At 44.8% G+C, this 72089-nt stretch overlaps 1 long non-coding RNA gene across 1 annotated transcript; it reads left to right on the top strand.

The window, feature by feature from the left end:
- The first annotated feature begins 40002 nt into the window (after positions 1-40002).
- On the top strand, positions 40003-56570 carry LOC143441212 (uncharacterized). Its single transcript, XR_013108442.1, has 4 exons — positions 40003-40502; positions 41097-41222; positions 56294-56379; positions 56461-56570. It is a non-coding gene; the product is annotated as an uncharacterized LOC143441212 (long non-coding RNA).
- Positions 56571-72089: the final 15519 nt, after the last annotated feature.

Raw genomic sequence — 72089 nt, 5'->3', positions numbered from 1 at the left:
AGAGGGAGTGGCTTCAGATTCAAGAGCTGTTCTCCCTCGAGTTTTGCATCTGAAAGGCCTACTGGATCTCAGGGTCCCGAGATGCTGTGACTGTGTCCAATGCAAATTCTGTGCTCAGTTTTTGTCACCTGAAACTGATCATTTGCATGCTGGACAGTGTTCTAAGATTAGATAAAACAACCAATGGAAAGCACCAAATGTCCCCACCAGTCAGTTTCCAATCCGATAGGAGAGTGGAGATGCTTTTCAGGTAGCACACGGAACACCCACAGGTCGACAGAAGACGACCACCCCGCAGGAAAGCAGCCTGACCCTCGACGACATTCACACAACTGTGAAAGAGTAGAGAAGGAGCAGTCAAAAGGACTTCCTGGAGTTGTTGATGCATGAATGAGAGCTGAGCCTGAATAGAAATTATTCAAGTCAAATGAATAGGGGGACGCTCTGGATTAGCGCCATCCAATGGCTGTTTCTAAGGTAACAGAAAATTTCTATATTTTTACCATCTACAGGTGGTGACTGAGACTTTGGATGTGGCTCGAGCAACTGAGAAGATCTGAATTTGTGTGTGTGTGTGTAGTATATGTGTATGCATGTGTTCCTGAATACTGTGCTGTATGTGAATGTGCATATGTGTGGGTGTGTGTCCACAAGCATGTGTGGGGGGCCAGAGGTCAACATCAGCTCTCTTCCACAATTGTTCTCTGTCTTATTGTTTAATGCAGAGTCTCTCAGTGAACGTGGTGGAGCTCATTCGTTAGGCTAGACTGGCAGGGCAGCACGTCCTGGGACTCCTTCTGTATGTCTCCTCCTTCCCAGCCCTGGGATCACAGAGGCATGCCTTATGTGGCCACTGGGGACCAAACTCAGATGCTGATACTTTTTAAACAAGTACTTTATTGTGTGAATCTTTCCCCAACCTGCCCATCTATCTGTCTATCTTTAGTACAATTACTTGTCTTTTATCCATCCATGTTTTTTTCTGTGTTATTTGGAATTCTAAAACAAAACAAACAACAAAACAAAGCATGGTGTTAAAGGTTCCTAAACAATGTGTTTAATTCTTCAGAGGGCACAAGGGTGATCATAGGAGGGTTGTGGTATTTTTTTTTTTTTTGACAGTGTTTCAAGAAGAGATCTGCCAGCCTTTTGTCCCCTGAGTTCCTGAGTGCTGGGATTGAAGGCATGTGCCACCACTGCCTGGATATAGAAGGGTTTTTGAGCCACATCTCGGGTATCTTCTGACCTTTCCCCTCTTTCAATTTACCCATTTCCCAGCTCTAGTCTCTTGGAAAAAGATCTCCCCAAATAAACCATTCCCCATCTCTTCCCGAGCTGAGAAAAAAAGCCTCTCTTACACCAACTCCTCTGAGAATTCTCCTCAAAAAGAAACAGCATGTCTAGACTCAAGACTTGCAATGGGATTTCTCCTAAAAGAGGAAGAAGGACACAAGCCAAAGCAGCAACACTACTGTGTTAAACAGCTTCTGGGCTGGGGGGAGCAGCCTTGTGGCCCCCACACACTTTAAACACCAGAAAAGAGTCCTCCATGTCTCCAGGTAGAAAGAGCCTTCCATAGCCCCGCCTTCTGTTTCATAGGCAAGGAAGATGTTCTTAGAAGGCGGAACCTGGGTGAAGGGGCGGGGCATATGTGCAGAAGAACATTTCCTCTGGCCAGTAGGAAATCAGCAAGGAGAAGTAGCTGTAGATGTCTGAGGGAGCCCAAGCACCACAGCTTTTCAGTCCAGATTTCTGTAAGAATCTGTTTTTTTCCCTTTCGTGGGAAGGGGTATAATTTTGTGTGTCTACTTCACAGCCGGATGAATGAACAGAGGGGAATCTTGTCTGAGATTGTCTCTCTAGGACTAGCCTTGCCTTCTATCCCCTCTCCTGTCCTCTCTGGCCCAGTTGGCTTGCAGAACCTCCCTCTACCAGGAACCCACAGCTGCCACACTACGCCGAGACTCAGGTAGGGGACCTTCACCCTTCATTCTGGTCTCTCTGGAATTACCCTTAGTCAAAAAAGTAGAATCACTGAGTCAAAGCTGATACAATTATTGATCACATAATAGCTTATTCTGTGGGTTATGGACCAATGTATCTTAAAGTTCCAGGTACATTATTAAAAGGATGCTGTAGACAGCAGAGACACTGATAACTGGAAAATGATCATGGGGAACCCATACTGTAAGACTCATTGTATTTTAGTCTTTGGAAGATGAAGAGCTGTGAACTCAAAGGTCTGGATCTAACAAGTGCCTTCTACATGTCCAACACTGTCAAATGGTTTGTAACTCTCCAGTTACTCACAAAACGCTCCAGTTAACCGTAAGAGCTGGGACAATGCTATTCCCATGTTCTGGATGAGGACATAGAATCACAGAGAAGTTAAGCAATTTTCCCAAAGATGAACAGCTAGTTAATTAAAGTAAGGGTGTTTGAACCTTGTCAGATTGAGCCTAGAGTCTGTTTCTTCAACTACAATTTCTTTTAAGGCCAAGGGTTGGATGTGGGTGACTTTATTAACCAGCCAGAAAATGTTTGTAGGTTATAATCAATTGAGGCCTGATTTTTGGGAAGAGCTCCCCCTTCAGGCCACTGTGCATCCTCTTCTTAAATTGCATGTACTTTGGGGACACCAGTTTAAAATATTTATTGACAGATTAGCAATTAGTCATGCTCCGAGACCGTCTATGGCACCCATTACTTTTAGAGTTTGTATACTCTAGCCTTCAAGACTTCTGCACTGGATCTCCATTCTTCATTCCTTACTTGATACTCTGGTCAGAAATGATCCTAGGCCCTGTCTGAAGAGTTTCTTTGGCTTCCACACTTTCTCCTGAGCTGCTTTTATATGTATGTATGTATGTTTGTTTGTTTGTTTTCTACAAAGTTCCCTAACATTTACATTTCCTGGTTTTTAAGGTCACAGTCCCAACCAAGCAAGCAGTCTAGGAGGAGGACGTCTTCCCTTTCTTCTAGTCCTGGGGCATAACAGGACCTTGGAGGAACTCATCTGCTGGAAACAGGTAAGGCAGGGCAGCTTTAATCCAGCCCCTCGTCTTGCTGGCTGTGGGGACCTGGGCAGGACGTGCCACCTTTTTGAACTTAAGTTGCCTCTTAGGCAAATGGGAAACATCTTGCCTACATCTGGTTTCTGGAGAGATTTTTTTTTTTTTTTTCACCACAGCTTGTTAGAAATACCTTGTGTGGGCTCCTGTAAGTTTAGGGTTGGGATGGATTGCTTGTGCAGTGTGTGGTGACTGCTGTGGTCATGGCTGGCACAGTCATGTAAGTTCTTGCATCATCCCAGCCTTCTCTGCTTCCTTACACTGTGTAGAGCCCGCCCTGCTAGAGGAGCAGGGGTACAGGAAATGTGGGGAGAAGCAGCTGTACAGACTGTCCATCAGGTCTAACTGGTTTTCCTCTGGCCAGGATCTTGGGTTCAAATAGCTCTAAATTTGATTGTGAGGGAAGGCCTGGAAGGCAACGCATACCCCAGCAGGCATGCTGGAGAAGTGATTACAGACAGAGAACACAGAAAGAGCCAAGAGTTCCAGCCCTGAGTGTGAATATGCTCCCCCACACGGATGGACACTGGCCAGATATTCAGCCCAGGAACTGTGGCTGAGAGCTTGCCAGCATTTTCTCAGGACAGGCACCCACTTAGACTGGATGCAAACTTACCTCACCCTGTGAATCATGTTTTAGAGAGAACATTGGAGTTCATAGATTTTTGGGGTGGGGTCTCTAACTTGATTACAATGTAGATTGCCTTTGGGGTTTGGGTTTCCGTGTGGATGGTATCTTAGTGCACATGTGTGTGCATGTGTATCAACTCATGGAGATTGTGTACCTATGTGTTCATGTGGATACAACTCATGGAGACTGTGCACAAACTGTGCAGAGCCTCGTAGAAAACAGTGCTCTTCAGTGATGAAGGTGGCAGGCTGGGAGGTAGGTTGTGTGGAATTAAAGTTCATGAATTCTTTTCTGTTCTTGGAAGCCAAGAAGGATATGGCCAGGTGTGCTAGCTAGTTTTATGCCAACTTGATACAAGCTAGAGTCACTGGAGAAGAGAGAGCCTCAGTTGAGAAAATGCCTCTATTAGATCAGGCTGTAGGCAAGCCTGTAGGATATTTTCTTAATTAGTGATCGATGGGAAGGGGCCCAGCCCACTGTGGGTGTGGCCACCCCTGGGCAGGTGGTCTGGGTTCTATATGAAAGCAAGCTGAGTAAGTCATGGGAAGCAAGCCAGTAAGCAGCACCCTCCATGACCTCTGCATCAGCTCCTGCCTTCAGGTTGCTAACCAGTTTGAATTCCTGCCTTGGCTTCCCTCAATGGACTCTAACTCTGGATATATACACCAAATTAACTCCTTTCTTCCCGTGTTGCTTCTGGTTGTGGTGTTTGACCACAGCACGTATACAGTCTACTCTCCAGCAGCCCAGAGTGGAGTCGAAGTGTGCGTTAATGAGAGTGTGTGATTCTGCAAGCTCAGAGAAGGCAACCGGTTTCCTCCTGGTTATGATCTAAGATGCCAAGAATAGGAGGAGAGGTATTCAGGGGGAGTAATGAGCCTGAGTGAGCCTGGATGGTGCTCCCAGGGCACTGGGTGCTCTCAGTGCAGTGAGTGGGCCAGGCAAGTGTCCCGCAGGTTCAGAAAGGAATATAAGAGGAGGCCATTCATGGTTCTCAGGGGCCTTGCATTCAGAGTAGAGTTTGGCATAACCCAGGACTGGTGGGACCTGCTGTCACAATTCTGCTGTGTGACCTAACACATCACACAGCTGCTTGGACCAAGTTGACCAACTGTTGATTTCCTGATAGGTTTTGGGTTTGGATTCTACAGACAAGGCTAGGTTGTGATAGAATGGAGAGCCAGGGAAACTTTGCTTAGATTTTGTGAGTCCTGAGGAGCCATGAAAGATGGAGTGGGTATGTGGAAGATGCTGAAGAGGTTTAGGGTGGTTTGGATGAAGCCATATATAATGAGGTGAATTGGCTCATCCCATGAATGACCAAGAACAAGGAAAAAAAACAAAAGAAATCTTTCAACTTAAAAAAAAAAAAAAAAAACCAGAAAGGAGGAAATAAAAGCAAAAGCACAGTCTATCAGTAAGGCTGAACTGAAAGGAGCATGATGACATGAAGTCTGTGTGGAGGTGAGTCAGGAATTGACTTTGAGCCCCCTAAATAGCCAACGGGAAGAGGGCAAAAAGAGTCAGTCTTAAGTCAAGAAAGACAACCCCACCGTTGTCAGGAGAGACATAAGATTTCTGGTTTGGGTACAGGAAATAACTTTTTTTTTTTTTTTTTTTTTTTTTTTTTTGTGGGTAAGATTTTGGTTCAATTTTAAGCCAGAGACGGGTGAAGGAGGCAGTGGAGTTTATTATGGGAGTCAGGAGACTGGATCCAACTTCATGTGTGACCTTGGGAGGCTGTTTAACCTGTCTGAGTTTTAATTCACTCTACTGTAAAGAGGGTGCACTTGCCTTCCGGGGCCTTGATGGTGACTTAACAGAGTCCTTGGAAAGACTGGGCACACAGTAGCTGCTCAGTAATTGCTTTGCTTTTGTTCTTCCAAAGCTGCCTGCCTTTAATTATTATTATGTTTCTGTTTCTCCTTTGCCTTGTCCTGCCTCAGGCCAGCTCCTCCTCCTGCCCCTGAGACCAGGGCACCACTGGGCTGCTGGCAGGATGCCTGATGAACTCGGCTGGGCCCGCACTCTCTGCTGTGCCTGTGTCTGTAGATGACCTGCCCTGCCCCCCAGACTCCTACAACCCATATTCAGGCCATGGCCTTCTCTGCTCCTAACCCCAGAGTGGCTGAGAACTCTGTTCCCTGGCCCAATCTGGCTTTAGCGTGTACTCCCTTAGCACTCTCTGTGCCTTTCCACCCCCCAAATCCTAGGAATAGATAAATAATTGTCTTAGCAATCTGTTGTTTTAACCTCCATCTCGTGGCTAGAACATGTGTCCCAAGGGCACAGAGTATTGTGCCCTGTCCCTGTAATGTTGGTTGAGAGGTCCAAGTAGATCAATGCATGGGATGAATGAATGAACTGAATGAAGGTTTGTTTGGGGCTGGGGAGATGGTTCAGTGGGTAAGTGCTTTCTGTATAAGCATGAGGGTCCCGAGTTCTGATCTCAAGTATCAATGTGAAAGGCCAGGACTGGCAGCAGGTGCCTGTCACCTTAGTGCTGGACATTAGATCGGATGAATCCCAAGAGCTTGTTAACCAACCTGTCTAGCTGAAATGGCCAGAGCCAGGTTCAGTGAGAGACCCTGTCACACACACACACACACACACACACACACACACACACACACACACACGGAGATAATTGAAGAGGACATTTCAGTATCAGTCTCTGTCTTCCACACACATATTCATGCCATGGATTTTACTCTTTGCTGCCACGCAGGAGTGTACACACTTGAGGACACATACTCACGCATGTGTGCATACTCACACACACAAACATGGGTGAGGTCAAGGAAAGCCACAGCTTATGTTGTTTTTGAGATAGTCTCTGGTAGTCCATGCTCAGAGCGGGTCCCAGGAGCCGCGGATCTTAAGCTCATGACCCTCTACCGTCTGCCCTGTATCCCCTGCCTGGAACTCAATTTAAATAAAAGACCATATATATGTACTTACTTATATCACCTCCTCCTTTCCTACAAACTCCTCCTGTACTGCCCTCTCAAATTTGTGGCCTCTTTTTCTTAAATTTTTATTTTATCTTTTTTTTTTTTAACCTTTTTCTCAAGTCAGTCCTCAGGCTTCAGCCATAATATAACCCTTAGGGGGTTGGCCCCTAAAGTTCTAGATGGAATTGGAGCTCTCACCACCGTTAGTGCCAATACTCCAAGGTCTGCTCAGATTCAGTCTCCCCATGTTCACCCATGGGCATGGTCTTATTTTCTTCCACGACCCTCTTAACTATAAATGTCACTAGGTGTATAATTTGTAGAGAATAGTACAACATGCGAATGAACAGCTTCTTACTACAACATTAATGAGATCTGGGTATGACAATGCAAATTCGTAATCTTAGCTCTCAGGAGGTTGAGGAGAAATGAGCAGAGAGTTCAAGGTTACCCTGGGCTAAATATCTAGTTTAAGGCCAAACTGATCTAGATAGTAAGGTGCTATTATAAAAATATAAATTGTATTAAATTCTCAAAAGAAAAAAAAAGCCCTATTGTATTAAATTGAGACATTTGAGATAGAAATAGCAGACATTAAATCTGGCACTGCATTTTAAACCACAGGGCATTGTGTGGCATCAGGGGCACAGTAGACCTGGAGTACTGGGGCTTCCTCTGGCCTCAGACTTTACCTAATATCTGGTTCTTATTAACATATCATTTAAATATCAAATGAATGAATGAAAATAGATACACCAGTAGGAGTTCTATAGATTTTCTGAGTTCTAGTTTTTTCATCTTCAAAGTGGGAACATTCTGCTTGCTACCCAGGCAGGCAGTGAGGACCCTCTGAGCCTGAGGCCACCAGAGAAACCATGGGGACATGCCTAGAACTAGTCAGGTCCAAATGGACAGAGGCCAGAGGCCAGCTTTGTGTAGTGCAGAATGAGGCTGGCCTGATAAGGTAGGTGGACTCTGCTCTCTGGAGGCTGCCAGCATGCCTCTGATGACAAATGTCTTCCTGGCCAGAGCCAGGGACTGGGGAGAGCCTGTACCTGCTCTTCATTCTAAGTCCTGTCAAGCATCAACATGGATCTGGTGCCATGTTAGGAACTCTGTATGTTTAACTGAAAAAGTGCCCAAGGCCAGGATCAGAGAGAGAAAATGGCAGGCAGGTCTAAGCTAGACAGGGAAGGAATGCTAAAACTATTTGTTTGAGGGGTTGCTACACCTCCCTCCTTTGCTTCTTAATATCTATTGGGGTTTCTACCCCACATTTGCCCATTTTTGCTCCCAAGAAAATGACACAGAAACACTGTAATTTATTAACAAGCTGCCAGCACTATACTGGGGATATATATATATATATATATATATATATATATATATATAAACATCTTGCCCCTTCCACTCTGTTAAAACCTACAGGAATGCCCCCATTACTTGCCAAATTAGTGTGTTCCAGGCAGCTTCTGTTATAGTTGTCTGTCCTCAGAGTGAACTTCTCTTGGCCATGTACTCCTGGTCTATATCTCATCTAATGGTGACCTCCTCCTCTTCCTCCTTTTCTCCTCTTCCCCCTCCTTCTCTTCATCCCTACCTGAGACTCCCTACTCGATCTCAAGTCCCACCTTCCTCTCTCCCCTGCCCAATCCACAGGCTCTAGCCTTTTATTAACAAATCAGGGATTATTGGGGAGCATTTTTTACAGCACATTGCTCAATACAATGCCCTTGTCCAGACTGAAACCTGACCTTGGGGCATAGAACTCAGCGTCTGAATACACAGTGCACAAGACCAGCCTCAAAGGGGAAGGGCCAGCATGAATGTTGGATCAATCACAGCCTCCTTCAGTCTGCTGAAAATGGCAAACTCATGAGGCGAGGGTGTTCATAGGCCTCTATGTGTGTACACTTGTGCAGGGTGGCCGAGGATATCCCATACTCTGGCTTCAGATGCCACTGATTATCTCTGAGACTAGAACAAACTCTGTCTATCCAGCAGGCCTTCTACATCCTGAGGCTGTAGCTGGCTGCTGTTGGTATGGCAGACCCAGGGGGCACTGAAACTATGAGACCAGAGCTGCCTATTTTTCTGAGGAGCCATTCTTATACAAATGCTTGGCCTGTCTTTGAGTTTTATGTCAGAAAAATAATGGCTTTTTAGACTTAAGATGCACTGAAGCCTTCTGAGCTTGCTTTATAAAATTAAGGAACTGTGCATTAAAAACAGAAAAAAGAAAGCAGGGTCCTTGGTACTCTTCTCTCCCTACAAGACCATCATGAATGCACCCTGATTGACACACATGTACCCTGCCTCCTATACAACACACATACACTGCAAACACAGTGTGTCTCCTGACAGCCCCTCCCCCCATGCTTTCAGTTTCCTTTTAAAGACTAGAGGTCAAAGGCCAACTGCCTACTTTGAGCCCTGGGATTTAGCTTTTGCAGGGAGTTTAGGCAGAATAGTTTGATAAGGCCTCAAGTCACTCTGGAGTCTTACAGCCATCAAACCTCTCTCTCTCTCTCTCTCTCTCTCTCTCTCTCTCTCTCTCTCTCTCTCGCTTTGAAACATCTTGTGTTTTGAAACTTGTAGTCAGACAAACACACACACATACACAATATTAAGATGGGTAAAACTTACATCTGGTGCTATGAAATTCATTTTATGCTTTTCCTCAATCATGGTCTTGAACTTCTTGTCTGTTCATTCTCTGTCCTCTGATTTTTAAGGGCTGCTAGGTGTTCTGGGGCTTTTTTGACAGTCCAACAGTAGTAGATGTGCCATGCAAGAGTCTTCAATGAAGTGCTCTACCTCTATTTCTTTGAAGTCTCATGGTAGCTTGTGGTGTCCAGACTCAAACTATGGCCCCCTGTAGGTGTGGTTGTGGCCTTCAGGGCAACTTGAAGGAGGCTCTGAGCTGTGAAAAGAGTCCAGGGCTACATTTTCCATCCTGGAAGCACTCAACACTGGCTTTCTCTCAGCTGCTCATGTATGCACTCTCCTCCTAACACACGTGTGTACACACACACACACACACACACACACACACACACACACCCCAGAACTCCAGAGTCCTTAATATCAATAGATCCTTCCTTGCCACACATTCTACCTATTGTTGTGAATGTGAACCTGACCTCCAGGTTGTGGAGTGGGCAGGCTGAGACACTCCTCAGCATGCCCAGGGCTGCCACAGGAACCTCACATGTTGGTACCTGTGGATCTCTGTGCCCTTCATGAATGAGGAAAATTTGAGGCTCAGACAAGAGTGTCTTCCCTTCAGATATGTAGAGAGCCAGGAGCAGGGTCTGGGTTAGATCTCACTGCACTTGTAGATCTGTGTGGGCAGTTTTCCAAGTATGGCCAGTTGTGGGATCTAGAACCCTTTACTAGGATTCTCTGAGTTGTGAAGTTTGTTGGCCTGGCTGTCTCCAGCTTTCTCAGCATTTACCTCCTTCAAAACACTGATGCAATCCAACAGCACCAATCATAACACAAACAGAGCCTTTCTCCATCATCCCTAGGGGCTGGGGGAGAATAATGGCTTCTGAAAGATGCCCATGTCTTGATCCTTAGAGCCTAGAAATAGATTTTCTTATTGTGGCTAAAAAAGGACTTTGCAGCTACCATCAAAGTTAATGACCTTGAGGTTGGGTGTGTATCATCACAACGGATCTTTCAACTGAAAAGCTTTCCCAGCTGTGGTCAGGGCAGGTGTAATTAGAAAAGCCATGTTTGGAAGCACAACACTGCTAACATTGAGGGTAGAAGCCAGGGAGGTTCCCCTTCCAAGCTGGAAGAGTCAAGGAGCCCCCAGTACAGGAGCTCAGCTTGAGTGATATGACACCTTGAGATTAGTTTAAGAGATCTCCATGGACTTTTTAACACACAACAGTGACTGAGGTTATAACATAGACCTGTGGATTCTCCAGGAAGCTCCATTTGTCCCCAATCATTGTACACACATGTATATGCACATACAATTATGCTACTCTTTGACTTGGGGTGAGTCTTGACAAGGCAAGTTATATTCAGGAAAGGGGGAAGGGGAAGGGGAAGGGAGGAGGAGAAGGAAGAAAAGAAGAAGAGAAGGAAGAGGAGGAGGAGAAGAAGAAGGAGGAGAAGGAGAAGAAGGAGGAGGAGAAGAAGAAGGAGGAGGAGGAGGAGGAGGAGGAGGAGGAGGAGAAGGAGAAGAAGGAGAAGAAGGAGAAGAAGGAGAAGGAGGAGAAGAAGGAGAAGAAGGAGAAGAAGGAGAAGAAGGAGAAGGAGAAGAAGGAGAAGAAGGAGAAGGAGAAGGAGAAGGAGAGAAGAAGAAGAGAAGAAGAAGAAAAAGAAAAAGGAGAAGGATGTTATGATGTTTGTTTCATTAATGTTAGTCAACTATTTTTGATACCAATAATAGCAGCACCCTTGGTCACTCTTGGGTTCTCTTAGGCACTCTGCTAAGTGTGCCACAGTTAGTCAGTCATAACAATGCTAGGAGACAGGTTACTCTTCCTATACTCATGTTTCAATACCCATTTTATGAGTGAGGAAACTAAAACTTATAGAAGTTAAATAACTTGCCCAGGGTCTCTCCACAAAGAAGCAGAACTAGGATTGGACCTAGGCCATCTGGATCACATAAATCGTTTTGGATACTTTAAGATGTGTGTTTTGTGTGCATGTGGGCACACATACATTACCCAGTTCTAACTTAACCAGCCTTCCTCCTTCAGATTCTCCACTCCTTCTCTTCCCCTCCCTACCTCCTTTTATTACTGCCTAAGGGGTATAGAAGGACCCATGGGTGGAACTCCCTAGGGTTAGGGACTTATCAAAGCTTTTGATAATGATTCATCAAGAAACAAAGTTGCTAATTTTTTGTTTTAATTTTGCATCTCCTTTTGTGAAACTTCGCCCACTTCAGCCAGACGATTGGTTGGACGTGATGTGTTCTTAATTGCACACGATGAGTCAACGTGTCAGGTTTGGTACAGGTTTCAGGCTCGTCAGCTCACAGTAGTGGAGACATCCCGGCTTGGTGTGTACATAGACTGCAGCAGGGTCTTGCCGGTGGTCCTGCTCTTGGGGGTATCCCACTGGGTTGGGCAGGCCACTGACTGCAGAACATTCTCTGTTTTCTGGGAGACAGCAGCTGGTGTTTCATACCCATGCCCCTACTTGCCTAAGGGGGGAGGTTGGGCCAGGCCCCAGGAACCTGTTGGTCTGGTTTGGAAGCTTATTACCAGGCTCTCAGGGAAGGATGGTGAACCAGTCGAGGAGGAGGGAAAGTGTGTGTGTGTGTGTGTGTGTGTGTGTGTGTGTGTGTGTGTGTGTGATAGAGGAGATGGAGGAAGGGTCAATAGGGACAGAAATGAGAATGGAGGATATGTTGTGGGTGGGAGGGATAGCGTTTGAGTACCTACCCATATGCTCCAGACTCAACCATCTCATTCCATGCTCCTTCCTTGTCTCCCTCTCTGGTTCTCAGGGGAAAGACTTAATCTGACCAGAGGGCTTGAAAGAGGAAGGGACAGTCATTTTTGAGGACCTCCCCTTAAAGTCTGGCCAAATCCGCTTCCAGAGACTCTTTCCTGGTTTTAGTCAGGGATGCTGGGGTTCCTAACAAAGTGCCTTGAGAAAGAGGTGATATTAAGATGTGAGTTGTGCCATGTGATGCACTCCATGGGCATCTGGGGGTGTCTCCACAGCTGGGTTACCTAGACAGCCTGGCAGATCAGGGACACCTCTCTTCCTCTGCACAGATACTTAGAGATTAATGTTCAAAATAACTAAGACACAGTCATTTTCTATTGGTATTCTCTACTGTACCACCCAGGCTCCAGGCCCCAGGCGCCTTCTGACCTACATGATTGTTTCCCCTCTGTTCTTCCTTTCTTCTTTCTGACAGCTAAGTGGAGGCTAGTCCTGTGCTGTGGATGGGGATTAGAAGAGACTTTGGCTCTCTGAGATTATAGCCCAGGGTTTCTTAAAACACATCTGAATGGTATCTACGCCATTTAAAGGCTGGGCAGGTGGGAGCAGCAGAGAATCTCTACCCAGGACTCCAAGTCGGACACACCTCATCTCAGCCAACCCGAGCAGGCCTGGTGGTCCTAGTTGCTTCGTTGAAAAAGGCGGATGCTCAGGAGTGAGCAGATGACTTGTCCAAAGGTCAAAGGTCACATGTTAGACCTAAGGGAAATGGGGGGACTGAGACACAGGTCAGTCTGATTCAAAACTCCATAACCATTTGCTAGAGCACTTCTCATCGGGAAGGTGTTCCCGGCCAGGGAAGACTAGGCTGGGTGAATGTGTGGTACTTCACAGTGGGCACCCAAGGGTGCACTTAGATGAACGCAGGCTCTGGGTACAGCTTCCTAACAGTCTGATCAAGATACCTTGGGATGTCAGTCAACAGGCAAAATGGATGCTGAAAGATTTTCTCTGCAAAATGTCAGGGCCTGAGATGAAAAGTGGCCTCCTGCTTGAAGCATGAGTCTCCGAGTAAGGTTAGGTTCGAATCCTGACATAGTCACTTGCCTCTATATGACTGGAAGAAAGTCTTTTGACCACATATGGCTGCTCTGTGAGCCATAAAAAACACTCCTATTTACAGAGCTGTTATGAGCACTGAGAAAGTGCAGTGTAAGGTAAGAGTTGGCGATGTCCATGTTGTCTTTCATAGGCTGACATCAGGGCTAGCATGGAATATATCAGAAAGCTCCAGGAAAAGGGAACTCTCAGGCTAGGGCTTAGCAATTCTGGGAGGTTGGGCTGGGCAGCCTTCCCCCTCCCCCAGTGTCCATTGTCCTTGCCCTAAGCTTTGGAATGATGGGAGGAGGGGTAGGGAGGAAAGAGAGGTTCCAAAGGTCACCCATGGGTAACCTAACTCTCCCAGGAAGCGAGGAAAGCTGCTAGGCCAACAGCTGCAGGGCAAGACAGACAGACAGACAGCTGCTACAGCCTCTGTCTACCACTAGGGCCCAGCAAGCTGGTCCTGGGCAGGGCTGCATTCTTCCAGTGCTCCTCGATAGGCATGGAGTTGGTCTGGGTTGGGTCTCAGGGCAGCTGGGCTTTCCTTCCACCTACCCATGAAGCTGCCCACTTGAAGAGAGCAAAAGGTCTCAGAAGAAGTGCCAGGGCCTCAGCTGGTGGAGTGCTGGCAGGTACTGTGATATCCTCCTCACTCACCAGGCAAAGTGTGACTTTGGTTATTTATGAAGGAACTAATTGCCTAAGACACAGAGACACACTATGGCTGACATCCCAGGCAGGCACAGGCCATGGGAAATGGAGCCCTGGATACTGTATAGGCCTATGAAGATGACTTAATGCCTTTGACACCAGAAGGAAGAAACTGGAAGAAACAAGAAGCTGTTGTGTCAATAGGCACTGGGTAGAAGTTTAACCTTTTTATGGAGAAAGGGCCTCACGAATACCAGAGTTCCTCAGGCCCATGAAAGCTGTACAGAATCCAGTCTTTGTATTCTGTTCCCTCAAGAGTTGAGATCTCAAAAGACAAAGGACCTGGGTGCTGAGTTCACATGGAATTGGGTTTGGGCCCTGGTTCTATAAGCTCCCTGAACTCCAGTTTGCAAAATGGGTGAATGAAAACCTTCGTCTGTGAACCCCTGAACACATGAAAAGCATCCAATGTACCAAGTGATCAAGGAACTCAACAAAACAAACATGTCAGCGTGGTGTTTAAAACCTCATTTCCTAGACTTGGCTGAGCACTTGCTTTGGGGCAGGCTTTATGTAAGGCGTCTTATTGTTTGCCCTCTGCCTATTCTCAGGTCTTCTTCACAACTCTTGGTCCCTAATCCCCATGCTTGTATCCTCATCACCCTACCCCTGCTTACAGAAACCTGAGGGTCTCTTCCTTCGCCTTCACATCCTTAACTACCACTGGATCCTTAGACTCTGCTTCCCAGCTGGCCAGGCAGCTGAACCTAGACCCAGTAGAGCCCCGCTGTCATGGCTGGACTGTTGGCTTCCTGAGAACAAGATACCTATAGTCAATTTCCCTGCAGTCCCATGCCCCAGTGGATCCTACTTGAACCTACGACCCTCAGTCCTCCTCACCGGTGGAGCCTCGTCTAGACTGTACCTAGAGCTGGCTACTTTTATATTCCCCAGCAATCTGCGGAAACTTGGGCCAGGCAACTTCCCAATTGAAACGTTGACAAGTGCTCCTAATAAAATAAAAGCCTGTTTTCTATCTTTCTTCCTGCCAAAGCATCAGGGATGATTGATTGATTTAGAGAAATTAAAACATGTCACACATTTTGTAAGCAACATTATTAGCACCTGTGCAGGGGCCTGAATACCTGACAAAAAATGTTGGCTTTAAATGTGGGAATAAATGTTTTTCAATACTTAAATCAGTATCAGATATGAAAAAAATGAATATGGAGCAAAAAAAAAACCCATTTCTTTTCTCTTAGTTGACACTCAGTGCAGACCTCTTTAGCCCTAGATGTTTCAGGGGTATAGCTGTGACTTAAGACTGGACAGACAAAAGTATAAAAGCACAACCAGAAACCAGTCAAAGATATTCAGTTCAGGGGCTACAGTGGTCATGTCTTGAGATATCACCAAATCTTGGCACTACTAAGAGGCCTCTAGATCTTGCTCACTTCTCTACCCCATCTTATCCAATAAGCTCCATATCCTTCACTTCCAGAACACACCTCCTTATTCTTCCCGCTGCCTGGAATACCATCTCCTCTGGGTCACCTTGAATGGCGTGCTCTAGGAGGATAGAAATCCTTCCATGTGGATCCTGAGTTTCTACCCTGGTGTCTCACATTCAGTAGGTGCTTGTTAAACATTTGGGAAATGAGTGGTCAGCCTGGCAAACTCCTACTTAAGCTTCAAAACCTCCATCAAATATTGTCTGCCTTTTTTTTTTTTTTTTTCTATCTTTGGGCTTAGTTAGGGCCTGAAACTGTAGTCTCTGCTTCCTTAGTAGGGCCTGAGACTGCAGTCTCTGCTTTCTTGCTGCTGTGTGTTCATTTGGTCCACCTTAAAATATTGTGTGCATACATGTGAGTATGTGAGTATGTGAGTGTGAGTGTGAGTGTGTGTGTGTGTGTGTGTGTGTGTTGTACATGTGCATACTGGTGCCCATGGAGGTGAGAAGAGAGTGCTGGATTCCCTGGAACTGGAATTATAGACAATTGTGAGCTTCTATGTAGGTTCTGGGAGTTGAGCTTGGGTCCACTGGAAGAACAGCCAGTGCTCTTAGCTGTTGGGCCATTTCTCCAGTCCTCTTTAGTCCACTTCTTACATATCTGCAAAACAAGGCACATTCTAGACTTTGGAGTCATCCTATCTGGGATACAATATTTTTTTGACCATTCATTCATTCATTCATTCATTCACATATTCAACAGAGTGTTACTGGATATCTGGTTCCTATGTTCCAATCCCTTGGAATTAAATGGCGAGTAAAGGCAAAGTGGCACCTGCTTCTCACAGATTCCTCGTAGGCATGCCCACTGCCTTCCTGAGCCACAGATTCCTTGGGAACTGATTAAGTCGGGAGGTACTGCGAGGCACCTGGTGCTTGCTAGGTGCTTGGTAGACTTTGCCCAGTTCTCAGCTTCTTCTGTGAACTATGAGCTTTGTCTGGGGTTGAGGGAGGTTTCTGGTCTCTTCCCTTGGGCATAGGGGAGATGGCAGTTAGTGTCAGCTGCTGCTGAGGGTGGTGGTAGAAGGGCTCTTTGTTCATGTTTTCTTTTGCACAGGTACACACACACACACACACACACACACACACACACACAGTGCATACATAAATATGGTGTGGTCAGATTTGGCTTGGCTTGACTGCACAGGCTGTTCGAATACCCATTGTCAACCTTCCCTGCTGTGTGGACCAGCTATAGGGCAATCAGAAGTTCTAGAACCCCTCAGACTTACAGGTCTAGAAGAACACAGCATAGCCCTCGAGCAGAGTGCTCAGTATCTGGCCCAAGGTGGCTGAGGCCCAGACATGACATACTTTATCTAGTTTTGTGTCTACATTTGAAGAGATGAGACAGGGTCAGAACTCCAGAACAAAACTGATGTAGTAAGGCCCAGGTCTTAAACTCAATAAGAAGCAGGGTGAGGAGGTCTCTGAAGGGCAGGTGGAAGGCTATGTTGGAATTCAAACTGCCTGTTTGAAATTATTAATAACTTCATAAAACTTTGGAGTGCCAAGCCTCAGAAAACAGTGAGTGTGCATTGTGTTAAACTTGAGACTTCACAGAAGGACATGGCTTGAAATTAAGTAGAACAATTGGAATTAGGTTTTTTTTTTTTTTTTTTTTTTTTTTTTTTTTTTTTTTTTTTTTTTTTTTTTTACAAAGATCAAATACAAGCATACTGTGAGCTTGGGTTTCCACTTAATATTTTGGGACCATCCAAGTAATGTGAAGGCCGCTGGGAAACATTTTTTGTTTTGTGAGAAGGGAAAGGTCTCTTTATAGGAATGACTGGGCAAGGGATGGTGGCCCAGAAATGAATAAGGGGACATCAGAGCAGGGAAGCCACCAGGAGCTCCAGGAAGGAGAGGTGACCCACAGGTCACAGTTCCCAGGAAGGAGGGAAGAAAAGCTCACAGGTCACAGATTGGGACTTAGTGCTGGAGGAAGTCACATGCTGGGATGATCCACGGTTCTGCTTCTCCCCATGTGCCCTCTACCCCTGGGGCCCTTTTCTCTACTTGCAGTAGCCACCTGATGGGCCCTGGAAAACCCCTCAGGTCTCTTGACTGAACCTCTCCCCGGCTCTTCTCTTTGCTGGCAGTCCTCTGCCTCTGCCATTGTCCGTGTCAGATGCACACAGACTCAGAACATCTTAGATCTACCCTACTCATGTACTGAGTATAATTTGCTGAGTATAATTTGAGGTATGGGTTTCCACTTTTCATTAAAATGTCTTGTCTGATGTCCATCTGCTCTGCAGGACCAAGTGCTGAGGGCAAAGCCTGTCTGTGCTTTGATTGTCCCTGTCACCCTGTCCCTGTCCCTAGGACAGGCACAGGCAGGTATAGGCAATACGGTAACTACCGAGGAAGGACGAATGGCTGCCAATGGTTGATGCCTTCACCAACTCTGCAGCCAGTGACCTGGGCCAAATGAGAACTTTCCAATGATCCACGAGAGCTTCTGACTTTGGACTCGATGTGCATTTCCATGGTCAAGTCCAGAGCATTGGGAAATAAGAGACTGTGTCGTAAGAAGGTGTCCTGGTGACGTGGGTACCGCTGCACAACAAACCTCCCACAGCTTGCTATTGTCAGACAGCATCCCTTACACTTTGCTCACAGGCTCTGAGGGCAGGGACGAGTGAAGGACACCAGGGGACAGCTCCTTTCTGATTTGCACCTCAGCTGAGAGGACTATGCTGCTAGGAATCCTCTTTAAGATGCTTATTTGCTCCTTGTGTCTGGGGTCCAGACTATGTTGGCTCAAAGCTGAGCTTGCTGGATTATCATCTGAAGCAGCACACATGGCCTCAAGTGGTTTCAGGGTAGTAGGGAATTAGGATTTTTTATTGGCAGTTTATGCCTCCAAGTGCTCTATGCTGTACCATGGAGGTTGCTTGGCAATGGAGCATCACTTCTGTATTCTGGTCATCTGAGGTATCCAGCTCAAGGGGAAGAACCACAGATGCCAAATCTCACAGAAGCTGTGTCAGAACTGCCATGGATGATTTATGCGTGGTAGATCTCTGGCGTCAGGCTGGGCCACGATCATGCAACGACCTGATGAACAAATCCATTTCCCATTCAGCTTTTCACATAGACAAAGAACATTCTGATTAGCTATGCAAAAGAGGGAAGGGGCTTGGTGTTTCACAGGCCTGGGTTCAAATCCTAGTTTTAGGACTGTATCCATGGGCTCTTGGGCAAGTCACTCGACCCACTTGCATCTCACACATTTGCACCCTGATATTGTAGTGAGTTTAGTGAGCTACTGGAGAAGGCTTGAAGCCTGGCGAGAGCCCTGTGGTAGCTTCCTATAGCACCCATCCAGGCTCTTCCATGTGGGGAGAGTCAGAATAAATGCTTCTCAAACTGTTTTCCTGGATTTATGTCAGCCATGACCAGAAGGGATCCAATTTATGTCCTTGGGTCAGTTGCTAAGTAAGGAGACACCGAGACACAGAAACACAGAGAGAATCCTATGATCAGTCCTTGGGGCATATGTATCCAGTGGGCAAGAGAGGTGGAGGGAGGCAGCTGGCTGACTAATATGCTTCTGGAGCAGTGCGTGGTGGGCCACAGATCTCCTGATGCCAGTATCAGGTATGCCTTTGATCTGTTCTTATTTGTATAGATTGAGTTAAAATCTGACAGCTTACCAACTTGAGAAGAATCATCAGGTGAACAAGGCAGAAGCAAGCTTTTAGCTGCCTCCTAAGGTGACCTAACGCTTATTCAGTGCTGTGTTAAGAACTGTATCATTTTCAGGTATAATCTCATTTGATCACACCAGTATCTCTCTGAGGTAGGTCTTTGTGTTGACTCCACTTTTCAGACACTGAAACTCAGATAAACAAAGTGAGTTGACCAGCACCTCCTGGTGTGATAACTGCCAGAACACTGATGGAGCCCCCAACTGTTTGTCTTGAAGCCAACTGTCCCAAGGGAGTAGGGAGGCACATCCTGTTCTGTGTGGCTGGAACATCTTAGTGTGAGTTCTCATTCAGTTCAGACATTAGACTCCTTCCAGGAGAGGGAAGGAAAAAGACCTTTATCTTGTGTAGGGTCTCAAAGCCATATCCTTTGGGAGGGAACTGCCCTAGCATGGTGGAAAAAAAAAAGCTGGTAATGGGGTCAAGAGCATCTTGTGCTTGCTGAGTGGCACTCCGTGGTGGCATTAGCCAGTTAGAGCTGTCTGTCCAAGACCCATCAGGTCTCTTAACTGTGGAGCACCTCCTTGCTCTAGAGGAGTTGAGACCACAGTGGGCCAGAAGTGCTGTTGCAGGCAGGGCTGTAGAAGCTGCACCCTTTAGCACGACGTCTCATATTAAGGTGCTCATACCAGGTAACTCTCAAACTTTAGGGCTGTGACTTTCTTGGCTGTTCAGTCAAAATTATTCTCTTAGCTTGGTTGCTTTTTCTGCATGCTAAGGAGGTAAGGGTTATTGTACTAATGACCATGCTTCTTTTATTCCTGTTTCCATTTGAAATTTGTAAGAATGCCAGTCAACATGTGTATCTTATGGTATTATCACAGTTGAATAAACTGTAGCATGGAGAAGTTGAGCCACTGGCCCAAGGCCGTACCATAGTGGATAGAGCTGAGATTTGAATCCAGATTTCTGGCTGTGATTTGACTCTCATTATCTATGGCTCTTCCAGGGAAAAATGGCCCCTGGAATGTCTGGCTAACATTGATGACAGTAAAGGTGTCCCCTGCTATCTGCCTCTTCCATCTTTTCCCAGCTGGAAGTAAAAGGGTAGGATTCCCGGACTGCTGCTAGGGGAAGTGCCTCAAGCAGGACATCAATTTGGTTAGCCACATGTTCCTCTGTGGCAAGAATCAGGTGAGGCCCTGGGAAGATAGCTATAAACAAGGCAGGACAGATGCAGGGAGAGGCCACGGTAGTGCCATGTGCTGGGCTGTGATAGACATAGGGAATGTGGGTGACCTCTTTGTCTTCCCTGGATCTCATATATTCTCTCATTTCAAACTGCCTAAGTCTACACTGTCAGTGCTGATGACAGGCTAAAGATTGATAGTCACCAGGAATGGCTCCCAGCTAGTGAGTGACAGCCTGGTGGATTTATACCCAGGGGACTCAGGTGCATGCTCTCCCTCAAATCGCAGCAGAGCAGACTTCTGGCTGCCCATAGTGGGAACTTTGCTGGTATACTGAACTTGGTCCCTCTCTGTACAATCTGCCAGGGAGATTGGGGAGGGACTCAGAGACTGAAGGCAAACTGGTGTGTGTGTGTGTGTGTGTCTTAAAGGTTTTTATTGCTGTGATAAAACAACATGATCAAAAGCAACTTGGGGAGGAAGGGGCTTATTTTAGCTTATAGTTCCACATTACAGTCCATCACTGAAGGAGTCAGGGCAGGGCCAGGGACCTGAAGCTGATACAGAGGCCATGGGGAAGTGTTGCTTCCTGGCTTGGTCCTCCTGGTGTCCTCAGTTTGTTTTCTTATATATCCCAGGACCACCTGCCCAGAAATAGCACTGCCTACAATGGGCTGGTCCTCCCACACCAAACATCAATCAAGAAAATGCTCTACAGACTTGTTGTCAATCCTATAGAGGCATTTCCTTAATTCAGATTTCTTCTTCCCAAATGACCCTACCTTGTGTCAGGTCAAAAATGATACTAACCATACAAGGTCTGTGAGTCAGAGATGGGGGTAAAATAGATCCTCAAAAGAATCTAAAAGTAAGCTCTCAGAGTGGGTGGGAGTCAGCCAGTAGGAGAGGAGAAGGGATGGATGTTCAGGGGAGGGGGGAGGTTAGTCTGGAGGTACGTGAGGACTCAGTGCATTCAAGTCAGTGGGGTGGATGAAATTGTGAAGCTGAGGCTGACCATAGGAGATACATAGGATGATTTACACTCCATCTTAGCACCTTGGGCAGACACGGAAGAATTGAGGATAGGGACGTTTGTGAAAGATTTAGAAGCCACGATGGTGTTTGCTGGGTTCAGCTGGGCCTGCTCTAGAAGCTCCTTCTGGAGAGGAAGGAAGAACATGTGCTGGGCTGATTCTCCTTCAAGGAGCTTCTTGTTACTGGTCTTCCCTCTTGGGAACCCATAAAGTTGGGCACTGGGGGTAATTACAGGCTTAAAGAGGCCCAGGGCCAAGAGTATGAAGGTGTGTGTGTGTGTGTGTGTGTGTGTGTGTGTGTGTGTGTGTGTGTGCTGTAAACAGGAGCCAGCATGCTGGCCTGGCTGTACATGAGGGAATGGGACACATAGACACCCAGGGCCCCCATGAAGTGGCCCAGAGCAGGTCTATTTACAGGCATCCAGGGATGGAGCACAGCATCACCACAAGCCAGTCAGTAACACCCTGATTCTATTTTTCTTTCTCATGGTTTGTTTCTGTGGTTGCTGATGTAGGTTCTTGGGACAGTGGATGCTTTCTTTTGGAGTTCTTGATCTCAGTGGGTTCTGCAGGGTGAAGCAAGCTCTGAGGCTGCTGTTCTTCCAAGACAGAAGTGCCTCCCAGGCATGTTGAACAGGCTGCCTGAGGTTTCCTTCCAGCCATGTCCTCTACCGTCTTCACACAAACCCATTTGAGAAAGACAATCCACATACCTTGAAAACTTTGTGAACAACAGAGACTAGAACTGGAGAGATCTGAATTTGAATTCTCCTCTTCCCACCATCTGTATCTCTCCTGGACAAGTTCCTTTTGCTCAGGAAGCCTCAGTTTTCCCATCTCTGCAATGGGCTGACAACACCCACTTTGCAGGTTAGTTGGGAGCACCAGACTTAATAGATAGGTGTTAATACGTAACAGCCATGAAGTCAGTATTTTGACTAAGCCATTCTTCCTTACCCTTGCTTTAAAGATGTACAAAGACATACAAAGCCTTCCCAGGGCTACTTCCCACACTCCATTTATGGGATAGATGATCTTAAAGAAGACGGAAACGAGACCCAGACAGACGGAGGGTCTTGTGAAAGCCGCTCTGGCTAATTAAGCTCTGTTTGTAGTTCTTTGGCGAAGCACAATCATTTGTTAGCTCTAATTAAAAGAAACTATAAAACCAACATAGAACCCAACTGAATGTTTGGAAAACAGGGATGGGGGATCAACCCTGCCTCATGAGGCTGCCAGCCTAGCCGTGCAGTGAGGACCCACAATGCCTTGCTTCCCATTCCAGACGAACCATTACAATGTTAATGGTTCCTGTGATGTCATCAAACCGATGCTGAGTTTTACTTTCATTTTTTCCCCCACTTTAAGATTCCGATGGACACCTCTCTGTGAACACAGAATATGCCTCTCTTTTTGGTCTCAGTTGCTTCAGATAAATTCACAGAAGCAGACTTGGTGGGTCTTGGGGGAGGAACGCTTTCTGTGGTCCGTGATACATATTTTCCAATTTAGTTTCCTTAAAGGCTCTTGTTTTCTTTGCTTCTAGCAAAGCTTATCTGTCTAGAAACTTCCACGCAGCCTTGCCAGCATTGAGTATTACTGTTGGCTGCTTAGCTTGCTACATATGTTGCCATTTCTTTTTAATTTTACTTTTAACTCGCTTTTCCTTTATTTGTTAATTCAAATATATACATATATGCGTACATATGTATCCGTATCGCATGTGTTCTGTTGAGTTCACACTCCAATTAGAATAGTAGCAGGTATTTTTTTTTTTTTTTTGGTGGTATTGAATACGGCAAGTCTTTGGTTACAATGTGCAAAAAGTACCATGGCTGTAGGTCTGCAAAAGACACGTGCACTGTCTGCCCAGCCAGACAGTAATAATCGTTCTCCTAAAGCAGGGCTGCCTCCAAAGCCGAAGTAAACAAATGATTTTACAGTACACAATGGGAGCCCAGACTGACCCTGGTGAATGGAGTTGCTAATGTGGCTTCCTGGGGTGGATGTCAGCCAAGGGCTTCCCCACAACTAACAGTAGGTCCAGGTGACAGCTGTAAATATGGGACAGATAAGCCGAAGGATAAGGCAGGGGCTGGGGCAGGGTGTATGGGTGTTTGCATTGGGGTATGGGTGGGGAGTTTTGCCTATCGCTGCCGCTGCCGCACTGACTCTGGAACACCTCAGGGAAGGGGCTTGGCATGGCTTAGGTCAGAACACCAAAGGCATCTGAGGTGGGGATCTGAGGTGGGTAGCTTCTCAATCCTAACAGAGGCTCAGAACACCTCTAGTGGCTCTGACACAGTGTCCAAGTATTGGGAACAGGCAGACCCAGGTTCCCAGCTTGGCTCTGACTGCTGAGATTAGTGGAAGCCGTCCTTGTGGGCTAAAGGTTAGCCAGGAGCCTGGGCATGTTCTGTCCTCTTTTGCTTTGACCTCACTGGCCTCTCCAGGCTGGGATCCTTGTGCCTTTAGTCTGCCCTGTGTGGCTCCCTGCTTATGCTCAGAAGGCCTCTTAGATGGCCTTTCTACCCCTTACCTCTCAGGCTGACCTTGAGGCGAGCTGCTTCTAGGCTGCTCTGATTTCTGACCCCACAGCTCCTGGAACACTTGTATCTGTATTCTGGGTAAGCAACAAGGAAAAATCTGCTTGTGACTTCTCTTTTTGTGACATGGAAGGCATCTCTCATTAGAGAGTAAGCCCCTTGCTCAGCTCAGACTTAAAAAGGTGAAGCCACAGTATTTCCTCAATGCCTGAAGTACTACCCTAACCCCGCCTCCTCCTGGAAGCCTTCCTTCACCTCTCCTGCTAGCAAAGGATCCCTTCCTTTGCCATCCTCCGTGCCACCTTTTTTATTGTTCTTACAGCACTTGGTTGGTGCTTGGTCTGTTCTTGGGGTAACTCCCTTCCCAGATACCCAACTCTATGGCCACATCTGCACCCTCTCGTGGGATAACCTTAATTCCTCACGCTGGCCTCGGCACTTTGAGGACTCTCAAGGAACATTTGCTGAGCAAGTGAGTGATGAAATATTGCTTCTGACATCCATAGAGGGCTCCCAATATGGGCTCTCTTGCTTGGAACAACTTTCCTGTCAAGGCCTGATGGGCAGAATGTCATCACACACATTTGAATAATGACACTGGCCAGTGCTCATTGGAAGCCTTGGACACTGGTGGGCACTCTTTTACAAACAGTGCTGTGTGCTATCTTTCTAGCAACACAAGGAAACTGGTACCCCCGTCACCCTCGTCACACCAGGACAAGTTTGAGGTTTGCTGAGGACAAGTGACATGCCAAGGTTAAATCGTGAGGAAGGAACAGAGCTGGAACCTGACCCCAGTTCTGTGTACTGCCAAAGTTCCTGCCTGGCCACACTGCCCCTCCTCAGGGTATCACATCTCCTGTTTTGCCCTTTGGACCTTGAGTTCTAAAGAGAAGGAACAGTGTCTTATGTGTCATGGCATCCCCAGGGCCGAGCACAGGGCTAGGTGCAGGTAGGCGTCTAGTCTATAAATGTTGATGAAAGAAATGGCTGGATGGACAGACTGCTGGTGTCTGCCCCAGCTCTGTTGCAAGTGGGGAGTTTCTGCAGTTCTGCAGCACACTGGGGGGATGGAGAGAGGGGTGGGGTTTAACTTGGGGCTGATCTTGTACCCAAGTTGTTCTGGTCATAAAACACAAGGTGTGTCATCGTGGGGAACACAGTGAGCAATGTGCCTGCCTGACAGTGTATCAGATATGTCTTGCCAAACACAGGCAAAATGAAATGTCCTGGGAAGGCAAACAGCCTCCTCCCTCCTGTGCCAGAGAGCAGGATCAGTGTGCTCTACCTACATGCAAGTTCCTCCAGTGTCCCCGTTGATGACCATGAGAGATAACACATCCTGTGTGTGTCCCTGTGAGTGAAGAGCAGCTGTCCTGGATATGTAGGTGCGGTGGGGTGCCTAGCGTGTAGCTGGGTGAGGTTATTATCTGTCTAGGGAACAGGCTTTTAGGAGGAGTGAGATCTCCCAGCTCAGGACTGCAGTGTTTGTGCCCCTAACATCAAAGACTGTGATCTGGGATTGGTCCTTCTGCTCCGAGCTCACTGTGTGAGACCATCTGATTGCACTGGAATGTAGCCATTGATCTAAAACCAAGGCCCACATGCAAACGGTGGGGACACTTATTTTGACACATATACCACCCAGTTTTCCAGCATGCCATTTGGCTTTGCTTACAGTGCCACCTCCAATGGGTTCAGAGATTCAATCACAGCAGGAGCCGAGTTCACTTGGATTGGCCTTTTACATGGAGCAGTTCATTCAGGCTGTTGACATCCCTAATGGTTAGTGGCATGGAGTTAGTGTTAGCAACATCTGGCTTGATACCACTTCACCTGGCTGAACTTCTGCTTCTCCACCTACAGAGTGTTCTGGTGCCTCACAGGTCAGTGGAGAGGGGCATGCAGGTGGTGTTGCTCAGGACCAGCACACTGCTGGACTCCCTCAGGGGAGGGTGAGGATACCACTAGATCCACCATCTGTTCTGCCCCTGATTCTTTGATATCCTAGCTGTCCTGCATCCTTTTGACCTTCCATCACTGGCCTCCTCAGCCTCTGGTCCAGGAGCCTTTTCCATAGTTATCAGCTCACTTTTCCCTTAGTCCTCCCTGTTAGATGCTTAGGAACTGACTTGTTGCATGCTTTCTGTGTCACTTGCTCAATTCCCCACCAATCTGGGGCACAGCACCCCTGTGGACATTTACTTCCCTTTCTGGGCCTTCACTGGGCCTATGGTTTCTTTCTTCCTGTATCATTCCTTCCTTGCAAGAGTGTGTGTGTGGCATGCATTTCTGTAGTGGTAGTGCATATATGTGTTGATGTATGTGGTATACATGTGTGGTATGTTTGAGGTATATGTGATATATGGATATAGAATGGTGGTGTATATGATCTCTACATGATATATATGGTATATTGTATATATGAATGGCATGTATGATATATATATATATATATATATATATATATATTATGTGTAATATATGTGTCTATAATGGTGGTGTGTTCTGTGTAAACAATGAGTCTGGTATGTCTGGAATATGTAGTGTATGTGGTATGTATGTTGTATGTGGTATATACAGTGAATGCCTCTATACTGGTAGTGTGTTGTATATGGTGTATGTATGTTTGTGCAGTGATATGTATTATATCTGTGGTGTGTACATGGTATGTATAATATGTATATTATATGTATGCAGTATGTGTGGTATTTGTGTTGTATGTAGTGTATGTGGCATGTGCTTGTAGTGGTGGTGTTTATGATATGTGGTAAGTATATGGTGTACATCTGATATGTATGGTATATGTAGTGTATATGGCATGTATGGTGCATGTGGCATGTATAAGGCATATGTGACGTGTATGTTGCATGTATATGGCTTCTAGTATGAATGTAGTATGTGTCTCATGGTGTGTGGCATGTGTAGTATATGATATGTGTGTTTGACATGTGTGATGTATGCAGTGTGTATGGTGTGTAGTATGTATGTAGTGTCTGGTATGTGCAGTATCTGTGGTATGTATGTTTAACATGTATGGTGTATTTGTGGTGTTTGTGTGCTGACTCTACAAAGGAAAGTATGAATGGGTGTGGGTGACACATTTGCTCTGTGCACCCACATAGCAGTGGGGGGTGCCAAGTATCTGTGGCTGACATCTGCCCGTGTGTGTGTGCGTGTGTGTGTGTGCGTGTGTGTGTGTGTGTGTGTGATAACTAGGGCTGTCTGGCTGTGTGTAGACTGAGTTTAAGGAGTGGAAAAACATGGAGTGTGAAGTGTTTCTAATAATGCCATATGCAAATGTCTGTGTGTGTGTGTGTGTGTGTGTGTGTGTGTGTGTGAGAGAGAGAGAGAGAGAGAGAGAGAGAGAGAGAGAGAGAGAGCATGTGTTGTCTCTGTCATGAGACTGTGTGGTATGGTATGAAAAAGTCATGTGAGCACATGTGTAGGAAGGCCAGCATCCAGGCATTATTATGCACAAGTGTGTGCATGGCACTATATGAATGTGCAAAGAGGAGCTTGGTGTCTGTGTGGTGAATGTGGTACTCCCTAGTACTCATGGTCGTCAATATGGGATGCAGGAGGGTCAACTGGTGAATTCAACCCATGAGTGTGCCAGCCTGTGAATAGGTCATGATGGAGTGTAATTGTAAAAGGCTGTGTGTGTGTGTGTGTGTGTGTGCGCGCGCGCATGTGTGTGTGTAACAGACACAGGTGAAGTGCCTGGGGCTACAGGCCGGGGACTAGCTAGCTAGCCAGTCTTTATTTTGTGCTGCTGAACCCTCACTTAGCTCTGTGTAGAACCTGTCAGGGCAGGAGTGAGTCTCCTTTTGTATAGAACCCTGACCAAGTCCCTGCCCATTCTCTGTGGAGAAGTCCCACAGCCTCTGAGCACGAGTTACACTCAGGGCCTGGGAAAGGTGGTCAGAGGGCAAGCCCTGGGCTGGAGCAGGCAGAGAAGGAAAGCACCGTGACTCCAGGCTGCTTGGTTGCTCTGGATATGAACTGGGCTCTCTACTGTTCTGAGACAGGCTCTCTCCAGTTCTCTCTGCTTCTTTCCAAATGAGGTTTGGAGACATCAAGCCTTTCTTCTCAGTCATATTCTGAAATCCGTGGATGTCTTTGTCACCAGTGTCCTAATGAATTGTCTTTCTCAAAAAAATTTTTTTTGTTAACTGAATTAATGACAGATAAGAATGTCTATGGCTGCTTGTGGGGAAGGCCAAAATATTTGAAATGTTGTTATTCTACAACACATGGGACCAGGCATGTGGCCACACTGGGGAAAGTGTGCATATTTGAATGTGTACACCCGTGTGTAATGTACAAGGGCAGAGGCAGATAGCCCCTTCCTTCTAGCTGTGGCTACCCCTGGATCTGAGGTTCCCAAGCTGGTTATAACTTTCATGGTTTACTCTTCCAGGCTGTTAGGAGCTTGGGTACAGTGACTGAGTGTCGGTCTAAGGTTTCTGTTTTCCTGGGAGGGGTACCTCTCCTTTTGGGAGATTTGTACCAGCAGCTAAGCAGACAATTGCTTGTCAGATTGATTGAAAGCTTTTCAAAATGTCTTCCATGGAACACCCTCCCATCCCCCACAGCGAGCAGATTATCTGAGGTGGAAATGTTTCTCCCTCAGCTTTTTTCCCCCTTTCTCAAAGTAGTAATTACTGTCCAAGTAGCCCTCCATGGCGTTTCCTGTCTTTGGAGGCTGAAGCCAGCGGCTGTTTCCTCTGCTGGGTGAACGACAAGCAGGCCAATTAGGGGAACACCCCACCCCCAGCTTGGCCCTGAGCCCCAAGGGCTCCTGGTGGCCTCCATGGGAGCTGAAGGGCCAGGGAGGCCTCACTTCTCCAGTGGGGATGACGGGTAAGCAAGGGACTGGCTGGCTGACCATTAGTACCCTTGGCTCTCTTCCAAGTCCTGAGGCTCCACTGACCCTGGTCTCCACACCCCTTTCGCTTCTGAGGGAGCTTGGCCTGTCCTCAGCTGTGGCCACACTGCAGAGCATCTTCATTGTTAGCCAAATGAACAGCTGGGCGACAAAGCAAGGATCATAGAATGCTAACGGACTGACAGGCCCGTGTGTGTGCACAGCACAGAGCTTTTCACTTTGCATGTTTCCAAGATATTCTTTATAACATGGGTTACAAAATTGGCAGGGTCACTCTGCCAATCCTACCCACCCATAGTCAGATGCATAACCTCCAGTAGCCTTGTGGTTTTAAAGTTTTTCGCCCTTCCCTTTCTCCTTCCTCTGCCTCCTCCCCTGCCTCTTTCACTATCTCTACCTTTATCTTCAGATCCTCCTTCCCCAAGCATCCTCCTAGTCACAGAAGACAAACATGGTTGGGGTGTGGTCTAAAGTGAAGGAAGAGCTAGGGTTTCTGAGCTTGGCCTAAGGTGAATGACCTTAGTCACTCTGTGACCTCTGTGTGAGGTTAATAACAGAATCTTCCTAAGGGTGGGATGAGAGAATTCATATGAAGTGTTTCACAAGTATTTCACTCTAGTCTATGCTGAACACAGGTTTAAGGAGAGAAAGAGAGAGAGAGAGACAGAGAGAGAGAGAGAGAGAGAGAGAGAGAGAGAGAGAGAGAGAGAACATATAGAGACCAAGGCAGGGATTGTGTGTTTAGGAGTTTCTGGGGACCCAGTGTAGCTGGAATCAATTCAGTGGAGAATCGTGGAATGGTGGCAGCAGGCTGAAACTGGGACCACAGTACCGTGTGATTAAGAGCGTCGTCCCTGGAGCTGATAGTCCAGCTCCAATTCTAGCTACTTACCAACCATATGTGATTCCCTTCGTCTTCTCACAGGTAACAAGTTCCCCATAGTCCCTGCTTTGGGAGACGGAATACCCAAGTTAGTAAATAAGGGAATTGCTCTGTGGGAAAGTGGGGGTACACTTGCTCACTGCTCTTGTCCCATGTGAACACGTTCTGCATGGGGTTGCACATGTATGGGTGGCTCACGGGCCTGCTTGCAGCTAACAGTTGTTTACATGGTGCGTTTGTGTGTATCTGTTGGTGTGTGGTGGAGCCAGGCCACAGGGAATTTACTGAGGCTTTGGGGAAAGGTTGATCTATTTCAAGAAGCCATTTATGGAGACAGGATACAACCACTTCCCCAAATAGTGGGGACTAGAATTATAATCAATAATCTGTAGGAAAGCCCCATCTCCGTTCTCTCCCTTGTATAACCTCGGTAGAAAACCTATTTATAGCAGGTCGACGAGCTTCTTAGTGTCTATCATTGTCATGTCTCTACCAGGAAGGCAGATGGCTAAGCAAGAGTTAATGCGGCCAGCAGTGGGTGGTGGCTGCTGCCTCCTAGAAGTGTTGGAAGCAGAGGGAAGCAGGGTAGGGAAGTTGTCAGTGGCCTTCAGATAAGAGGACATTCGACCTTGGCTGAGACCAAGGTCCTCCTCTGGAGGCCCCCAGCATGCCAGCACAGCCCCAGGGGAGGGTATGGAAGTCTCCTTGCCTGCAGCAGCCTGGCTTAGCCAGGGCTGGACATTGGGCCTCTCGTTATCTGCTCATGCCACATGCAGGCAAGGCATGCTGGGCACATAAGACTTGGCTGGCCTGCAGGAAGCTGGAAGAGCTTCTGTCCCTCTGGGGTCAGAGGTGACTGGAATTTGGCAGTCAGGGACATGGGAACTTCCTGTGACCCTCCCAGAGCTGAGACTGGCAGCAGGAACCAGACAGAGCTCGTGGTCAAGAAATGACAGAAAGATGATTTGCATGGCTACTTCCTTGTAAGAGCCCTGTGGTGAGACTGGATTTTGTGGTATATGTGTGTAAACTATGCAGGCACTCATATATGTGTTTGTGTGAGTGTGTTTGTATGTATACACATGTGTGACTTTGTTAAATGTGAGAAGGTAAGAATTCAGGGTTTGTGAATTTGCTAGATGGATGTATGCATGGTCAAGTTTGTCTGCCTTGGTAAAGATGCTCTTGGCACATATATGAAGCACGGATGTTTGTTGTGGGTACAGCCATGTGTGCTTCTTTTTATGAATATGCATTTGAGTGTGTTTTATGTGAGCCTGCGTATTGAATTCTTATAATAAATTTGTAAGGAGGAGTATGGAACACACTGTGTGTGAAATCATAGGGAGAGCAATTTGTGTGTGTGTGTTGCATGTCCAAAAAAAAAAAAAAATCTATCTTAGAATCCAGCAGGATAAAGCCACTGAAGGAGAGGATGAAAAACTATGACACTGGAAACACCTGGCCCTTCACACGGCCTTGGAGTCTTCAGAGAGGGTTTTGTGTTTCTTCCTTGCTATCAAATATGCCACCCCACACTCAGATACATAATCACCACACATCCTGTTAGCTGTGATTCCCAGCTCAGCACAGGTCTTTAATCAAAAGTGGGCACCTGCAAGGAGTGACAGTGGGACTACCTCCAGGTGAGAGGGTTGGCTTCCCCTGTGCTTAGAGGGCTTCCAGGCCTGGTGGCGAGCTGGGGCCCACTGCAGCCCAGCACATTGAGTCTGTCCCGGCGGGCATTGTGAAGGAGGGGTGGCTGCTTACGCAGGATGCAATGCAGAGGCCTCTCGTGAGGAAGACTGGCTCTGCCTTGAATGTGAGTTGGAAATCCAGGGGCTTTCAGAGCAGGCATGAGCCATAGACACAGAACTCTCAGCAGGAGGACTTGGAGCAGACTCTCTACCTTCATGTAGGGTTTTTTTTTTTTTTAACTGAGAATGTGGCTCTAGCAAAGAGCGTGCATAGCACAAGCAAGGCTCTGAATTCATTTTTGTTCTGAAAAAAGAGTTTGTTATTTATCTCTTTTTTGGCATTTGCACGTTATTTGTTCAATATGTTTCTAATAACAGACAAGGAGTGTGGCCTACTGTGTGCTTATATAAAGTTTTATTGGTACACGGTCTTAAACATACCCATGTGTTTATGCATTTTCCGTGGCTTCCTTCATGCTACAGTGGTAGAGCTGAGTCGTTGTGACACAGACTCTATGGCTCTTAAGACCCCAAATTTTCACCCTTGGTGCTTTGAAGCAAAACTTTGTTGACCTGGAACTATAAGGTGATTTCACCAGCGTGAGAGAGATAAGCACCATGAAAAAGAAATGCTGAACAATTAGTGAATGAACAAAAGTTAGTTAATTATGATGATTCTCTTGGAATCCAGGCAGAGGGACTAAGCCATGGGGCCAAGAATCAGTTCTCTAGTGATGGAAGTCAGAATACAGGATGCATGTGAGCGAACACACACACACACACACACACACACACACACACACACACACACACACACACATGAGACTGGCAGCCCAGTAGAATCAGTGTTTATGGCTTGTCTGTAGAGGTGAAATTGAACCTTTGGACTCATTAGCCATCTAATAATTAAATATGGGAAACTGTACTTCAGGTGAAGGGTCCAGCATAGGTAGAAGCCTGAGGGAAGGAAGTGGGCTGGGTACTGGGCACAGCCAACCACGGTGAACTTTGATGTGCACTTGTTGGAGCCAGTGGGAAGACAAGAAGGTGGAAATGTTTGAGATCAGCTTTTGTGGGGTTTGGAAGGAGTGTTATCAAGGAGTTGGGACTTTGTCCTGTGAGTGCTAGAGAATTATAGGAGCTGTCAGTAGAGGATCCAGAGAGACCCAGGAAGACTAGGAATGCAAGATCCTGGGAAGGCCACTGACTGTAGTCCCACCTCCCAGGGCTAGGCCTGAGACTGGGATGTGAGCAAACTCTACTATGTAGAAACTGTTGAGCCAGGTATCTGGAGGAAATATAAGACAGCCAGTTAAATATGAACTTTGGATAAAACAAAACAATACAATACAAAACATATTTAATAATAAACATAGTCCAAATTTGCATGGCAGATACAAGATGATCTCCCATTTTTCTGAAATCTAGATTTTACTACCTGCCTAGTGTTTTCATTGATGAAATCTAGCAATCCATTTGTTTAAGGATACTGGTTGAGCTTGGCTCTTGGTTGGTGACTTCAAGACCCCAATTGTGTGCCTGTGAAGCAAGGATGACAAGGTGGATGGCTGGATGCCAGCAGCGTGAGGACTAGAGGACCCGATCTTTTGGTTTATAAGAAAAGAAATGAAGGTTTAAAGAATGGAAGGACCTAGCTCCAGGTGACCAGCCAGGCTTGGTTCTGGAATTCTGCCTCTTGCTGTGTTACCTTGACAGGAAGTTCTGGCTCTTGAGGGGGTTAGGGTGGGTCAGCTGAGAATCAGGCCATAGGGGAGCCCCCAGAGCTTGTGAGCAGCTTCTGGAACTTTCCAAACCAGCCAGGTCCCAGCAGGGGATGCAGTGTGTTCACCAGCGTATCCTTTGCTCCTTCAGTGCCTCAGTTCGTCCAGCCATAAAGTGGGACTAATTACACCCACCTCCCAGCTGAGTTGTGAGGGATTAATTAACGTTTGTAAAGGCTTTGTGATCCTTGGATGAAAGGCGTTCCTTACATATAAAGGGTCATTATTTTTATTATTATTATACAAGTGCCAAGTATTATTACCTTAATTAGCTTTTCTAGATATCAGAAGCAATTAGAGGGATCACTTGCTGAATGCCACTCTAGAAACCTAAGTCATAGAAACTGGTACAATTGTTTGTCAGCTCATTTTCTGGCTGGGTGCTGGCACAGGCCACAAGAAAGGGCTGAGATTTGTAGGAGAAATTTGATTTTAGAACTTGTCAAGATTGACTCTGTTAAAATTTGCAGGCATTTAAAGTTCCTTAAAAACACTTTTTTTTTTTTTTTAAAAAGTGGAAATGTTCTTTTAAGCAGAGGTGTGTATGTTGTGTGTGTGTGTATGTGTGTGTGTGTGTGTTGGAAGTTGTAGGGAGTTTGCAGAGTGGCTTGGGCTAGGATGGAAAAATGCCCTGTGTTCCTTCTATTCAGAAGAGATAAGGCTTTAAGCCTTCATGCATATTTGATGGGGTCTACCCTGGGCTAGGTCCTACACTTGTGGACCTACATTGTTTCCACAATTCCATGCAGTAGACAGGAACTTTTTGACGCTTATTTTATAAATGAGGATGCTGTGGCTCAGAGAGGTGAGGTGACATCGAGGCAGGACAAGTAGAGAATACAAATACACATCCAGATTTGATGCCACTCCTTGCTTTAACCCAGCCCTTAAGTAGTCAACAGGTTTGTTGTTCTTTCAGAGACTGAATGGTAGCATACAGGGCTGACAGACTCATGCAGTGCTTAGGGCTGCTATAGCTGCTCAGTCTTTGAATCCAACATGGCGTTTTGCCTCTGGAGGGTCTTTAGGGTTGGCTTAGAACCTTAGGGAACAAGTAGAGGAGGGAATTGTGTCCTCGATGTGCCTATTAAGGCGGGTAGGACAGGCCAGGGCAGAATCAGCGGGGTGAGGCTTCCTCTGTGCTGTCCAGTTAGCTGGGTGGGTACAGAGCTGGCTGTAATTAACTTTACCAGCGTCCTTAGCAGAGGTGAGAGGACCTTTCCCCCACTTCCCTTTCTACTCTGTCCAGCTTCCTTTGTGGCTACATGGACCCTCCCAAAGCTGTGACCAGGCCAGGGAATACTGGGTTGATTTCCATTTCTAGTGTGTTCTGAATTGAGCTTATATCTCAGATCTATACACAACCCTTTTTCAGTGTATGGACTTCCCTTGGGGGCTTGTTGAGGACAGTGTTGAATTCAATGGGTGCATTTAGAGGTATAGGTTGTTAACAGTACAAGGAGAGGTTCTTTAGTGGATAGATAGAAGAGGTAGTGGATGTGGGTCATAGATTAGACATAGATGCATGGTTGTATGCTTGCATAGATTTGGGAGAGCAGCGACCATTAGGTAGAAGGGTTGCTGTGTGGGTTTTCCTGGTTAATGGAAGAGGTAGAGAATGCACAGAGAACTTGGAAATTTTGGTAAATGGGTGGCAAGTTTGGAGAAAGATAAAAGGGCTGGCAGGTGAGGAGTTGGAGAAAAGGAAGAGACCGATAAATGTCTGAAGAAGTTGGTGGATAGATAGATGGAGACATTGGGAGATACGTTAAACACGGTCTATGGATAGAGAGGATGTCAGATGGAGAAGAGGTTGTGAAATACAGGCACCAGTTAATGGATGAGGGGGATTGGCTGTAGGTTCTGAGGAAGCTGAAGGACTTGGTTATGAGGGTAGGGAAAAATCTGGCCCCTGAGAGAGCTGGGTGAATAGAAGTGGAGTTGGCAGCCGGGGATAGGGGCTGGTAGACAGATGAGGCACGGGCGAAATCATGGACATTTGATGGATAGATGCTTTGATGGACAGGTAGAGGCAGCAAACAAAGGCTGACAGGTGGGCCAGTGGAGGAGGCAGCAGATAGGATAAAGTATTGGCAGGTGTAGAGAGCAGTTGGCAAGAGCTGAGGAGATGCAGAGGAGCAGAGAGGTAGGCGGAAGGTGGCTAGTGGGAGGGTAGAAGGCTTGACTGAATGATGGAAAAGTTGGCACTGTGGCCTGGCCATCAGCTTGGACAGGTAATAAGACATGCCCAATGGGTTGCTGTGACCAGCCTCTCCTCACATCTTCCCCTCCCCTCCCCTACCCCCCCAGAGTCAGGCTTTCCCCGGGCTCATAAATCCCCAGTCCGGCAGGCTTTCTATAATTATCCCAGAACAGTAGCTCAAGGGGTGGGGCAGGCAGGGCCTGAAGAAAGGAGCTGACTCAGAGGCAGACGTCCCGTCTTTAAGTGGTGTGTCAAATGTGGCTACCGGCCAGCAAGCCAGGACCAGCACCCAAGGCTCCTTCTTTCCCACCGGCTGTCTTGATCCCCACTTTGGATGCCCCCGTAGAATGTGGGCTCTTCTCTTCCTTCTTTTCACTCTTGTCCAACATCTTGTTATCTTGTTAGTTATTTTGTTGGTACTTCATAACTAGATGTTCAACTAATTATCAAAATAGTGTCCAACTCTTGTCTTCCTTTGTGTCTTGCTCATTCTCTCTGTCTTGTATCTTTGGGTGAGTTTTCTTTTACTGTCTCCATTTTCTCTCTTCCTCCTCTCTGCTGCTTTCTTCAATCCAATCAGTTTTCTTTTCTGACTCTTTCTCTCTGCTCGCTGCCTCTCTCTGCCCCTTGCAGCAGGAGTCTGTCCTCTCTCATCCTGCAACAGAAGACACACTCCGTCCTTGAGGATATTCACACAGAAGCAGCCTGGTTATGGTGGGGTTTTCTCTAGGGCTTTGATTAAGGCCCCAAATAAAGTTCCAAGAAAACTTTGCCCTTCCTTTATTGATTCAAAGATGAAAAGCCATTGAGGTCCTTTAGCCCAGTGGTCCTCAACTTTCCTAATGCTGCAGCCCTTTCATACAGTTCCTCATGCTGTGCTGACCCCCAACCATAAAGTTATTTTGTTGGTACTTCATAACTATAATCTTGTTACTGTTATGAATCTTAATGTAAATGTCTCTGATATGTAGGATATCTGATACATGACCCACAAAGGGGTCACGACCCACAGGTTGAGAACAGCTGCATTAGCAAGCGCTGGAGGAGCAAAATTAAAGAGACACCACCCTTCCTCTGTAGACCATAGGCACTGTTGGGAGAAAGGCCTTTTCCTGAAGCTGTTGAGGAACTGAGGGAGGCTATCGGGGACAGGAGCCTGGCACAGACACAGGCGTTAACCTGGTTTTGAGTGAACTGTCTCAGAAGACCCAGTTTCCTTTTTAAAATACCACAGTAGGCAAGAGTGCGTTGGAGTTTGAGAGGGCCTAGAATCAAACTGCAGCCCCGGTACCATCCATCCCTGATCATTGCAGAAGGTCTTCCTGTGGGGTGGCTGGAGTGAATTAAGTAAGGACCCTGGACCAAAGTCCTTGTAGCCATCAAGAGCAGACTCAGAGCAGACGCAAAACACTCAAAATAATGTCAAGTAAAGGTTTTATTGGAAGGTCTGGTTCTCTACAATATGGGGGCCGATCATATAGTCTATAGGAGGCTGTTGCTTCCATGTTTGGGCCTGAAGCCAACAGAGCAAGTATTTGGGAAGGAAAGAAGCCAGGAGCTAGAGAGGGACGACAATGGTGACCTCAGAAGGGACATGCAGGTGACAGAGTCCACACTGGACTCTCATTCTCCTGCTGGGGAAGCTGATGCCGGTTTCTAAGCCACTCTATTAGATGGATCCAGGGTTAAGGAAGTCAGAAGCCTGGGAGAAAGTGGAAGAGCCTGTAGGCCTAGGGCTGCCTCAGCACAACCAGGAGAACTTGTAGACCAGCAAGGAGCTTATCACCACAGCACACTGGTTTGTGTTGCTCATGTTGGTATCTGTGTCCATGTCTGTGTATGTGTGCGCACATGCTTTGCCATCCCTGTATGGGAGAAGTCCAGCTGTGTTCTGACAGTAGCACATCTCTTGGTGTCTAAGCTGGTTCAGAATATGCAGTCTTTGCTGAGTACAAAAACCACCACAAACTCCCCAAATGGCCAGGCTGTTTGGGCCTTTAATATATTTTCTCTTGGATTGCTCTTCATGGTTTTATAAAGGATATTACAAATATATGCATCTTGTCTCTTGAAAGTTTTAAAACACTTCATTTGCTTTAGTTAAGAAATATCACATATTCTTATCTTGTTCAACATGCTGGTTTTTTTTTTTTTTTTTTTTTTTTTTTTTTTTTTTTTTTTTTTTTTTGGACAGGGTTTTTCTATGTAGCTCTGGCTATCCTGAAACTTGTTTTGTAGACCAGGCTGGCCTCAGATTCACGAAGGCCTACCTGTGTCTGCCTCCCAAGCGCTGGGATTAAAGGCATGTGCCACTATGCCTGACTGCCCAACATGCTATTTGGATAAATGTGTGTATCCTGGGATGGGTAAATTGGGGTCATTAACATATACAGAACCTCACATACTTTCTTTTGAGGTGAGAACCTTAAAATCTACTCTCATACCAATTTTCAAGAGTGAAATATGTTGTTATTAACTATAGCCATAGGTGAGCTTTCTTTAACTTTTCTCCTTTTAACGGCCCAATGTGAATTCTGGACCGAAGTTAGCCTGCTTCTTTTCTTATGTGCGTTAGAGCTTTAAGCTAAATGTTATATTAAATACTCCACAGTGTCCTTTAAGCTCCTCAGGTGACTCAAATGCACAAGTGGGCATGGAAGTCACTTGTCCATGTTGACAGTGACTAGACACAACAGGGTTTACACAGGGCTCGCATGAAATAGGTACTTAAATCCCAGGGCTGGAGAGGATCAAGGTAATATGTCTAATAAGGGATGGCTCCTCCATCTGGCCCAAGTACTATAATATATATATATATATATATATATATATATATATATATATATGCATGTGGAGGCTAAGGGACAGTCTTGGGTGTCATTATTCATGTGCCATTGATCTTGTTTTTTGGGACAGGAGCACTAGGCTAGGCTGGTTAGCTAACAAGTCCCAAGGGCATGCTTGATCTCACTCCTTTCCAGTGCTGGCATTATAAGCATGTGCCTGGCTTTTTGGTATTGGTTCCGGGACTGAATTCAGAGCCTCATGTTTGCAAGGCAAGTACTTTACTGATTGAGGCATCTCTCCAGCCCAGATATAGATGATTTAAAAAAATCTATTCATGAGAAAGAGTGTAAGATAGAGCTGGGTTTAAGCGTCCTCTCCAGACTCTGCACCCCTTTATTTGTTCCATTTACAGCATGCTCTGGAGACAGTATGTTTACCTCTAGGACTATGACTGTGGCTGTGGCTGGCCTAACCCAGTTCCAGTGGCAAGCTTGGGTTGTGGATGGAAACGGGGGTCGGGGGGGGGGGAGCAGGGAGAAGAATTGTCTTGTGTATCAGTTGGCTTGACATTAAAAATCTATGCTCCCTTTGTGTGTCTAGGAAGAGCTTCCTGTGGGGTAGGAACGTCCCATTTAAGGACTGTGCTTCCTTCTGTGTGCGGTGTTCACGAGTGGATGTGATTCATCACTTCCTGGTCAAGGAGTTTAAGTAGGAAATAGAGCAGTGGTTCTCAACCTGTGGGTCGCAACCTTGTGGAGGGTGTCACATATCAGATATCCTGCATATCAGATATTTACATTATAATTCATAGCAGTAGCAAAATTACAGTAGCAATGAAATAATTTTACAGTTGGGGGTCACGGCACGAGAAACTGTATTAAAGGGTCGCAGCATTAGGAGGGTTGAGAACCACTGAAGTAGAGCTTCCCGACTTGCCTGCTCATCTTCTGAGGAGATGCTAACAGTCAGTACGACCCTGGAGCCTCATGCTGTCTATGCCGGGGGCTGTATTGGCTTGGGGCCCAGGGGTTAAGTGCAGCAATCTTCCACCCTCACCAGCCAGCAGTTAGACAGTCTTGGGTTAGACAGTCTGTTGAGAGGAAATAAAATCACACAGTAAGAAGCCATTAGAGTTGTGTATCACAGTGTCTGGCAATACCCCAGCCCAACAGAACTCAAATCATGGCCCTGGCAACAAGATCAGCAGTGTCCCCTTGGAAGTCATTAGAAGTGCAGATTCTCAGGGACCACTCTACAAGACAATCTGAAAACCCAGACTAAGCCTGATCCCAAGTTCTAACTCAAGTTAGAGATCTCTGTCCCAACCTACTCACCACTTCATGTATAGCTCCTCTGTGGAACTCAGCCTCCCAGCCTCTCATCTGGCTTCTTTCCCTCCCCCAAGACCACCTCTTCCTCCTAGGCACCTTCCAGAGAAGACAGTAGTAATACCTACTCTAGTGTTGTTTTAATTTAAAAAAATAATTTAGAGAGATAGCTCAGTGCTTAGAAACACTGGCTGCTCTTCAAGAGGACTGGGGTTCAATTCCCAGTGCCCAGATGCCAGCTCACAACTGTCTTTACTCCATTCTAGGATATCCAATACTCTCTTTTGGCTTCCTTTGGGTACCAAGCACACACATATGTTGCATAGACATATAGGCAGACAAAGTACCCATATACAAATAAATACATACATAAAAAATTTTAATTTGATTTGATTTTGTGTGGATGAATGTTTTACTTGCATGCGTATCTGCATGCCACTTGTACTCTCAGTACCCACAGAGGCCAGAAGAGGGCATCAGATATCAGATTCCCTGGGATTGGAGTTCTAGATGGTTTGTGAGTGCTGGGAATTGAACCTGGGTCCTGTGGAAGAACAGCTGGCTCTTAACTGCTGAGCCATCTTTCATGTAAATCTTGACCTGAAGGCAGCTTGAGATGGTTCACTGACTCTATTCCCACTTTTTCTTTCTCTTGACAGCTACAGAGAAGCTTTGAACTCTTCTCACTTCCAACCCTGTGTCTCCAGGTGATTGGTCTTCTGTCGACGGAACTTTGAACTTCAGCCTCATTACCCCGGTGATAGAATCACACCAGGCATCTGGGAACTTTTGCTTGTCATTTTCTTAAATATACCAAGCATAGATTTCTGTTTGATTTATGTCTGTGTCTATGAATTTAAGACATCCTACAGAGAGCGAGTGATTGAGCTAATAGTGCCATTCAGCTTACCGAAACACATCGGCAAGATGTTGTACATCAAGAACGAGCTTGGATCTTTCCAGAGGGAGGAGATATTTTCTGCAAAGGAGCTGTACCCTGCTTCGATTTCTGTAATTGTTTGCAGTGGGGAGACAAATAACCATGGCGCTCATGGACTGTGTGAGTTAGGACAGTGGTTCTCAAACTTGAACATGTGTTAAAATCTTTGGTAAGGCTTGTTAGAACACAGACGCCTGCAACCCACTCCTAGAGTTTCTGATTTGGTAAGTCTGGAATTAGCCCCAAATTTTGTATTTGTAACTTTTTTTTGTATTGTAAATTTTCAGATGTGGCTGCTCTGTGCACCATGCTAAAAAGCACTGGATGAGGGTAGTACCAATATGGTACCAGATAACCCCCATCTGTCAGCAGCCTAAGTCTCTGAAAGTATTCTCATTTATTAATGGGGGAATAGCTGAATACATGACAATATGCTGTATGATACAATAATTGAGAAGAATCAGATGGCAATGGATTGAATCCAAGTATCAACAGAGAAAGGTAATTTGTCAAATAATTTATACAGCATCATCCCATGTTGGTAAAACAAGCCCAAAATCAATAATACATTTCTTCAAACCTCGAATCCTATTTCAACTGAGCAAAGAGGGTAGGCCATACCTGGAATAAAGGTATCATTGGAAGTTAAGGGAGTACAGCTTACTAACAGTCTTCCTGTTTGGCTTAAGAAGATAAGAGTAATTTTAAAATTCAAGAAACAATGAAAACTACTTCACTATCCTTAAAGGGACAGCTGGAAGCCTGCTTTGTTTCTCCCTTACAGGAGATGGGAAACATCCCTTTTTTTCTATCTACAGGTGAAATGATGTTTTCTTCTTGGGACCCGGGCAAGGCCAGATGAACAAATCATACAGGAGGTTCCAACCTGCAATGCACGGGGAGTCCAGCCACTCCATGCTACTTCAAGATGCTCCTGGATGTAGGTATGTGTTACACCAGTACAACCTTGCCATTGTGGGTCCAGGACAGGTGGATCCCAGTGGTTCATTTCTGAAACTGGGTGGTCAACGATTTCAGCACTGATGGGCAAGAAAGTGTTTCTTCCTCAGGGGACAGAAGTAAGTAAGATCCAAAGACTCATGTCTTATGCTCACAGGTAGCAAGAGGCACTGGTCCTAGCATGGGTACTGGAGACATGGTGCCTTCAGGTTGGAGGTGAGGGCAGACAACTTCAGATGGTCAAGACTGACTTTAGATTCCACTTAATTGTACTTTTGGACTGTCTCTGGTAGCTGCTAGGTACGAGGGCCCTGGGCTATGTGTTGGGGTCTCTGCCAACCCTGCATAGTGCTGAGAGTCAGGAAGCCCGGGTTGCATTCTACAACAATACTCGACATCTGGTCCCTTATGGGAACTGAGAAAGGAAAACCTGTTTGATCCAGTGTTACTTACCCAGTATAGAAATTTGGGAACTTTAGTCTTTGTGGGAGAGACATGCAGGAGAAGAGATAGTTTCTGAGTTGGGTGGGATTCCCCAAAGAAAGTCCACAGTGCTGGGATAGGAAACCCTTTCCTAGGAAACTAATTCAAGAACAATTTGATTTAACATCTCCCAGTACAGGTGATTGAGAGCACTGAATTGAACACTTAGATCTCATTTCTATTAAGTACGACCATAGGCAGGCATCCTGAGCAGTTGAAACATTGAATGATTTTCTCTTTATAGCCATTCTCTGAAATAAATGTTGCTAGGGTCTGTGTTGCCATCGGGGAAACTGAGGTTCAGAATATTCTGTGGCTAGAAAGTGTTGTGCATGCTCTGAGCTGGTGCTTTCATGCCTTCTTCCTTAACTGCTTCAAACTCAGTCCATGTTCCACTTAGCAACAAGGTTGATATTAGTCAATTTCCAGCCAAGGAATAGAGATCTTTTTCTAGGAATTTTAAAGAGTGGAAATTTAATACAGAAAATGAATTAGGTAAGTTGGATCTTAGCAAGAGGAGGCAGCTGCTTCTATCTTTCATCCACTACTTCCTACCATCCCAGGAGTCCAGGCTCTTCCCAGAAAGTTAACCCATGATGATTTCTGTCTAGTGTGGGAGGAGACTATGCCAAACATAGAATCACTGCTAGTGATGTCACAGGAGACAGAAAGATGGAGGAGACATGGGGGTTCTCCCCTCTAGTGTATCTTATTGATTGACACTACTCTTCCTCTTGTCCTCTCTTTTCTTCCTTTCCTCCCCTCCCTCTCACCCTCTATCCCTCTGACCCCTCCCTCCCTCCTTTCTCCTCCTTTTCCCCCTCCCTTCTTCCCTCCCTCTCACTTCCTTTCTCACTCCCTTCCTTTGGGTTAAAATGAGAAATACGCCCCACTAGCTCACATATCTAAATGCTTCATTCTCAGGTGGTGGTGCTGTTTGCGGGGCATATGGGCTTCAGGAGGTATAGTCTTGCTGGAGGAAGTAGCCCCTGGAAGGAGGCTTTGGGATTTCATAACTTTATTTATTCTCTGGCTCTTCTTTGTGTTTGTAGTAGAACATGTGACCTCACAGTTTCCTGATCCAGCATTGTTGGAGCATTGTCACCTCTTCCATTATGGACTCTCTCTCACTGGACCCATAGGCCAAAATAAACACTTCCATAAGGAGCCTTTGGCCATGATGTTTTATCACAGCAGTAGAAAATCATGAACACAGTGGCAGCCTATGCTGGATTAGAACTCACTCTATAGACTAGTCTGACTTTAAACTCATGGTAATCCTGTTGCGTGTCAATGGTTAGGAATGCAGTTGTTTTTAAAAATGTCCATTGGTGTTTTGCCTGCACATATGTCTGTTTGAGAGTATCAGATCCCCCAGAACTGGTGTTACAGGCAGTTGTGAGCTGCTATGTAGGTACTGGGAATTGAACCCAGGTTCTCTGGAAGAACAGCCAGTTCTCTTAACTGCTGAGCCAACTCCCCAGCCCGCTCCTGTTCATTTTTTGATGGTGATCTCCTTCCCTTTGCCATTCTCGTTTCTGTCTCTGCCGGTCTCCTTTCCTTCTCCCTACACATCTACACATCTACAGGAAAGACCTGGAAGTGAAAACTCTGATAAAGATTCTCAGAGTGTGCCTAAAGTGGTATTTATAGCCTTAAATGTTCACAGTGAACTCAAGATGATGGACAAGGAAAACCAATCAAGGTTAGTAGCTCAGAAAAGGAGTTGCCAGCTCCAGGAAATGTAGCAGCGATCGTGAGTGTGTTAAAGACAATCAGCCAATGGAGAGCACAGGGTCCAAAAGTGCGAGGAAAGCAGAGGAGGTCCTGAGGGTGGACACCACGGGCAGCGGAAGGGTAGCCAAATCGTTTTAGTCGGGCCTCCTTAGAACTGTTTCGAAAAGTATGCTTTTATGAAGATCATAATTTACCAAAACTGACTCGAGAAAAAAAAATCCCAGATTTATAAGCATTATCTTGCCATTTCAGATCAAATTTATAATTATGAATAAGGAACCGGAGGACCGGAGACAAGAAAGCAAACTGCTTGGTGTCTGCAGCTGGGAAGGGGTGGAGGCAGAGCCAGGTCTGTCTGAGTGTGAGGACTCTTCCTCCCATGTGGGGCGGGAGCTGATGGGGCCTCTGCTGGGAAATTCCCCAGAGACGCCTGCTTACTGGGTTGCTCAATTAGGGGCACGTTCAATGCACCTCTAGGAGAGGCATTTGGCACCTGAATTTCCCTTGAACATTTCACCATCACCATCTCCAATTACCGCACATGCGAGCAGCCTCGAGCTGCTGGGAGATTGTCCAATACCGCCCAGCAGAGAGGAGCAGGGCGCACAACTGAGCCTCTGCCTGGGCTCTTTGACTCAGCAGACTGCCAGCACAGGACTGCCCAGTGTTTGCCTCCGTCTGTGCATGCAGCCCAGGCCTGTGACACAAGCCTCCCAGAAGCCCTCATCTTACAGAGAGATACGAAGAAGCTTGGAACTGGAATTGTGATGGGGCAAAGGGTTGGTGTTGTGACTTGGATAAGTTTTTCTCTCAAAGTCTCTGTGTTAAATGGCTTGATCCCTAGGGTAGCATTGTTGAAAGAGGTACAGCCTTTAGGAGATGGCCTTGTCACAGGCTTAAAACAGAGTCAAGCAACCATGGACCAGAATGTCTTACACTAGAAACCAAAGTGAACCTTTTCTATTTATAAACTCATTACGCTAGGTACTTCGTTATAGTGACAGAAAGTTGACCAACACAATTGACGACTCAGTGGCTAACCTCAACCCAAACAATCTCACGAAGGGCCATCTATCACGTGTCTGGTGAATATCCTTATAACCTCTCTTTTGGGGCTGTTATCCCTCTTTCTTACCTGTCTGGGGTTACAATAGGGTCACCAAAGACAGAATCCTATCATACATGGATAGGGGACAGAAGCCAGTTCGAGCCCTTGCTTCATGTGTGAACAAACGAACAAAACTCCATTTTTTTGGGGGGGGGGGTTGGCCAAATAGGAACCGAGTAAGCCTGTGGTTTTGGGAAGCCTCCACATCTCCCTCTGCATCGTGATGGCTAAGGAAGGGGGCGTGGCCCACGGAGGCAGGCGAAGCTCAGAGAAAAGTTGAGACACCTGAAAATATCACTTGAACTTCACACTTGAGTTCGGCTGTGCCTGAGGTATCCTCCTCTTTTTCCTTCAGGGAGGACAAGCCTGTATCATCCCTTTGTTGTTAGCTATGTTTTGAGTTGGGCTTTTGTCTCTTGGCTTCCCTTCTCCCTTTCTCTCTGTCCCTAATACCTCATGGCTGTCCAAGTCCTCTTCAACGCGTCCTGCCTGCTGCTTCACAGTGAATGTGTGGCTTGGCTCTGGGTATTTTAATGACTGACGTAATAAGGAACCATGAAAGAGACCCTGCTAAGGCGAGGATTCAATAAAACCTGCTTGGGGAAGAGACTGGGCAACACTAATAACCACAGCTAACTTTGTATCAGGAACCATTCTGTGTGCTTGAAGCACATGAGGTCATCCAGTTCTCACAGCCTTTCTACGAATAGCTTCTATTGTGGCTCCCGTTTTACAGATGGGGAGACTGAGGTCATGCAGCTTAAATAAATTGCCTAGGGTCACAGAGTTAGGAAACTGATGAAACCAGCTTATGGACTTAAGAATTTTACTTTGCCATCCCTGTTCTGAACCAGTTGACTGACTTGAATCAATCAGTGACTTCAATTAACGTGGAAGAGTTCCTTGGTGAAATGTGATTTTGGTCCTGTTATTAAGTTACCCTCTGTATTCTTTATATGGTTTCTTCAACCTAAAGAGACTGACATTAAAAATAAAAATGTTTTGTTTTGATGAGGAGAGGAATCCTGTGAGTTAACAGAAGAGACTGAAACAAAATCCCAAAGCCATTTCTGCAAGAATTATGCTCCCAGGACAGAGCAGGTTGCTCTCTATGTGTGAGAGAGAGGCCTGTCTGTCATAACTCCCTCCTTTTCGGAAGTATGAAGCTAGATCTCCATCCTAAGGTCCTGAGTACTTTCTTGAGGATGCCTTGCACCTCTTTCTCCAGACAGCTTCACCGTGTAGCATCTGATATGTCAGGCCGGAGTCATCGCAGGCTCCACGGCACTGAACCCCTTATCCTTTCCTGCCTCCTTATGCCCACCCAGACCCTCAACTGCTCCAGAGACTTTGGAGATAGGGATGAGGACTAACTTAACTCGGGAGACACCTAGTGTAGGTTTATTATAGTCATGTGGTTTGCTGTCGCTTCTGTGGGTAGTCTGGTAATTGCTAGTCATCTCTGTGTGGAAATTGCTTCCAGGAACATTGGTAGCACCTACTGTGCCGACTGTCTCGTGTGACAAGGAACATTGTGACATAAAGGCTCCAGGCCAGAGGCTGTGTCACAACATGAATGCACCTTGTGGTGCCCAAATGATGATGGAAAGACGAGTTTGAAATGGACATAGACAAGCCCCCCACCCATCTCTTGAATTTTGAATCCAGAATGCAGGTATCTTGGTCCAAAGGATGATAAACTGTAGCCCCTTTGTGTCCCACAAAGCAGGAACAAATTTTAGTATTCAGAAATAAGTGTTGATGGCACTTCACTGCTAGTCTTTCTTCTCTGGACACGTATGCAAGTACATCAAGGTTGTGCTGAATGGCTGCCTAGGCTGTTTCATTTCTACTTAACATTTAAACAAAAGCGTTTCCCTAAGTTTAGACATATTTTGGTGTACAGTACTCTTGAAGGATATAGTTCCCTGTTTCCATCGGTTGTACCAATGTGTCCTTAACCAATGTACTCTTGAGTCCACTGAGTTGTTTCTAGAATGTTCACTACTATAGACAATGTTGTAACAAATAACTCAGTGTACATATTTATATTCAGGATAAATGATGAGATGTGGAGTTAATTGCTTGAAGGATAAATAAGTCTTTTTTGAAGATCTTTGCACTCTTGGTGTGAAATTTAGGGACTGACTGGTGAGATGGCTCAGTGGGTAGAAGTGTTCACTGCTAACTAAGCCTTATGACCTGAGCTCAGTCCCCAGGACTCATGTGGTGGAAAGAAAGAACTGACTCTACAGGTTGTCCTCTGACTGCCACATAGATGATGTGGCACACAGAAACACACACACACACACACACACACATACACACACACACACAAGCACACACACACACAAGCACACACACAAAATAGAGGAGTATAATAAAATAAAAAAAAATAATACAAATTAAATTCAGGAGCTGGAGATGCCTGCCATGAGTGATCAAAATTAAAATTTGTTTTTCATCCTACCAACAGCTAGACATTATTCTTTGTCAATCTGCTAGGCAAAGACGAAGTCAGATGTGGGTGGAGCACTGCTGTTATTCCAGCATTTGGGAGGCTGATACAGAAGGGTCAAGCACTTGAGGCCATGTACAAGATCAAGTCAGTCAACATTCCAGCATGCAAGTGGGGCGGCTCATAAGCCCCTACTCCTAACCAAAGTGCCACTGATACAACTGTTGTTGGGGTCAATAACTGGATAACTGGGATAACTGGGATATCATGCTGGGATAACTGCTATGTGCATATGTGGAGGTCAATTTTCTTTAAGGGCATGGCCGCTGGTAGGTGGATGGACCATGCTCCAGGGGACAGCCTTAGAGCTGTGAGTACATGGGCAGCACAAGTTGGAATCCATGGACTATAAAAAAACTAAAAAGAAGACCCAAAGTTGAGAATGCTAGAAGGTGAGGGGTGGGTCTGGGGGGAGTTATGTGGAAGGATGGGCGGTGAATAGGATCAAAATATTGTACGCATGTATAAAGTTCTCAAAAGGCAATATTAGTTCTATATAGCATACATTATAAGTAGCAGGTTCAGCCTGCTAGCTGAATAGCTTGCAGGGTGCCCACACCTTCCTGGGTTCTGATCCTTCACGCCAACCCTGCAGCCCATAGACTTTTCCTATCACGTTGCAACTTTTGTGTTAACTTCCTGGCGCTCAGGCTGCATTCAGGCTCCTTGTTGAATTCACATGCCCAGCTCCATCTTCCTCACCTCAGAGGGACTCAAGGAATTTGTGGAAAGACTGAATGATCCCTGCATTAAAGCAACGAAACTTCGGGCTGAGAGAGGGAATTAAATGACTTGAACATTTAGGTCTTTCATTTGGCTCTCTGTCTTTACTCTGAACCTGTGAGCACTGGATTCGGAATATTCCCATGCCTGCTGGGAGAGCCTTCTGCTCCTCCTCAGCTTGGCCACACACCTCTTAACTCACTCGCTTGCAAGTCCAGAGGCAAAGACATGAAGCTACACGCCTCTATTTGCTCAGCCTTAACAAAAGCTTGTGTCTGATGTCTCTTGGGAGACTGTCACTACCAAATGTATCGATTGCAAAGGGCTAAGCTGGTCACCCCAGTCCTTTCCCAGTGATTATTCCTGGAAAATGGCGAGGTGGGCTCCTGTGGCTCTGCAGTGCTACCCTGGGCAGTGGCTGTTTCCTGATACCCACCCCCATGGGTTTCTAGTCCTGACTTGCTGAACCTTGCCATTGTTCTGGGAGCAAGAGCCCTCACCTTCAAGAGGGCGTTCAGCACCTGGAAAAAGCAGATACTACCAAGAAGTTATCCACAAGCAAAACTGTTCCAGAACCTTCCTAGGATGATACCATACATGCGCTGGGGCTCGGCAGCTGGAAGAGGCTCTTGCAGATCAAACGGGCTTGGTTTTACTCCCGAGTCACCAGGTGCTGGTTGTATCATTGTGGAGGCTGCCCTCACCCCTGAGCTTCATCTGTGGCTCTGACAGCAGCAATGTCACTTAGTCAGATTTTACAGTGGAGTCCTGATTTAGTTCACAGCTCCATGATGCTTCTATACCGCGCAGTGATTAGCATCCTGCCTGGCACACAGAGTTCCCAGCCAATGACGGGAAATGAATCAAGCATGCCAGTCCAGGCCAGATCCCAAGAGACTGTTCCATCGCTGTTTAAGTTCTTAAGTTGTAAATGACAGAAACCTGCTTGTACGAGCTTAAGCTGTCACGTCTGGAAGACGAATTGCAAGTGCTCAGGGCTGTTTCACAGGGCTGTTTCACAGGCTACAGCAGGACCAGGGGCTGGAACGTAGTGTGAGAATTCTGGGGCCTTGGGAGCACTTTCTGTTTTCTCGCCTCTATTTCTGCTTCAATGTATGCACCTTTATCCCTCTTCTTCATCATCCTGTGCTCCTCTGGCCAATGTAGGGTCCTTCTGTGTTTCTCAAGCTTGTTGCCTTTCTAATGGCCACATGAAAGGGAACAGGAATATTCCCCTTTCCTGAAAGAGATGTGATTGGCCTGGTTTGAGGTAGGAGTTGACTTCTGATCCAGAGAGCTGAGACTGAATAGATAGTCATATAGTAAAATTATGTCTGACCCTTGGGATTTGGGCTGCCAGGAAGTGAGTGGTGTTAGCCATTGTCAACAAGTGGTTATAGACCTAAGGACAAGGCTCTTCCTTGTATCATGTCATATAACAAATGATACTAATAAGGAAAAGACTTTATTATATGTCAGTAGAGAGAAAATACTAGAATCAGTTTCAGGCATGGGAAGCAAACCTTTTTAGAAGAGATAAATAAAAGGGGTGTGCATGTATAGGGTGATTTTCTTTTAATATGCTGCATTTATTTGGAAGACACAGTGAGGTAGGAGAATGAGATGAACTCAGCTTAGTGGTTGGGAAGGACTACTTTGTGTTTGATAAGCCAATATCAGATAGGCCAATAAAGTTGGCAAATGAAGAAATGGTCCAGGCTGTACACCAGAGAAAAACAAAAGGGAGCATGGGAAATGTGATCCAGAGTTTAAGAACTAAGACCTTGTAAAAAGTGTTTCAAGTTTTTCATTATTCAGTTAGCCATCAAACATGAATCTTGGGCACTGCTTACCTCTGAGATGCTTTCATCCATCGGTGCAATCAGCTGGCATCTACTTTTGACTGAACCAGAATTACTGTAGTAAAGTTGCTTCTGTGGACCTTGTGTTATTTTTTTTTCCTTTTGGTGTGATTTTTTTAAGAGAAAAATGAAATGTTCTTAGAGCCCCACTAAGCCTCAGTTCTACAAGAAAATATTTTAGGGAAATAACAAAGACTTGAAAAAGGTAGAATCATTTTCTTGGTTTTGGAGAACAGACATGTATGGGTTCTCATCGACCTTTGCTTATGCTTACTTTGATTCCATTCCCCAATGCTGGTGTCTGCCAGGCAATTGCTCTCCCCTAGAAGGCACAAAAAGACAGTTGGGAGGGTCAGCAGTACTTGAACCCCATCTACTTTTTGGGACCAGTCAATTCAGTCACTATTCTGGGCTTGAAAATAGACTAAACCAAGTGGGTGCTTCCATTTGTTGGTGGCACACAATGTGTATCCCAATAGTTACTGACTCTCTAGTTTTTGATAGTTATGATTGCAAATGTATATCTTCCAGACAAATTATTTGTTCTTTGGTAAGTATATTGGCATTACCAGAGCAAACATGCATCTCTATTTTGGGAGTTCAGTGCAAGCAGACAATTTGCTTATCCATAAGTCCACCCCTTCTCACTGGGTATTCTCACTCAAAAATGCTATAAAGATTTGGTTTTATTTTATGTGCCTTAGTGTTTGCTCACATATCTGGCTATGTACCACACATGTCCCTGGTATCCATGAAGGCCAGATGAGCATGTCAGATCTCCTGGAACTGAAGTTACAGATGGTTGTGCACCATCACATGGGTGCTGGGGCCTGAAACATCTTCTGTAAGAAGAGCATGTGCTCTTTACCACAGAACTACCCCTCCAGACAGTTAATTTTTAAAAACCATGTTTATTTAAATATTCAAGCTTTAAAATGCATAAACTTTATTATGAAAAAGCTTGCAAATAAATAAATAAATAAATAAATAAATAAATAAATAAATTCCACCATAGACCAGAAGTACAAAAGTCTATACTACTCAGTAAACTTCTATATAGTTAGAATGTGCATTTGGAATGAAGTTCTAAAGTTTCATATTAAATTTTACCTTCAGTATCAAGGATATTTTATATATGCGCTTACCCATCATCCAGGTTAAAAAAAAATTCATGACAATTTGGAACTAGAAAAGCAATGAATTTTATATCCCCTTTCATAAATAGATACTGTGCTTGCACATGCCATAACATGTGTGTGATTGTCACTAGAGTTGCTTCTCTTCTACCATGTATGTCCTGAGGATTAGAGTTGGGTCATCAGACTTGGCAGCGAGTACCTTTACCTGCTGAGCCACCATGGTGGCCCTTGTTGTGTGTCTTTAAGACACTAAGCTCTGTTCTGTGCACTGGGGTCCCCAGTTATCTAGAAAACATAGCAAAGCTTATGTTTTTGTCAGTGTGTGTGATATTTACTAAATAAACAAGTGAACCAACTGATGACATATGGTTGTCAAAGCATGGTGAGCTGCCAGGACTCATCAAAGTTGGATCTCAGAGTACCAGTGCTGGTTAGCTTTTTCCACTTGACACAAATTAGGGCCATGTGGGAAGAAGAACCTAATTGAGAAAATGGCTCTGTCAGATTGGCTTATAGACAACTTAGTGGGAGTAATTTTTAAGTTAATGATTGATGTTGGAGGGCCTAGCCTAATGGGGGCAATGCCACCGCTGGGGAGGGAGGTGGTTCTGGGAGGTCTAAGACATGTGATTGACCATGAGCCTGGAGAACAAGCTACTAAGCAGTGGAACCATGGCCTATCTACTTCAGTTTCAGATACCAGCTTTCTGCCTTTAGTTCTTTCTCTGATCTCCGTTCATGATGGATTGTGACCCGGGAAACAGAAGCCAAGTAAACCCTTTCCTCTCCGGTTGCTTCTGGTCATGGTGTTTGTTACAGTAATAGAAGCCATCACCTGTTTAAATGGTCTCATCAGTAAGTGCATAGATACACACATATGATTTGTAGCTTTTAAGGGTGTGAAGGTTTTTAAGCTTCCATCTTTCATAATCCCATAATCAGCATTTAATTTGTTGCTGGTTAGGGCTATCGATGAGAAATGGATGAGTAGAGTCAGGTGGCTGGATATTTTCTCGATCTTAGACTTTGTGATAGCAAAGATATGATAAGCAGGATTTAAGGAAGATGGGACTCTGACACCACTACTGCTGAGTATTCTTCACCAGTGAACAGAATCCTTCATTTCTGGATAGACTTTGTATTGGAGACACATTGACCATTTATTTCTGAAACAATCACAGAGTGAAGAGATAGTTTCTGGAATGGGAAGAATATATTTACCAACTATACATTATTAAGGAGTTAATAACTAGAATTAGAACTTCAGAAATTAAACACCAAAAACGTAAGGTGATCCAATCAGTAAGTGGGCTAGTGAACTGAATAGATAGCTCTCAAAGTAAGAAATCCGAATGATCAGTAAGTATTTAAAAATGCTCAACATCTTTAGCCATCAAAAAATTCAAATCAAAGCTGTTTTGCGACTCAGTATCACACTTCACAATGGCAATCTTCAAGAAAACTAACGACAACCAATGCAAGTAAGGATGTGAGGGGAGAGGGACTTTTGTGTAGATGATGAGAATGTCACTGGTACAGACACTATGAAAGTTAGTATGAAGCTTCTTCAAAACCCCAAATGGAACCACTATGGCCCAGCTGTTTCACCCCTGGCTGTGCACCCAGAGGACTTTAAGTCAACAATACAGAGATGCTTGCTCGTCCTTAGTTCTTACTGCACCACTCAAGTAGATGTAGAGCCATCCTTGATGTCCACAGATGAATGAATATCAAATATGTGATGTGTATATATAATGTATATATAATGGGATTGTATATAGTCGGGAGTAAAACGGAAACACAGCATTTACATGATGGTGGGTGGAATTCAAAACGACCGTGAAGTGAAACGGGCAGATGCAGAAAGACAAAATGCATGCTTTCCTCTCAGATATAGAAACGATTCTTAAAATTATATATGTCTGCATTTGTGTGTGTGTGTAGCTCATGAGAGGGGAGGGGTGAATCTTAAATGCAAGAGGGAAAGAAAAGGTGAATCTATTTTATAAAGAAAATAGAATTTATTTTATAAAGAGGGAGAAAGTAGGTCTGTTAAGATGAGGGTGAAGAACCCGCTGAGGGGGAGCCTGGCAAAGGGCAATTGGAAAAGGAGTGAGCAAGGACAGGGTGTGACAATACAGAAAATGCCAGGATAAAAGCCCACTGTTCTGTACACAAATTTAAAACATCAATAAGAAAAGAATAACTGGCCCAGAGAAGTCTACTTAGGGAATCATTGAGGAAGGATATCTGTGGCAAGAAAGGAAAAGTGGACCCCTGTCAATATGCTTGTGATTGTTAGTTATGATTTCCAGTTGAGTGGATTTAGAATCATCCAGGTGAGACACCCCTAGACTTTCCTATGAGGGTGTTTTCCACAGAGGTTTAACTGAGGAGGGATGGCCCAGCCAGGAAGCAGATGCCACCATCCCGTGGGCTGGAGATTCACAGACTGAATAACAGCAAAATGAGAATGGAGCCAGTCAGATGTACCAGCATTGGCCTCTGACTGCTTCCTGAGTGGGGACATAGTATGAGCAGCTGCCTCAGACCCCTCCTTCCACATCCCCTGCCATGACACATTGTATCCTCCCAAACCATGGGCCCACCGTAACCCTTCTTTCCTTAAGTCACCTTTGTGAGATTTTGCTTCAGCAATGAAAAAAAAAAAAAAAAAAAAAACAAGTTGAATGATTACTATGTGCTGGCCATTTCCATGGTGTCATCAGGAAAAAACGACAACAAAACCTCAAGATGGACAGACAGACTGGCATACTGTAAAGCCAGTGCTAGTGGTATAATCTGTGAAGTATTCATTCTGAAAGCCTCTCAACAATTTTAGAGACCTGGCACTTTTTATTGTAAAATGTTAGAGAGTAAAATCAATTCTGATTATATAATCAAACAGCTATATCAAGAGATTTTGAAAACACATTAATCTATTAAGCTACATATTCAACAGTGTGGAATTTATCTTTTTCAAAGTGATTCTGAGTTTTATTAGTCAGAACAAGCATTGTCACTCCTCCAAACTGAAGAATATTGTTACAATGTATTTTACATGTGTAATAGTTAAGACAAGATGACATTATACAATGATTAATACATTGTGCTATGGCATGTGAGATTCTTGAATTTTATGGAAAAACATCCATGAGAGTAAAAGAAGATAAAACAAACCTCAACTATTTAGAAGGGAATAAGTTTCTCCCCCTCTCAGTGGATATTAGAATGAAATAAAATTAAAACTCTACCTCACAACATCTCTTAAATTAAATTATGAATACAATAAATACTTAATTTTTAAACATACAAGCACTTCTTGCCTTAGGCAGTTATGATATGTCGAAATTTTACTTAACACAGCATGGTGAAAAGTTAAGATTGTATTAAAAGCTCAGAATAATGCATGATAAATATTTAACTGATTTTTAGATGATGAGAGACACTCTAAGAACAGTTGGGAAAAAATCCCTAAAGGATAAGAATAACATATCTGGTACTGAAAAGGGGGAATTTCTATGTCTTCAAAAATGTTACCAGCAACAGTAAAATAGAAGTGTCAGAATTGGTAAAATTATAATAAATATGACAGAAGGTTTACTATCCTGAATAAACACCAGATCTTTTAAGACAATAATAGAAAGCAAAGAAAAATGGCTTAGGGGCATTAAAGGAGAAGAAATGTGAGGACAGTAAGTTCATAAATGTCACATCTCATTATTGAAATCTTTACATCAATTGTGAACAATTTTGTTTTATGTTTACAAGGATTAAAAAGTGCCAACCAGGGAGCTGGAGAGATGGCTCAGTGGTCAGGAGTACTGGATGCTCTTTCACAGGTCCTGTTTTCAATTCCCATCAACCACATGGTGGCTCACAACCATCTGTAATGGGATCTGACGCCCTCTTCTGGTGTGCACTCATACATAAATAAATTAAAAATCACCAACCGAATCGTTTCTGGGATGGTTTTGTTAAATTTGAGTTTTTTTGGGACTGGGGAGATGGCTTGGCATCTTGTTGCTTAAAAAATAAGCAGCTGAGTTTGAATCTCCAACTCCACGTAAAAGCCAGATATGCTGGAGCATGCCTGACATACCTGTGCTGAGGAGATGGAGATGGGCAGATCTGGGGCTCCCTGGCCAACCAGTGTGGATGAAAGAGTGAGAGCTAGGTTCTGTGAGAGACCCCTCTCACAAGATTTGGAAAGCAATAGAAGATGTAACTTTTTTGGAGAAAGGCTGGTTTTGATTTTTATTTCAGCAATAGAGAAAGACACCTGATACTGACTTCTGGCTTCCATATTCAGGGAACAGACTGTCTGTCTGTCTGTCTGTCTGTCTGTCTGTCTGTCTCTCTCTCTCTCTCACACACACACACACACACTCCAGTGGAATGAGTGTATTTATTTCTGTTGTTGATATTCCTAGGATTGGCTGGGTCTTACAGTAGCCCCACACTTCACATCTTCACCTGTGTGGTACAAGTGTTCCAGCTTCCCTAAAGCTCAGCGCAGACCTTTCACTGCTTCCTGTTTGTTGACAACTAGCCTGTCCTTGGGGTGTCAAGAGGGAGCTCCCTGTGGTTTTGATTTGCATTTCTTGGATGACTAATACTGTTACAGATCTCTTCATGTGTTTATTGGCCACTTGTCTATCTTCCTTGGAGAAAGGCTTATTCTGATCCTCCTTGAGTTTTAATTGTGTTATAGTCTGTTTATTGTCAGATGGTAAGACACAATTACAAGTAAGTTCCTTTTCAGATGCATCATCTGCCAATGCTTTCTCCTGTTTTCTGATTGTCTTTGTAGTTTCTTGATAGGATCTTTCTAAGAATGCAGGTTTCCAATTTTGATGATTTATCTTTACGTTTCTTTCCTCATTGGGTTTTAAAATGTGAATTTTGAGATGCCATTAGCAGGTATCAGGCAATGAAGATTTATTTACCTATAGGTTTTCATTTTTGTAGTTTTAATGCTTATATTTAAGTATCAGACACATTTTAAATTAGGGATCTCCCTATATTCTTTCCCATGTGCCTACACAGTTATCCTAACACTTTGTTCAAAAGACGATTCTGAATCTATCGAGCCACCCATTGGTTGGCCACAGGTACATGGGTTTCATTCTTTCGTCTTCATCCTGTTGGTTCAATGTCGGTTCTCCTAGCACACACTGTCCTGGTTACTATGATTTGGTAGCTGCCATTGACATTGAGAAGTACTTTTCCCAAGGTCTGAGTTGGTTATTGGACTATTGAGATTACATGTAAGTTTTTAAAATGGTTCTGACAGAGATACCGTTGAATTTGTAAATTGTCCTGCCATCTTTAACCGCGTTGTCTCCCCACGCACAAACACCATTTCCCTCACCTTCTGTTTTTTTCCCTTTTTCTTTTAACATCTTAGAGTTTTTCAGAGTCTAAGTTTTGTACTTCTGTTTGTCTTATTCCTAAACATTTGACAGCTACCTTAACGCTTTAGGTTCTTCCACAGAAGTGTATAGAAATGGACTTTCATATATCGACCTTGTATCCTGTTGCCTTGTTAAGTGACTACTTTGTTTTAAGGTATGTTTTATTTTTAGTAGACTCTTGGGCATTTTCTGTGTTGAAGATCTAACAACAGAGATAGTTCTGCTTCTTTCTAAGATGAAGACCTTCCTTGCCTTGGACCTCCAGTGCAGTGAGATGCAGTGGTGAGGGGAGGCATTCTTGTGGTCCAGATCTCAGGGAACAGACATTGGCTTTCCCCATGAAGGTATGTTGAATTCTGTGAAATGCTTTTTTTTTTTTTTTTCTGTATTTACTGGGTTGATCATTGTGGCTGTATGTCTTTCATTCTATTATGTTTGTTTTTAGGCCATGGGTTATTACGTTAACTGACATTCAGATGTGATTAATATGATTCTGTATGTGTTAAGATATATTTGGAGATAAACTTGAACTCACCATGTGGCTGTGGTGTGGCTCTTTCCGATGAAGAATCTCCATCTTGGTCTCTAACTGCTCTTCCTTGGTTCCCTTTTTCAGTGCCCACACAGTTCTTTACATCAGTCAAGTCCAAACTCACACCTCCAGTCAGGTAGACGTGTTTCAGGTTAATTAGGGGCCTCAGTCAATTTAGTTCATGGGCTGTAATTACAAGCACCCAAGACCTGCAATTTCTGTTTTAATTAAAATAAACAGTGTGGAGGGGCTGACATCACATCAGGGCAACTGGTGTGCAAGGCTGGGTAATTACACTAAAACAGAGCTTCTCGCTGTGGTGTAGTCTATTGGGATCCATGGTGGAGCACTGGGCATGGCTGTCCTGGCAAAGGCTAATTACCTTGCTGCCAGTCACAGCTCTAACAAGACAGGTTGGTTAGTGGTGGTGATGGCATTAGAACATGCTCCTTTCAAGTTAGAACTGAGCTATGACCCGTGGGGCATGGGTGTATTTACATACAAGATGTCCATTTAAATGTATTTAACTGTGACATGCCTCCATGAACAAACGCGACGATAGGAAACAATTCTTATTTTTAACTACTGGTTTTAAGGTTCCTTTGGGGAGGGTGTGACCCATGCTTAAGAAAATAATAGTTCATTTGGAAAAGCTAACACATATCTTGCCTGGTCATCCTTAGAAATAACAGAATGTGGGGATGGGGTGGAGTAGAGCAAAGGAAGTGGAGGAGGGAGGGGAAAGAAGCAGAGAGCGGAGTGGGAGGGTCAAGCATAAGGAAAGGCTGCCATTGACACATGACAAGCTGGTCAAGGTGGCCAGAGGAAGTGGTTAAAACAACACATTTAATGCATAGTTTAAAACTGTTTTCTTTGCTTTGCCGTCAACAGCTCCCACACCCCGGCCTTGCAAACTGTCAGTTATTAACAATCACCCACATTCACTGATCAGTTTTTCTTGTATGTGGGTTGCTGATCCAGGCAGGGTGTAATTCTATATGTGAGTTAGGCAGGTAGGATATCACACATAAATGAAACACTGAGCGTCATGAGCAGGGATCTAGTGGTCCCAGATTGTATGTTTTCTGAATCTTTTAGACATCTGGAGCCAGGAGGAGGCTCAGCATAGGACAGGAGAGATGGCCTCTATTTGTTTAGGAAAATCAATCTTGCTATGGTACTCAGCTGCTTGGAACCTTCCACTAGCTTCCCATTGTTTCTAGAGTAAAAAATATGTTCATTTAAATATTGTGATTGGCTGAAATAAAACTCCAGAGCTCTCTGTTCCTAATCCCCCAGATCTGTAAATGTTTTCTCTTTCAGAAAAAAAAGTCTTTGTAGTTGTGGTTAAGAATTTTAAGATGGCCGGGTAGTGGTGGCACACGCCTTTAATCACAGCACTTGGGAGGCAGAGGCAGGCAGATTTCTGAGTTCGAGGCCAGCCTGGTCTACAGAGTGAGTTCCAGGACAGTCAGGGCTACACAGAGAAACACTGTCTCGAAAAACCAAAAAAAAATTTTTTTAAGATGGCAGACTATTCTGGATTATCTGGGTCAGCATTAAATACTATCACATGTCTTTGCAGAGGGTTATGCTAACACACAGAGAAAGCAGGCAGAAAGGGAGAAGCCATGTGACATTCAGGCAAAGGTTAGAGATACACAACAGGGCAGGGGGATAGCACCACCCCCTCTCAAGTTCAAGGAGGCAAAGAATGGGGCTTCTTCTAGGGCTCATGGAGGAGTATGGCTTAGCTAACACCATGCTGCTGGCCTAGTGAAGCTGGCTGTGGAAATTTGTCTCTGGTAAGTTTCCGTAGTTTGAGAAACTAACACAGACAACTTCACTAGGTCTTCAGAACTGGCCACTGTTCAGTGGATCTTTATCTCCCATCCAATATTTGGCATGATTCTGGTCTCTTCTCGTCTATGGAAGGAAACTGAACACACGGGGCAGCCATGGCTCCTTGAGCTGGGCTAAGCTGGTCTCCCAGGAAGTATTCTCCTTGGCACTGTTTCAGGCTGGTACACTGCCCTTGGGCAGAGGTGCCCTGGCTAAGACAGGGCAAAGCAGGTTTGGTCACAGGTCTTACCTGTGACCTTGCCAGCTACCTTCTTGGACACAATGAAATAAAAAGGCTTTCCTGTAGCATGTAACTTACCTTCACTGCACATGTGCTGGGTGAGTTTGCATGTTTAACCTTTCTAAACTGCAGTTCCCTAAGTCTATAAAGTGGGGCCCATGAAAGTGACTTTCAAAGGCCGTTTATGTTTTTGACATGTAATTTTGTAGTTCTCCTTCTGTGTTGAAAGCCAACCTCCTGCCTTTGTACCTAACGTATTTGCTTACGGAATTGAGAGGCGTCAAATGGGACCCCAAACTAAGCTTTCCCACATGGTTGGAGCTTTCCTTTTCTTGGGAGCTGCATCTGGCTCATCCACACATGTACATTTCTAAGAGGAGTGTCTGACAGGGCAGTTTCAGACCTGTAGTAGGCCACTGGGCAGGACTCAGGCTTGGATACAACCCTGAGATTCCATGCATGCCATGATGGATGGATCTACAGCCGAGAGGTAGCCTCATCTTTGCAGAAAGTAGGATTTCTCAGTAGGATAGTAGTGAGGTATATGATGGGTGAGCTCTGAATGATTTACCTGGGACCACAGTGCTTACCTGGGCCTCCCAAGGGAGAAAGTAGTCGCAAGTTTTACTAGACCTGTTCCTTTGCAAATGCATGCTCACACATGTGCAAGTCTGCCTTGGGGTTCTCACATGTATACTCACAGAGACATACTCTTATTTAACATTGCTATTGGTGCTGTGCCCATATTTGTATGTTCCTTTCTGTTATTGAGTAGTTAGAAAAAAATATCCAAGAAACAGAGGCTCAGAGATATAAAAGTCCCTCCTCAAAGCCGCACAGCTTTCATGTGGCAAACTTAAGCCTCAAGATTGACATATCTCCACCAAATTAGGCTGTCTTTCTATGCATGCACATGCACACACATGCACACACACGTACATATACAGGAACACATACCATACACACATGCGCACACATGTACAAATACATGAACACACACCACACACACATGCACACACACATACAAGTACATGAACACATACCACACACACACATGCACACACACACTTTATTAATTAGTGTAAATAAGTGCCACGGTGAGATTCCAATTTCATTATGATCGGAGATGCCAGTTAAAACCTATTCCTGCCACATTTTCATTAGGTGATGTGGAGTGGCCACTTCCTTTTCTTGGTCCCCAGTCTCCTCATCTGTTCCATGGAGAAAATAGAGCCTTACTTCATAGGTTTGTAGTGAGCATTAAATGAGCTAAAGAATTAAGGCTTCATGTACATTGTTGCCACATAGTAGGTGCTTAATATGCCTTGTTCTTTTTCTAAGGAATGCCTTAGTATTGCTGGAAGGACTTGTGATTACTTCAGTTGGGAGGTTGCAGAGAAGTTGCTTCAAATGTGATTTAAGAGGAAAGGCAATAATCCGATCAGGTTCTGGAAGACCCACTAAGCCCAGGACAGAGGCTGTCCTGGCTCTGTAGTGTCCTCCAACTCTGCTCTTTCGTGATACTTTCTACTCCACCACTCTAAGCCATTTGTCTGTGCCCAGCTCACTTTCTTCCACGAGTGTCTGGGCAGGCCAGGCCTCTTGGCACATTGTAGGGCGTCCTTCCAGCACCAGGGACAAAAAAGGCTAGTCCTTGATCCTCTCATCCCAGAGAACAGCACAAGCTGCTACAAGCTCACCGAAGACAGGAGACAGTAGCACCCCAGACGCTTCTGTGGTTTATCTGGCTGAACATCTCCCTGCCTGGGTTGGGCTGTCTGTTCTCTGGGACCGCCTCTGAACCCGAGGACCTAGGATTTGCCAGGTTGAATATCTTGTTCCCCCAAGTCCACCTCATGTTCTACCCCTCCTACTCCAGATTCAAGCCCCAGTGGCAAGTCCCTTTTACATGCCTGGCCAGAGAGAGATTTCTCATAACCCCACCTCATTGTGTCATTCGATAGATTAAGTGAGAGAATGCATGAAACATCCCCATTTTAGCTCCTGATTGGTGCCCCATAAATATAGCAGTAATTATTGTCATTGTTATTACTGTCATTGTCATCATCATTATCATCATTATTGGCTCCCCAAGGCAGGCTGGGATTAGAACTAGTCACTAGCTATGTTACATCAGGCAAGTAACATGTCTATGCCTCAGTTTCCTGTTCTGCCCATCACTGGTTACTCTTTTTGAGGTCTCCTCCCTTCAGCTTCAAAGTCTCCAAAAAACTTCCCAAACTTGTGTTGAACAACTGTCATGGCTGCCTCCGCTGTGGGACATAGACAAGTGAGCCTTGGTGTCTTCGTCAAATGAACTGAGCAGTTGTAAGAGTTTAGCTTTGGTGCAATTAAGGTAAAAAAAAAAAAAAGAAGATTGCCATGCTTGGTGCCATGTCCACAGTACCACAGCTGGTCAAGCTCAGAATTCTGGGATATGCAGAGTGAGGGGCTGAAAGAAGAGAGCTCTGGGTCAAACACTGTGAAGTAACAAGAACTTTTGATCCTCTTGTGTTTTGGGCCACAAAACTCGGCCCTTCAGAGTAGGTCTTTGCTTTCTTTGAACTTCTAGGTTTTACCCTCTGTCTTTTTTTTTTTTTTTTTAAATTAGCCATTATTCATCAAGTCAATTCATACATCGATCCTTAATTTTTGAATAGAATTTTTCTGTACAGCTGAAGTTGGCCTTCAACTCTGGGTTCTTTTGTTTCTATCTATAGAGTGAGGAAATTTTAAATGTGTGCTACCAGGCCTGGCTTCCTCAAGTCATCTTATTATTATATATTTTTAATATTATCTATGTATCTATTATCTATCTATCTATATATCTATCATCTATCTATCGTCTATCTTTTGGTGTGTATGTGTATTGTGGCACTTGTATGCTGTGGTGTGTGAATGAAGGTCATATGAAAACATGGTATTTGGTTCTTTCCTGCCATATAGATTGTGGGACAGAACTCAGATCATCAGGCTTGGAGGCACCTTTACACACTGAGTATTTCCTCCCACCCTTAGTCTTTCTTTTAAAGGCTGTCAGTTTCCAACATTCCAGTCTTTGACATCTATTATTTTACCAAAAGAGTATCTTCTGTTTGCAAAGTATTTTTTCTCTTTTTTAAAAATCTTGAGATTATAATTTAATTACAACATTTCTCCTTTTTCCATCCAACATTCCCTTCCCACTCTCCTCCTTTTTAATTTATTTTTTTGCACACACACACACACACACACACACACACACACACACACACACACACAGTGCATATCTATTCCTAAATATAACCTGGTCATTCTGTATAATGCTTCCTGGATGTGTGTTTTTATGGCTGATTGTCTGGCACTTGTTGGTGTGCACACACTCCCTTGGGGAAGGCCACCTCTCTCATTCCCAGCTTGCTTTGGTTGTCTGCAGTTCTTTGTGTAGCATCGAGGCCTTGTGGGCTTCTCACCATTCTGTTTGGCACATTCCCTGGTGTCAGCCTTGTCCAGCTCACTGCAAAGCTTTTGCACTGTTCCATCTAGCTCACTGCTGGGGCATTGACTGTAACCTTGCTTTTTCTCTTAAACTTTGGATCTAAGTATCTAACTACTGAGGCTTCGTCTTTGGATGTGCCAGAGGAAACTCCAGCTCTATGTTCTCCACCCTGACTCATCATTTTCTGTCTTCCATGACTCAGCCAGAGCATCACCATCCACCAAGGTGTATCATCCTATGCTTCTTCCTCCCATATTACATTCCCGCCTTCCTTTCTGCCCTCCTTCCCTCCTCCCTCCTTCTGTCCATCCATCCATCCGTCCATCCATCCATCCATCCATCCATCCATCCATCCATCCATCCCTCCCTCCTTCTATCTGTCTGTCCTTCCTCCCTCTCAAGGATTTTCAGCATTTACTGAGTGTCTGCTACATGCCAGTTATTGCATTAGTTTTCAGACCACTAGGCAGTTAAATTTTTTTCATCACAACCCCCAAATGTCTAAGAATTGCACTACCCAGTTTCTCAGTTGCAAATGACAGAAAAAAAGACACTTAGCAAAATATATTACATATGCCCCAGAATTAATAGATGAGATGGAGAAACTGGCCTGTGGCCAAGCTTCTAAGAACATCCTGAACCACCTGTGGTTCTGATTTCTTGGTGAAGCTGACCCTGAATATTGATGCCAGAAACCAGCTCTGTTGCAAAGCTTCACTGAGACCTGTTCCACCAGGGCAGCTCAGGGTTGGCAACTAGATTCAGGAGCCATGCTCTCTTGTAGCTGGAGGCCTTGGTAGTTACCTACCCATCAACACCAAGTGAGATACAAGAGCTAGTTTTTCACATTAGACCCTTCCCAGCTGGTCTATCTGAGTTTGAAAATGTGAACACAACATATTGGTGAGGGGGCCTGGGGACCATTTGAACTTTGACCTCTATAGCAGAGACTGGAGCTCAGTCTGCCGTGCGTTGCCCATATTTCAAAATACTGCTAACAAAGTGATGAACAGGGACAGGGAGAATGATTGATTCATAGTTTAGATCCTAACATATGTCTTTCATCGTTACCTCTCCACCTCACCCTGTTCTGTGCCTAGGCCAATCCTCATTCTGGCTGCTGGAACATCTCATCTAAAGCACTTCTCTGACATTAGCTGCTCAGTATCCGTCTCTGGTACCTGCTGGTCCCAGCGCTTCATCCACATAACACGCCCTCTATAGATTTTAGTTTCTTCTTTCCTCCCCAATTCTTGAGAAGAAATAAGAAAGACACAGCCATTGGATGCTAATTTCCCAATGATCTATTGAGAAGGACATGATATTGCTTTTCATGGACCTAACAGAGTCTGAGCAGAGGCAAGATAGAATCTATTGCCTGGAGGCAAACACTGGGCATATCTTAGCTTGGGACACTTGAAGTGATGGGTTTATAAGTATTTCCTTCAATGGACTAAGAAAGCTTACCAGTAGGACTTGTATCTCTGGGCTCAAGTACTTTGCCTGTGATTCCTTTGAATGGTAATTTGTTCAGAAAGGCCTCCCAGGTCTTAGACTTGGGGTTTGCCTCGGATTCCACCACTCTCTGCCTTTCTTCTACTTCTTTATTTTTTTTTAAAGATTTATTTTAACTTTTAAATTATGTGTTTGTGTGTATGTGTCTGTGAATGGATATATGCATGTGAGTCACAGAGACCAGAAGAAGATGTCAGAGCTTCTGAAGCTCGAGGTACCACATGGGTGCTGGAGACCAACTTGAGTCCTCTCCAAGAACAGCAAGCATTTTTGTTCTTATGGCTGAGCCATCTCTCCAACCCCTCTCTTCTACTTAGTTTCCAGACACAGTCCTTGGCCCCACCCTTCACTCTGCCTCACTCCCTTAGGCTGATGTAGTTGGCCTTGACAAAACCAGGAGGACAGCCAGCCAGGAAGAACAAACAGGTGAGGACAGGGATTAGGGTAGAGCTCCTCGCCCAGTGAGTATGGGCCACCCATCTTCTGCAGAACATGGTAAATAATTGTCTTAGGACCAAAGTCATGATTACAGGGTGTGAGCTCACGCTCTGGAATTGCAGAGTCAGAGGAGGGACATTGCCCAAGAAAACCTCTCCTATGGATCAAACGCAGAGAATTAGAAGTAGTCCTGTGCAAACTTTCCATCATGACAAAAGTTCCTGCATTCTGGTTGGCCGGGATAGGGACAGCCCCTAATCAAGCCAGGCTATCCAGACTTCTTCCCAACCATCTCTAACCAATCTTTGATCCATGACGAAAAGTACAGAAACCTTAGTTCCATCCTGGATGGAGGGGGCTTTATAGGGTGCCTGGGGGTATGTGTGCTCTGCAGTGTTCATATAGTTTATGCTTCAGTCTGCGTGCACCCTTTCCCCACAATGTGTGTGCTTCTTTCCCTGACCAAGCTTCTGCCTCAATGTTCCTTTCTATCTCTTTGATGACCTGGGACTGTGCTGAGATTTTTTTCTTATCTAGCAGGGAATCCCAGCACTTCCTGAAGCCAAGGCTGTGCTATCTTTCAAGTTAGAGGCATCTCACATGCCAGATACTTTGGCACTTCCAAGTGAGATTTAAGTACCACCTCTGCCAATAGCAGCTTGAGAAACCTTATCAACACTAGCTACTTATTAAGGGAGAATTGTTGGAGTGCACACTGAGAGCTTCCCCTGTGCCTGGAGGCAGATGTGCATCAGTGGAAGTTACCTGAGTTTGAATCTGGGATTGTTTATCAGTGATGGAGCTTTGGCCACATTATCCCGCATCCTCCTTAGAGCCTGTTTTTCTCCTCTCTGAAATTCAGATGTTAGTGGATATCTATCCGTGGGCTGCTGAGAGGATTGGCTGAGATGATACAGACAAAAGGCTTAGCACAGTTTCCAGAACATAGTGATAGCAGTAAAACTAATAGCTTTTATTATTTGTTTTTTTAAAAGCAGCCACTTTATTAACAATTAAAGTTTAAGTGCCAGGGCTAGCTATATTCACGGTAGCAGACCAATCTAATGGCTATACCCCCACTAACCAATTAACTACCACTATCAACATTGAAACGTTTTACCTCCAGAAGCTTCTGGTGTGGCTTCATAGCCCACACCATCTATGTCTCTTATTTCTGGCCTCGGGGAGCCCCTGGTCTGCTAACCACCACTTTAGAGTAAATCTATTCTCTTTGCGGCATGAATGAATATTTTGTTTCTTTTTCTCGTGGATTATGGATTGTAGGACGGCTCGTGTCTATTGACACAGTTGGTAAAGATTTCAGTTGTTTTCAGTTTTAAGAGAACCATAAGATTGCTGTAAGGACTCACACATATCTCTGGAAGGGCAGCTTTCATTTTTTTTTTCTCAGATAAATATCTAGAAGTGAGATTTTCTGTATCAAATTTCTCTATATATGTCTGTATATACTATTCATATTTTTATATGTATGTTCCATGGCTTATACTTAAGTTTATAGGAAAGCAGCAGCCTATTTCCCAGAGTGGTTACAGTAGTTTATGCTCTACCAGCAACTCGTGACTGCTTAGATTGTTCTCCTGTTTCTCTGCCAACACCTGTCTTTTAATTTTACCATCCTAGCTGGCAAGCCACGTTATTTTATTTTGTTTCTAACTTATTGTTTCCCAATGAATAATAATCTATCCTGTGCTTGTGGACTGTTAGTGTATCTTCTTTTGAGAATGTTTTTCATTAAAAAAAAAAAATCAAGCTGTTTCTTTACCACTGAGTTGTAAGAGTTCCTTAACATCATGGGAACAAGCCCTACTTCAGACACAGGTGTTAGGAATGTTTTTCTAGGATGTATCCTGTTTTTCAAAACCAGTATTTCATTTACAGTTTGTATATGTACTGTGTGTGTATCGTCTGTGTATGTGTGTGTGAAGTGTGGGCATGCATGTGCCATGATGAGTATGGAGACCAGAGGCTAACTTCTGAGAGTCAATTTTCTCCTTGAACTTGGGTCAGCAAGCTGATGTGGATATGGCTTTTTCTTGTTGAGCCATGACTCTGGTCCTATAGGGATTTTTTTTTTTTTTTTTTTTTTTTTTTTTTTTTTTTTATGGTAAGGGTCACTTTCAGAGAGAACATCTTTAGTTCTGGAGATGTCCAAGATATGATTTGATGAAATGGATAATGTTTGAGCGTGGTGTAAGAATGTCCACTTCACTATCCTGAAGATCAGTTTCTTATGGACTCATAGCTTCATCTTTTAAAGTTAAACCTATGATCAATTTCTGGTATCAATATTTTTAGGGGGACATCTATACATATCTTGATCTTTCTCTGTGGACGATGCTGCTGCTGTGTGACTAGTGTGTTGAGTAAGCTTGTCCCTGTTCAGTATTTGGTAAGAACTTGCACTGTGTCCAGTTTGTGGTTTCTATGGAGTGGTTCTGAGCATTCATATATGGATGGATATCTTCTACAATTCCTTGGAACTGTGCCAAAGTTTGAAATTCTCCTTCTATTTATTTGCTTTTTTTTTTTTTTTGTCTATGTCATCCAAGCACCCTACTGTCATGTATAGAAAAGACCATCCTTGGCTTATCTGTCTCAAATCAGCTGCTCATATATGAGTGAGTCTGCTTCTTGCCTTATGTCTCTTAGCATCGATCTATATAGCTACCTTGTACTAGTATGATGCCAGCTGAGCCTTCATAACTTAAGTCCAAAAATCAGGCAATATAAGTTCCCAAGGCATTCTTCTATGGTAAAATGGTGTTGCATATTCTAGGTTTCTGTATCTTTACATATCTTTACATACATTTTAGAATTAGATTGTCAATTTCTTGTAAAACAAATCTTCTGGATTTAGATCAGGATTGCATTGAAACTACAAGTTGGTTAAGGGCAAATTCTATTTTTATTCTGCCACCCATTGACCATGTTTTCTTAAATTTTCATCTAAGCATTTCATAGTTTGAAATATCTTGTTCAGAGGAAATGAGATAGTGGGGGAATGTAGCTCAGCCATGGAATGCTTGCTCAGCAAAGAAGAGGTCCTGGGTTTCTGTCCCCAACACTGGAACAACAATGGAAAAACAGAGGAGGGTGAGAAGAGCAGCACTGGCAGGATGGCTTACTGGTAAAGGTGTCTGCCACCAAACCGATGACCCCTGGACCCACATAGCTGAAGGAGAGAATTGATTTCTGCAAGTTGTCCTCTGACCTCCACCCATGGGCTGCAGCAAGCATACAGGTCTTCACCCAGATGAAAAAGTAAGTAAGTAAGCAAGCAAGCAAGCAAGGAAGTAAATAAATAAATAAATAAATAAATAAATAAGTGTTCTTTAATTAAGGAGAGAGAGAGAGAGAGAGAGAGAGAGAGAGAGAGAGAGAGAGAGAATGAGAGACCTGCAGTGAGATTTTCAATTTCCATTTCCAGTAGCATGTTGCTAGTGTGTGGTGTCGAGAAGCACAGTTGATTTCTGCATTTTAATCTTGTGTCGGTTGTCTGCCGTTCAGTAGATTCTGTAGAATCTTCCGTCTCTTCATCTGTGACATGGGGACAGTGTAAGGACACTTAAATCAGAGGGTGTTATGATGACAAAATAAAGTAGGACATCCAAAAGATTTATCCTGGTTCCTGGCATGTATTAAGTGATCTCAACACATAATTACTGCCATCTTCACTGTAGGCAAAAGGTATCAATGTTGTGGGAAGAGCGGGTAGGATTTGTCTGCACAGAGGGTAACCAGAGAGGCAAAGGATGGGACTTCTAAGAAGAGGGGCATGCTTTGTGTCTTGAGTTGAGTGTGGAGGAGGTGTTCACTTGTGATAGCTGCTTGTTATTGCTTTAATATTCAAAGCACTTCAATAAAAAGCAAGCCACAAAAGGATTAAGTCAACATTCTTTGAAAGTGCCACCTTACTGGTCCTGGTACATTCTTTATGTAAACCCATTTCATTTAATTCTGCGAACTAGCTGCTACTATCTCCCCCATCTTATAGACGATGATGTCAGAGAGAGAGAGAGAGAGAGAGAGAGAGAGAGAGAGAGAGAGAGAGAACCACTACTGCCTGAGTTCAGAGTGGTGGCCACTGTCCCTCTCATTCTTGTGCCCTTTGTCAACTTTGCACAGTCTGGTGTTTGACTGGGAAGCATGTGAAATTCTCATGTTCAGGTCCCTGATTCATGCTGAGGGATTTCATCTTCCCAAGGTTGGATGGGGGCTACTCTGGAAAGAATAAGCTTGTTTGTGAGTGGAAGGGGCTCAGAGGAGGGCCAGAGAGGGCATGAGAAGGCCCAGCTGGGCCAGCTGTTTTCTCTCTGCCATCCTCCTTGTTCAGAGTGGAGAACACCCCACACAAACACTGGATAATTACCCAGTCCGGCTTAGTGAGCAGGGCATGGATGTGAGACGTTTACTTTTCATTAAAAGATCCTGATGAGCTAGTAGGAGGTGGAGCTTGGGAGGCTGGGGGAGCAGCCTAACACCCCCTCCCCCAAATGCTGACTGCTTCAGCCTGACCAGCCCCCAAAGCATGTCTCCAGTGACCTCTGCCCCACATCTGAGCCTCGCTGTCTTCATCTAAAACTGATATTCTCACCGACCTTACCAGGGCTCTAGGGTGTTGGCTGCCCAAGACAGTAGGAGAAGGGAGTGAGTGAACGGAGGCGAGTGGCCCAGATGCAAATCCTCGGACACTTCAGATTCAGAGCTTCATACACACTCCCCAGCCCCTGATTCCGGATCTGGAAAGCAAGCATGCATTTCCTACCCTTTAGGATTGTTCTTTGAGGCCATATTTGTTGAAGCCCAAGAACAGTGAGAGTCCAAAGAACAATGTGCTGTTCATTGAAACAGTTTTCCTTTCTCCTATCTCACGTCTACAAGACACATATCCCTTAGGACAAGGTCTCACTGCTCAAGAGCAGCACTTCCTCCTAGAAGCTGTCCTCACACAGCTGCACAAACCCATATCACATCTTCCTGTCCTTACACTACGTTAGGAAACAGAGCTAAGTGACTCTTGGGACCACTTAGTGTCAGGGAGCTTTTCTCTCGGACTGAAGTGGTAGTCGTGAGTTCTCTTCCCATCATCTGGCCTGTCTGAGATGAAGTCAGAATTGTGCTAGAAGCCACACAGGGTGAAGAACAGGGAGAAGGGTTTCTGCTGGCAGCTGGGACCTTTCTATCACTTCCTTGTATAATGAAAGCCAGGGCTGAGTGTCTGGGCTTGTGTTTTCAAGGGACATGTTGACCTGGAAGATCTGGTGAAGCTGTATCTCTAAGCTTATAATTGTGGGAACAGAGTGCCAGGTGGAGGCCAATCCCAGTCTCTACCTCTAATTTTCTGATCTTTTTTCAAGGTAAAACAGGTGGAAGTTGGCTGGGTTTACACGTAGACTTCCTTCCAGTTCTTGTGCTGGGGACTGAACTGAGAGCCTTATACATGCCAGGCAAACACTCTACCACTAAGCTACATCCCTCTCCCTGTCATGCCCTTCTTAATGTTCCTATTAAAGAAGGGAGCCTTGAGTATTCCCAAGCAGAGAGTGAACTTATCAGACATAAGTATCACAAAGATAATTCTCTGGCATCTATGAAGGGGATGGCCTGAAGCAAGGTAAGAGCAGAGGCAGGGATTCCAGGGACAGGGACATCAGTGGCATGATGACATGGGCAGGAGTGTCAGGGGCAGGGATGTCAGGGAGGAAACGGTGAAGATGATTTCCCATGGCCAACTATTTTCGGGGGAGGGAATCCTAACAAGCCAGTCTTTAGGAAGAAAATATGTATAAGATAATTTTGAATCCCATAGTCACAATCATTGGATGACCCCAAAGAACCTCTTCAGGATAAACACAGATCCTAGTAGCCCCAGGGAGGAAGGTGATATGGTGGAACTAGTCTATGAATCCTATAAATGGTGATAGCATCAGTGTTTTTTCTACCATCTTTTCTAGGATCCCGTCTCATCCCAGGAATTTCCGAATGAGCCAGATTAGTGGCAGCCTCATTATCTTAATAAATTCTGCTTGAGGTGTCCAGTTGCACTGGCAGGGAAATTATGAAAATTTTCTGTAACTTAAGATATTTAAATCAAATCCAGAAAATCTATTCATGCCAATGTAGCCTACTGGTTAAATCATTGACCTTGTACAATTTTTTTCAACCTGTTTTTTGTTTGTTTGTTTGAAACTGTGGAAGGTAGAAATGAATCAAGACCCTTCTAATTTAATCTCCAAGCTCTGAGGCTCTGTATTATTTTCCATTCATTGAGATAGACTTGAATGAATGGCCCTTATGACAAGTGTCTTGGCGATGTTCCACTGAAGGTGCATGATGCAATCTTGAAGTCAGTTTTCTGCCCACCCAATGGCTGGGTTCATTTTTGTTGACTCAAGAGGGCTCCCATGTTGGGCTCCAGGGAAATTTGATAGTTTTCAAATTCAATGAGAATGAATGCTGTGCTTTTAGTCATTGTTAAGGGGGGGGGGGGCGGAAAGGGAATCAGGGTGTGGGTGAATAGTTGACTATGAAAACTTGGCTTAGGAACTGGGTGTGGTTTCCAGTTCTTGGAAGATAGACTTCATCTCTGCGTATCTCTTGGTTTTAATTTTGTAACTATTCATTGATTTTCAGTTTCCTAGATTTTCCATCTCCTTCCAGACTCTTCTCAGTATGCTACATGGCCTCTCTAGGCAGACTCTTCTCAGTATGTTACATGGCCTCTCCAGGGCCATCTTAACTCCTGACCTCTAAAGTTCTCCTGTCTTCTGGGAACTCCTAAATTCTTCAGTTCTTTCAGCTTTGCAAGTCCAAGCTTGATCTGATCCTCTTTCTTGCAAAACTCGCTGCTCCTTCCCAGTTCCTGGATTTAGGAATGACATTACCTACCCTGTCACCATGGGTAGGAGCTGGGAATCATTCTGGGCTCCTCCCTGACCTCAACCCCTACCTATTTCAACCACAACATTTTATTTGGCCCCTAAAGCATGCCTAGCATCTACCATGTTTTCCCCACTAATTCCTTATTTAAACTTCATGTCTAGTTTTCTTTATCTTCTACTAGATAATTAAAAATAACGTCCCCTTATCTGTTTCTCATCTATCAATCACCTCTTCCAGTTTAAATTTTTCTCTGGTGTGTGTGTGCACGTGTGCGTGTGCGCGTGTGCGCGTGTGCGCGTGTGCGTGTGCACACAGGCGCTTGCAGGTTGAAGAGGCCAATAGTGTTGGATCCCCTAAAGCTGGAGTTACAGGGGTTATGAACTCCTCAATGTGGGTTCTTAGAATTGAACTCAAGTCCTCTGTAAGAATCATATACTAATACCTGCTTTCACCTGCTGTGTAAATCTCTCCAGTCCCTACCAGTGACTAAAACAAACCCCAAATCTAGACATGAAAGTATTACATGAAATTGGATGTTTTATAAAGTTCAAATTCTCTAGCTTACTTACTCAGCTCATGAAATTTAGGATTGCTTTTGCACACAGGCTCTTATTCTGGCCTTCTAAGAATACGGGCATTTATTTTTTAGCCATAGGACATGACTTGATGTTTCTTGGATGTTCCTTCTTTAGTGCCTTTCTCTCATTATTCCCGTGGCTTGGTTTGTCGAAATCCTCAACACTTTTCTGCTTGACTCAGATGACCCAAGAGCCCCATTGTCTTTACTCTTTGGCCCTTCCTTTGTTCAGGTTTTGCTGCTGGCACTGAGTGACTACTTCATTACTGGTTCCTCAATTAAGCATTAGATATCCTCCAATATCCTTCAGCAATGGCTAAGGCTATTACCAGGGCTGT

Source organism: Arvicanthis niloticus, chromosome 2 (assembly GCF_011762505.2).
Source record: "Arvicanthis niloticus isolate mArvNil1 chromosome 2, mArvNil1.pat.X, whole genome shotgun sequence".
Classification (NCBI taxonomy): Eukaryota; Metazoa; Chordata; class Mammalia; order Rodentia; family Muridae; genus Arvicanthis; species Arvicanthis niloticus.
Note: the sequence above shows the minus strand (reverse complement) of the source record. Positions and strands in the feature narration are given on the sequence as shown.